Genomic DNA, 68,562 nt, shown 5'->3' on the forward strand with positions numbered 1-68,562 from the left:
TTGAGGAAAAGGGACACTTACTGTGACAGCTCCACCCCACTCACCCCAAATCCCCCCTGAGGGGCAAGCAAGATGTCTGAAGGGAGCTGAGGTGTTCACATAAAGACATTTGTGCTTTTCTTTCAGGAATGGCAAAGATGGCTCTGGCTACAGTAAGGAGAGTTCAGTCTCTGCTTGCTTGCAGACAGGGGGTGTCCCCCTTTCTGCTCCCCACTAAAACCACTAAAAAAACCAAAACCACTGCTCTCCACTGGTGCTCAGAGTGACAGCCATTCCAGAGGTTTCCCTGGCCCCTCCTTTCCTCAAAACAAATCTTCTGGAAGGAAGGAGTGCTGGTGAAAGCCTTGTCCCCAGGAGAGGGGTGGGCAAGGAGCTCTTCCACCCTGCCCTGCTCTTGGCCCATACTGGAAGTCCAAGTGGCTGCCTGCAAAGCTGCAGCCAAAACCATGCCCATGATGGGAAATTCTGAAGGTCACAGATTTGCAAACAAATATTTGATGAGCTGATAAAATGCAGCCTTGACCAGTGCAAGCCCAGCATCGGGAGGACCCCCTGAGCCACGGCTGAGTGTGAATGCCCTCCAGCAAACCACCCACACTGAGTTTGAGCTGCCCTGCTGTGTGCACACCTCTTGCTCTGTTAATGTTTAGACTTCCCCCAGAAGGCCTGTCTGGGCTCAGTGAGCAGCAATCAGCAGCATGAATTCCCAGGAGACAAAGTGTCCCCAAATGCTGCTGTTGTCTCTCTTCCTTAGGTGGAGGAGCCACGTTCCTCCTGGCTTTGTCTAGGTGACCTTTCCCTTCCCCTGGGATCATCTGACCCACGTTTTACCCACTGTGGCCACCTTCTTTCCAGCCCTTCTTCCAAGCCTGACCAGCCACAGCCCAGCTCCTGAAAGAATCTGGAGGGCACTGAGGGGAAAAAGGGATCATCCCCACTGTGATGAATCTGCAGTGCTGGTGCACGTGTGCCTTTGCCCTCAGCATACAAGAGACTGCTCACAGATGCACGAGGGTCCAGAGCAGTCTTAGGGTTGTACTTGAACTACTGTTGCTGAAAAACATGGATTTTGTCCCTGTAAAGTCATACAAGATGCCAGGAAACCTGATTTTGACATGCTCAGTAACCTCAGTCTCTCCTTGTACCCAGCTCTCTGCCTCTCTCCATCTTTGCTTTGCCTCTTCCCTCCCTTATCTCCTTCCCATCCCAGTGGCATTTCTTTCAGCCCAACTCCAAGGACAAGCAGCAGCCTTGGATCCTGATGCAGGAATATCATCACTTTGGGAGCACCTTTTACCTGCAAACTGGGTAAAGTTTTCCTCCCCTCTAAATTTTGTTGCGGGAAGCCCACAAATTGTATGTCACAGTGTTCTCACATGAGGGAAACCTCCTTCATGACAAGGAGAAGGAGAAGGAGAAGGAGAAGGAGAAGGAGAAGGAGAAGGAGAAGGAGAAGGAGAAGGAGAAGGAGAAGGAGAAGGAGAAGAGGAAGAAGAGGAAGAAGAGGAAGAAGAGGAAGAAGAGGAAGAAGAAGAAGAAGAAGAAGAAGAAGAAGAAGAAGAAGAAGAAGAAGAAGAAGAAGAAGAAGAAGAAGAAGAAGAAGAAGAAGAGGAAGAAGAAAGCATTTTCCTGAAAGAAGAAAGAAGAAAGCATTTTCCTGAAAGAAGAGGCTTGGTGGGATGGAGTTTATAACTTGTTTCCTGACTCTGAAAACTTGGATGGCATGTGCCTCAAGCAACTGCTTGCTCTGCTGGGAGTTTTGTGGAAAGATAGGAGAGGGAAGTTTTGGAGTTGCTTTTCTCCCTCTTCCTTGTAAATTTTCATATAGAAAAATACGCCTGGCCACCCCACAGCCCCTCCAGCCAAATTTCCTGCCCCTTCACAGAGTGGAGACAATGAGACCCACCAGCTTCCTTCAGCTCCCCATCCAACACCTCAGCATAGCTCATCCAACCACAGCACAAACTCAGGGTTCTGCTATCCTGAGGAAAGCTCAGTTTAAAAGGACTTAAGAGGATGCTACAGCATTTTTAGAAGATTAGTTTAACTGATGTCTGTACCTCAGACATCAACAAACCCCAGTGCCCTGGTGAGCTGTAATACCCCTTGCTGCAGCACCTGGACATTTATTCTTGCTAAATCCCCCCAAACCCTCCTCAGCACAGAGCTGCAAAAGCAACAAAATCCCCCTTGGACCATTTTTTTCCCCCTGGCTCTGCCTCATCTTCCCAGCAAACCAGGTTTGCAACAGATTGTGTTTGAATTCTCCAGCTACGTGGCTTTTTCTCTTTTAATGCTTGGCTGCCCAAGCACAGCTGTGGGGCTCAGTAAAGCAGGCTTGATTTTCAGCCTTTGAGGTGGTTTCAGACCTAAACCACCAAAAATTCTGGTGCTAAAAATACACCTTGGCACTTTCAAGAAATAAAAAAAAGTGGCTAGTAGTTGTGTTAATTCACCTGTTGCCTGGCTTTAGCATCCCCATATATCTCAGGGAGCTATTTGCCATTCTGAGGGGGGTGTTCTCTTGTATCTTTTTTCACTTTTGGTATTAGTTTGCAATCTGTGATGGAGGGGCCATTTAAAAAAAGCATCCTGCTCTTCTGCAGCAGTTTCAGGTGATCCAGCTTCTCCAGGCCATGCAGCTGCATGGGTTTCTGGGCAGAGGCTCGTGTATAAGAAATATTTTTATTTAAATCTTCTCAAAAATGCCAATGGGCAGCCCAGCACCAGGATTTCCAGGCTGGTAAAGAGGTGTGTGATCCCAACCTGCCAGCCTCAAGCACTCTGGGGCTGGTGCTTCCCATCTGGGTTTGGGGCAAGCCTTTCCCTTATGGACCCTGTCCAGCCCAAATCCATCAGCACTGACTGAGCTGAGAGAAGCAATTCCCAGGTTTCCCTCCATGTAACAACGTGCCAATGCTGCCTGCTGTCTTGGGTTGCTGTTGATATTTGCTGCCCTGAGATGTGCAGGATGTCTCTGCTTTGGTCCAAGCAACTGAAGAACGAGTCTGGACTCTTCACTTTTTGGTCTTGAGGTTGTTTATTAATTCTTATCTATAAAATTTTCTTTCTGCCCAGCCGAGATCTGCTCAGCAGGGCAGCCACAGGCACTCAGACCGCCCCCGAGGTGGTGTTGTCCTTTTATATTTACACTTAATTCCCAATACCTATCACCTCTGTTAGACAGTGCACTTCTATTTTAAACCAATCCCAAAGTGCCAACATCACTGCAGAAAACAGAACAAGAAGAAGAAAGAAGGACTAGACACAGCCTGATTCCTCCATCTTGTCCCCATAACCCCCATACCAAAAATCCTAAAATCTACGTTTTCATTCTGTGAATATTTTATTATTACGCCATTCAAACCTGTGTGACTTTCATGTCCTCACACAAAGCTGGTAACTTGCTCCAAGGGTCAAAATCAAATCCCCTGCTGCTCTGGGCAGCATGCCAGGGTCTCCAAGCCCCCTGACAGGGTCCTCAGCAACTCTGGACACCCAGAGGGATGTGCTGAGTTCTGACACTGCTCCAGCCAAGGCTTGGTGCACCCAGCTGCAGGGCACAAGGAGGATGTGAAAGCTGGATTTGTGAGCAGGAGTATCCCAGCCTGCAGATCACCAGCACCTCCCACACCCACCTGGGCACCAGCTCAGCACCTGCAGCCTCTGCACAGCTGCTCTTGTCACACAAGTCTTGTCACAGCACTTGGCAGCCCCATCCTCAGGGTCACTGATGTGCCTAGTAGACAAATTATTCCATCTCAGCTGTTTCTACACATTGAGGCCAAGTTGATCCTGCATCACTCCGGGATTTGTGCCATGGGAATGCCCTGCAGTTACTGAGCTGATGGAGCACCAAAATTGGAGTTGTGCATCAGGGGCACTGGCCTGGCTGCAAACAGTGCTTTAACATTCTTGTAGAGGGATTTAAGCAAAATTAAACAGCTGCAGAAGGGGCATTTCCCAGCCCTACTCTGCAATAACAGGTGGGAATCACCCTGACATGGTGCAGCAGAAATGTGGGGTAGTTCCCCTCCTGGAGACCCCTGTGCAGGGTGGGTCTCAGCCTCTGTGGCCGCACTCTGGTGCTGGGCTTGGGTCTGAGGTGGCCTCCAGAGGCAGCTGAGCTGCAGAAGCTGTCCCTGCGTGTGATCACCCTGGAAAAACAGCAGCAGATGTCTGTCTGCTGAGCTGAGGCAGAGATTAACGTGCTCAGGGCCAGGGCAAGGCAGCAAGGGGGACTCTGGCCGCTGGGTTTCCCAGCAACATGCCTTGCATGAACATGTGCACCCTGTCACAGCAGCAGAGAGCTGAGAACGTCCCCTGCTCTCATTACCCGCTGATGGAAATGTGTGAGGAAAGGGTGAGAAGCCATTTAGCTCAAGCAAAGTGAAAATTGATCTTTTGAGAGACAAATGGTAAAAGCAGGGGCTCCTGCAGTTGTGCGTGTGAGGGAGAGAGGAGGAGGCAGCTGCAGAGGGTTTGGTGGGGATTTTTTAACATGAAACCAAGCGGAGGAAATGTGAATCAAAACCTTGCAGAGCCCAGATTTTGCATATTTACACAGAATTGCAATACACAAGGTGTGCCTCTCTAAGTATTCCCCCACCTTTCCTGGGACCTCTGACAGCAGCTTGGAAGAGCCTTCAGCAGCCAACCATGCTTGTGGTGACTCTAAGTGACATCCAGGGACCACCATCACCTCAGGGCTCAGTCAGACCCCTGGCACACCCTTAGGGCACCTTCCTCCCCTCTGGATTGATCAGGATCAGCCACCCTGGGGTCTTGCTTCCCTGTCCTGGCTCTTTCCAGTCCCAGTCCAGTTCCCCACCTCCTGCCGGGCTTCGCCTGCACGTCACCACCCACAAAGGAGGGCCTGTGCAGGAGCTGGGGCTCGTGCTGTGCTGAGAGGAGCCATAAAGCTCCTTTTAGGATGCCCAGCACAAAGCTGGGCCTGTTCAGCTGCAGGTTGGGGGCTGCTGCCTCCCCTCCCTGCCTCTGCCAGGCACTGAGTCACTGCCCTGCCACGGCGCTGCCAGCCCAGCGCTGCAGAGAGGGACAGGGCTGCTGGCAAAGCAGAAGCTGTGCCTCAAAACACTGCTGCTTCCAGAGCTGCAAATGGGAAATGTGATGGGAGAGACCTGGGGAAAGGGGCAGTGACATGGAAGGGGTGGGTAATCCATGTGGGATCTTCCTGGGGTTTGTGTTTTCCACCACAAATGGCTCTCGATGCTCTCTGTGACACAAGGAAGGACACTGAGGTTCCTACCTCTGTCTTTTCACAAAGCAAGAGAGGGAAAGCTGGAGATATTTTCCAGCTTGCAAGACTCATGGCTCTTGTGGTGTGGGCTTCTTCCTCAAAGAACAGAGCCATGATTGTCAAAAATCCCTGATGCTGTCAGAAGCAGCACAAGAGACACACAATCTTCTGCCCACAGAGAGAGAAAAATGGTTAAAAGGTGAATCTCAGCACTCTTCCAAGTTTTTAAAGCACTTTCTTGGCTCTGTCATTTTGATGACACTTTGAGCTGGCAGGAAAACTCACAGGTCAGGGATTTTACTGGTGCCCAAGGATCTGAGGTGCTGGTTCTTTAGCTCTCTCAAAAAGTGAAGTCTGGGTCCTTGAAGGAAGATGGAGACCTCTGTAGAGATGTGATGCCTATCATGAGCAGACAGGAAGCAGAGCTACAGATATACATTGTGACTTCAATCTGCTGTTAAATCACAGAAATACAAAAAATAAATAAAAGGCAGGATAAAGCTGGGGAAAGGGTCCTGCTCAGGGCCAGCAATTCCAGGTGTGTTTGAGAAATGCACTCCTGACTCCTTTACCCTCCCATGCCTGCAATCCTGGTACACCCCCCCTTAAAGGCCAGTTAGAAATAGCAGGAAAGTGCAGCAGCCAATTTAAATTGAGGGAAATAAGAGACTTGGAGAGAAAATAAAAAATAAATATAAACTCCTTGAGCAGCTCACCTGTGGCCAGCTGTGCAAGCTCAGCAGCTGGGAGCCTTGGGCACTCACTCACCCTCCTGAGAAAGCCCCAAGTGCCTGGTTCCACTGAGTGATTGCCCTTTCAGATCAAAGAATTGAGAGCAGGAGGTAAGGGAGGAGACAAGCCAAGCAGAATCTGCAAGCTGAGAGAAAGTAACTTCAGCACAGCAAAAAGGGAGATTCATGCCAGGCAGGAGATTCATCCTCTCCATTCGTGTTTGTCTTCCTGGTTCTGCTTTTCCTCTCTCTTTCTCTTCCAAGTTATTGAAGACAGGAGAGCCTCTGCCAGCGTCACCTCAATGTCCTTCTAAAAATCAAAAGGCAATGCAAGTCCCAAGGACCAGTTTATAAATTGGCATCAGTGCTGATGGAGGCTTCCCACCCATCCAACCCCACACTATTTCTGGGTTCACAGGTGCTCTCTGACAAAGAAATGGGGGTTTGACTGATGCCATGATCCTGTCAGGACCCAAGCACAGGTCCTGTTCTTCTCACAGGGATCTTCTCACAGATTTTAGTGTTGAGCTCCCTGGTCACAAGAGGCAGATTGTCACAGACATCTTTTATGAAAAATCCTTTCCTTAGGATTTTTCCTCCTGAGAAGCTGGGAGGCCTCAGGAACAAAATGTAAACAATGGTTATCTGCTGCTGTGGAATGCAACAGGTGGATCTGTGATTGGCCTCATGTGGTTGTTTGTAATTAATGGCCAATCACAGCCCAGCTGGCTCAGACAGAGAGTCCGAGACAGAGCCTTTGTTATCATTTTTTTTTCTATTCTTAGCTAGCCTTCTGATGAAACCTTTTCTTCTATTCTTTTAGTATAGTTTTAATACAATATATATCAAATTATGTATATATAATATAAAAATTATATATAATATATCTTATATAACTATATATTTATATAAATAAATATATAATTATATAAAAATATAATATAATATAATTATATAAAATAAAAAAATCAGCCTTCTGAAACATGGAGTCAGATCCTCATCTATTCCCTCATCCTAAGACCCCTGTGAACACGGTCACAGTAGATAAGCCTTCACACACACCTCTTCTTGCATTCTTAACTGAAATTAACAGATTTTTAAGTGATTTTTCAGGGACACAGGCTGGAATAGGACTCACCACCAAAGCTATTTTAAACCAGGCTTTCCTCTGGTTCCCAGTGGTCAGCAATTCCCTCCTCCCCAGAGGATGCTCTGCCCACGCAGCCCACAGTGCACTGGCGCACTGATGCACAGTGGGGAGGGAGGGAGGGCTGGGAAGCCACTGGGCCATCCAGGACTGCCAGCAGCTCTTGGCTCAGCCCCCAGCTCCACTCTCTGCTCAGAGCCCTCGGGATGCTGGCCCTGCCTGGGAAGATCCCTCAGCCCTTCCATCACAGCCAGCCAGGAATGGTCTCCCCTGAAACACATCTGGTGAATCCAAGCTGGATCCTTTCAGGTGGACCAAAGCTGGATTTGCCATTCCTTGAGCTCCTTTGACAGCAGTGCACAGTGCTGCAGACAGTCAAGAGCAGAACAACCAGCTGAGTCGCTCCCTGCCACCCCCAATGTGCCACAGGTCCAAACTGACCTCACTGCAATCATTCCCCCCTCTGCAGCTTCTGGAAATCACTGCATCCTGGTCCCTGAGCCCTGGCATCCACCTCTGCCAGGCCTCCTCTCAAAGGGCATTTCCTTCCAAGGAAAAGCCCAGGCAAGCCATGTCCTCTCCCTTCCCTTAAACACACTCCTGTTGAACTTCATCACCTTGTTGGGGCTGCCTGTGCTCCACAGAAAATCCATATCCCTGATATTCATCTGGGCAATGCTTCTCCCAACAGGAGATGTGTGAGGTTTTCTGGGGTGGTTTGTGCTACTGAGAGCCAGACACTTGGTAGGGAAGAGAGAGAGAGAGAAAGAAAGGGACAGAGGGTGGTTTCTCAGTTGGTTCCAGCTTGCTGCAGGTCAGCACTTGGTAAAACCATCAAATTTACAAGAAACACTACTTGATTTTGGTGGCAATCCTTTCCTTTTCCCAGCCACAAAAAGGGAAGCCAACCCTGCTGCTCGTGGCAGTAACTTTGAACAGCTTTCCTTAGAAAAGAGCTTGAGTATGACTTCCATTCCAGGCACACAATAAACACACAAACCAGACAGGAACCTGCTCAGGGAACCTCCAGGCACTGATGTGCACAAAGTCCTGGCCTGGCTGAGCCCCTTTGTGAGGGCCTGACCTGCAGCCTCCATCCAGCAGCTGCATGGGAGCCCTGGCAAGCATCAGGAGCTGCTCCTGACAGCCCTGCACAGAGCCCTCCTCAGGGTGCCAGCACCAATGAGTGAGAGTGCAGCAGCCAGGCAGAGAGAACTGGGAACATCTCTGCTCCCAAGGCTCCTGCAAAGGGACCAAGGCACTGTGACCCTCGGGAGGGGCTCCAGCAGGGCCCTTAGCAAGAAGACCCTGTCCTGTCACACCCCCTAAAAGCTGAACTTTGCCAGCAGGCAGTGGGCAAGGACCTGCAGCTTTGGCTTTCCACATGTGAGTGAATTTTGCAGGGTAAGACCCTCCAACAGGCACAGGTTTGATTTGGAGAAACTGCAAAATTCCTGTCGAGGCACTGCAAGAGAATGAGCTGCCCAGGGTTGGCGTTTGCAGAAGGTACTGAGGTGAAGAGCTTCATCCTCACCCTAGAAAGGCAGCTAAGGAGTGACACTGCTCCATCCCCTGCCTCCCCAGTCTCTCTTCAGGAGACTTTCCTGAAGCCTGTAGTGAGAGTCCTATGTATTGGGTAAGTGGGTCCTAGTTGCTCTAAATGAGCCACAGCTGTGAAGTCCTTAGTCGGGCAGCAGCTGTGGCTTGCAAAGATAACTGGAATAAAAGGGGGTGGGTCGAGAGCCCAGGAGGAGCTCTTGTGAAGCTATGAGGAACTGCATAGCAGAGAGGAGCTGCATGGTAGAAAACCAGCTAGAAGGTACGGACTTTAAGAATATCATAACAAGAGTATGGGACTCTAGAAATATGAAATACAATAAGATAGCCACAATAATTGGTGACCCCGACGTGATGGAGGTATGCAGCCTGAAGAGCTGTGGAAGATTGTGTGTGGTGTATGAGGCCTTTGAGTCTTGGGATAAAATGTGTATTGTAAAGGAAATGAATATATTGTACTTGAGTATCTATATTGTATTTGAATACATCTGTTAGTAATAGAAAAAAGGGGAAAATGTAGTGAGAGTCCTATGTATTGGGTAAGTGGGTCCTAGTTGCTCTAAATGAGCCACAGCTGCAAAGTCCTTAGTTGGGCAGCAGCTGTGACTTGCAAAGATAACTGGGATAAAAGGGGGTGGGTCGAGAGCCCAGGAGGAGCCCCTGTGAAGCCATAAGGAACTGCACACAGAGGAGGTAGAAAACCAGCTAGAAGGTATGGACTTTAAGATGGGACTCTAGAAATATGGAATACAATAAGATAGCAACAATAAAGCCCTTTCCCCAATAAAAAGGTCCAAGCAAAAGCAGCCCTGACTTGATGGATGAAGAAGCTTGGTCTAATGCAGCTCACTCAGAGAGCATCTCACTCAGAATTCTGTGACCAGAAATTCTGCCCAAGGGAGATAAGAAACTGCCACCCAAAGTGACTGAAACATTCTTCCAGATCCCCTTCTTCCTCTGCCATATCGTTTTCCTTCTTCCCACATTTTATCCTGTAACCTTCACTTCTCACACAGTCTCAGCCGCGCTCACTAGGGATGCTCTGGCTAACCACTCCCATGGGAGTGAGAAACTCCCCCTCAAACAGGAGCAGGATCTGAAAAGAAGCCACAAGCTCCCGCAGGGGTGCAAGAGTTCAGTGTTTTTCAGAGTAGCTGGAAAGTGCTGCCTGATGAGGTTCCTTGGCCTACAGACACCTTCCTGCTCATCCCCTTGGACATCCTCCTGGAATTCCAGCTTTTGGGCAATGAGCAGAGCAGGGTGGGTCCGTGTCCAGCTCTGATCCACTCGGGGGGGGGGCGGTGAGGCAGTGCTCCTCCCACCATGAAGTGTGCCCCATGCTGCTCGCATCCCTGCCTGGGATGGGCAGGAAGGAGCACAGTGTCCGTCTGTCTGTCTGCCAGGGATCCTTCCCTTCCCCATCACGCTGACACTGGCAGCCATCCTCAGCTGTGACCGTGTTCACAGGGGGTTCTTGGATGAGGGGAGAGACAAAGATCTGACTCCATTTTTCAGAAGGCTTGATTTATTATTTTATGATATATATTACATTAAAACTATACTAAAAGAATAGAAGAAAGGATTTAATCAGAAGGCTGGCTAAGAACAGAATAGCAAAGAATGATAACAAAGGTTTGTGGCTCAGCTCTCTGTCTGAGCCAGCTGGGCTGTGATTGGCCATTAATTACAAACATCCAACATGGGCCAATCACAGCTGCACCTGTTGCATTCCACAGCAGCAGATAATCAATGTTTGCATTTTGTTCCTGAGGCCTCCCAGCTTCTCAGGAGGAAAAAATCCTAAGGAAAGGATTTTCCATAAAAGATGTCTGTGACACTCAGCCCCCTTCCTCCTCCCTTAATTACCTTCATTTTCACTACCTCCTTACCTTCATTTTCCTTTCACTTTTAAAGATTTTTCTCAGCCCCCTCCCTGCCTTTCCTTCAAGCTCCAGATTGCCTCTGTGACTCATTGCTGGGTGCCAGAGGTGGCTTTTTTCTTTGTGGAGGTAATTTTGCCAACCAGCCCTCCCATGTGTTTTGCAAGGGGCTGACAGGCACCAGCAAAGAGTGCAGTGAGTGCCTGCAGTCCTGGCCCAGAAAGGACAGCACAGAAGGATGACAGAATATATTAAAAGAGCTCATTAAACTCACTTTGGTCACGCTCCAAAGCGTGTTGGAAGTCAGGAGAGAGTCCCCCATTGGCATGAGCAGGGTTTGGATCAGGGTTAATTCCATTAACCAGGCTGTTTGGTAGCTGCTGAGCCCAGCTGAGTCCTGGGGTTATTACTGTGCATGTAAGCTGTCCCTAATAAAATAAAGAAGACAAACTGGCCACCTGTGTTTAATAATCTGAGCTGATTTATGAATCATCTGTGTTTGTAAGACCCATCTCGTACACAGACTCATCTTTCTCTCCCTAGCACCCAGCTCCCCCTTCCCTATGGAAACCACAGCCAGCCTTCCTGCAGGAGGTGAATTCCTGTCAGAAATACATTTAATCTGCTGCAAGCTGCCCCTTTAAATCCAGGCTTTTCCATGCAGTCACTCCAGAGAATATGAGGAATGCCTCTGCTGGTTTTTCACTGAGCCTATTTAGCCTTTTTTGGACAGAAGGAAGCGTCTGAGAGGGAGGGTGCATTTTTCCCTCTTTAAATCACAGGAGGAACACCACAGCTCATTCCTTGTGTCCAGACTGCTTAACTCTTCCCATATCCTGGCAGCCCTGAGCAGCTGCTCCGGACTGGAGGGACACTGGAGCCCCTGGCTGTCCCTTTCTTTGCCTCCTGCTCTGCGAGCCTGGCACACAGAGGTGTGGGGGCTCTCCATCCTTCCAGCTCTGGAGCCAAGGCACTTGTCCCCATCTTGGTCCTGCCATTCCAGCCACAGCCAGACACGCAGCTCCTTGCACAGCAGGGCCCCAGGCTGGAGAGATTCTTCTCTCTCTGAAACAAGGAAAGAGTGTTTTTCCCTTCCCACTCGTTTATGCTCTGCCGCAACAGCTGCTCTCCACGGGCTGGCTGTAGAGCCCCCAGGCTTAGCTCGGTTTTCAAGAGCACGAAATTTGCATCCACAGCACATGACCCAGGCTCTGAGCCTGCCCACATGGCTGGCAGAGCTCCTGAGTTTGAGTTTGGCTGCAGGCACCGACTTTGGGATGACCACAGCATTACTAAGAGATTCCCTCACCCTCCTCTCCTCCTCCTCACACTCCCATGGGATGGAGTGCCCTGCCAGAATTCTGGCTGTAGAGCACAGGGAAGGGCACAGCACCGGCTGTGGGGCTCCCATTTTATGTATACATGGAAGATGTGTACATATTTTTATTATATATTTTTATATTTGATATAATATATAAATACATATATCTATATATAAATATATAATATACTTAGACTATATATTAAATATATAGATATATAAAATACATAATATTTCTATGTATTAATATTAATTAGTATTAATTAAAATTCATTAACAGTAATATTAATTAGTATTTATAAATGTTACTATTACTATTAATATTAATATTAATATTGATGGAACATTGTTATATTAATATATTTTTATATAAAGTATGTGTTATATTTCTATTTTATAAAATATATAAATTATATTTATATTATAAGATAGAATATAAATATATTATAAATATAAATATAAATATTTATAGTATGATTGTTAATATATTTATATTATATATTTTATATATTAATATAATATTTTATATATTTATAATATATATTATATATTATTTATAGATGTACGTATTTAGATTTTATATTTATAAATATAAATATCATATATGATATTATATATCATATAAAATATATTATTTTTTCCAAGTGTTCGAGTGGATCTTAAGTTATCCATACAAGCAAAATTAAGGGTGAAATGGAGCAGATCTCATCTCTCTGCTGGAAGTGACAAAAGCTGGCCACATTCTATAATCATAGATTATGGGGGGTCATACACCATCTTGAAGTTAAAGCATTCCCCAAGAGGACTTCAGGTAAGCTTGCTTTTGTAACTGAGATGCTTGTTTGGTAAAAGCCCTGCTCTTAATAAACAGAAAATCCCACATGACAAAGCACTGACTACATGAAAATCAGACAGATGTGCCTTTTTGAAAGGCTTGCAAATGGAAATTGTGCAGCAACAGTTTTACAGTGAAAGAAACAATTGATGTCAGATGCTGCAAGCTGTGGGGACTTAAAGAATTCTCACATCCCAGCTGTGCCACATCAGCAGCTGCACCTGCACTCCCAGCAGTGGGGAGGACCCAGGGATGGAGCAGCAGTGAGACACGGTCACACCCAGTGTCCCATCCCAGCAGGCAATGCCAGGACCCAGGGACAGCATCCACTGCCAGGGCTGACTGTCCCCCATCAGGAATACAGCATCTCTGCACCAGTCCATGTCACAGACTTCTTTTATGAAAATCCTTTCCTTAGGATTTTTCCTCCTGGGAAGCTGGGAGGCCTCAGGAACAAAATGTAAATGTTGATTATCTGCTGCTGTGGGATGCAACAGGTGCGTCTGTGATTGGTCTCATGTGGTTGTTTCTAATTAATGGCCAATCACAGTCCAGCTGGCTCAGACTCTGTCTGAGACAGAAGCTTTTGTTACCATTCTTTTCTATTCTTAGCTAGCCTTCTGATGAAACCTTTTCTTCTATTCTTTTAGTATAGTTTTAATGTAATATATATCATAAAATAATAAATCAAGCCTTCTGAAACATGGAGTCAGATCTTTGTCTCTTCCCTCATCCAAGAGCCCCTGTGACCACCGTCACAAGTCCACCCATCAGCATACATTCCATCCCAGTTTTGCACAAGCAGAACACCCAATTTCTACCCAATTAGCCATGGTTCATGGAGTTTGTGGTGCCTCTGTGCAGGAGAACAGGCAAGCCATGTTTCCAAGGGACACAGAGACAGGCAGCTCCTGATGTGGCACAGAGCCTTCCAGGCAGACAAAAATATTCAACAAATCTGAACCAGAAAAAAAGTGAGTTTTCATGGGTCATTAGTGCCTTGCCTCACAGGGATGGGATATCTTCTGATGTGGTTCTCAGGAGCCTTGAAGCCACAGCCTGCAGCTCAGGGAAGGAGCATGGAGGTGGCACAGGATTCACCATGTGACAAAACAGCACGGCTGTCCTCGCTTCATCCTGGAGGGCACAGCCTTGGAATACAGCGAGGGGAGGACCACACACATGAGCAACCAAATTTCAGCTCCTCCAACGTGCTTCCAGAAGAACCTAAGAAACTTAAAACAGTGAAAATAATATCATTAAAAAATACCCACAAGGTTGGAGATCCCCAGAATGGCAGGACAGTAAAACGTTTCTAAGCTGACCAAACCTCTGCAGTTATGATGGTTTCTGCAGGTGGCCAAAAGGACAAGAATAATCTGTTTCCATTAACAGCCCCACCAGCCCAAGGACTCCTCCTCTGAAGGGACACTCAAGTGTGTGTGCTGAGGGAAGGGGCTTTGCCAGCTCTTGCCCTTTCAGGAGTAAAATAGGTGTCCTACAAACACTGAGCCAGTGATGGGAGATGCAAGGACCCAACAGGTTTGTACCTCCCCAGTAGCCAGCATTTGTCAAGGATGGGCACCCAGAGGAAATGTTGTTGCAGACGTCTTTTTATGAAAATCCTTTCTTAGGATTTTTCCCCTTCTGAGAAGCTGAGAGTCCTCAGAGACAAAATGTGAACATTGATTACCTGCTGCTGTGGAATGCAACAGATGCATCTGTGATTGGTCTCGTGTGGATGTTTGGATTTAGTGACCAGTCACGGCAGAGCTGGCGCTCTCTCTCTCTGTCCGAGCCACAGACCTTTGTTTTCATTCTTTTCCATTCTATTCTATTCTTAGCTAGCCTTCTGAGATGAAACTTTTCCTTCTATTCTTTTTACTATAGTTATAATGTAATATATATATAATAAAATAATAAATCAAGCCTTCTGAATACGGAGTCAACATTTTCGTCTCTTCCCTCACCTGAAAACCCCTGTGACCACTGTCACAGAAATGTGACCTCCAGGATACTCTGGAATCTCCTCTGGAAGAGGAAAACCTGCTAGAGAACACCAACAGCACTTCCAGCTCTTCTCGGGAGTTTCCACACTTCCTTAGGTTCTAACTAAAGAGAGGCTGGAGACCCATCTCTGGCAGAGGCAAAGACGTGGCTGCAGCTGTGCCATGTTCCAGCTGGCAGGAATTGCCCTGAGCCCCTCACTGTGCTGCTGTGGCCCTGATTACCCACTCCCCAAACCATGTGAGGGCTGCAGCCCTCCTTGCAAGCAGGTTTGATTGCCCTGGTGTGGGGTGGCTGTCACCCTGTGGTGTCACACGTGTGCCACTCCCCTGCTGGGTGCCACCAGCTCACCCCAGCTGTGACTGGCAGAGCTCTGCTGGGCTACAGACCAAGCCAGATGGGCAACCAGGCTGGAGAAGGGCTGGCCTTGCCTTGTTTAGCAGGACAAGGCCAGCAGATGCAGACCTGACCTTTCTCCGCAGGCCAGGCTGTCCCTGCTCACACTCAGGCAAGGAAAGCCAGCTCCTCACCTGGGTCATCGCAAGGTGAACCCACAAGGAAGGTGACAAAAGGGGAGAACTAAAGGAAAAAGTACCCTAAAAACTCTTCCTCCCAGTGCCCTGAGACAGGCAAAAAATATGGGCAGAGTCTTGCCAAGGCAGGGCCATCAGCTGTTCTGCACTGAGCAGAAAAAGGTGACCAGCCATTTCTGAAAGGGCAGCATCCCTCCTTCCAACCCAGAAAAGCCATTGATAAAATTTCTACATTCAAAAGAATGAGCACTTCCTGGGGAAGTGGGAATACACTGTGTGAAAACATGCAAGTGGAGGAGGAAGAGACTGACCAGCAAAAACACAGCTGCCTCCTTGCCTCCTCACACAGGCCAGCCCCTTTGCTGCTGCCTTCCCCTTCTCTAGGTGAAAACAGAGGTTTTGGCTCTGTGACACTGTTATACCCCCCTAACTAGGGCAAAGAGCTTCCCAACAGGACAATCAGAAAATGGAACAGTGTCAGACTCCACCTGGTGCATCATTCACACACATCTTGGCCAGTTCTGGGTGTGAGAATTTGGCCAATTCTCCAATTTAGGGATTGGAGATTTTTGCCCTGAGATGTGCTGTCACTGCCTTCAAAAGCTGACATACAAATAGAAACAGCTGCATATATCTCCAAACACTTCTCTGAGACCATGTTTGTGGCTTTTCAGGCAAAATATGCCTGTACCCAAAAGCCTGGAGCAGTTCTTAGGAACTCCACCTGATGTCTCTGGCCATGGCCACAACCTCTCAATGGACTGACACCTAAATCATCCATTTCACCAGGTTAATTTCAGCCTGGATAATTTCCCTGTTTCACTCCTGGCCTCCCAAACTGGTGCTGTGGATAAAAAGCGAGGCAAGAAGAAGAAGGAGTTAAGATTGTGTTGCTGCAAAGAGAAACATTTGGCAAATCTTTCCCCAAAAGCTTCTTTCGTCTGAGCAGGGAGAGGGTGGGCATTCCTGAACAGCAGCAGGAAAAAGGCTGGGAATTAAATCTGGACCCCAGCAGAGGTGAGCAGTGCATGAACACCCAGGGATGCTTCCCTTGGTTCCTCATGGGAGCAGCCATCCTGCTTGGGGTGCCTGACATGCTGCAGGCTGCTGCAAGGGTGGCATTAGCAGTCCCCACAGCAGAGGCTGCAATGGAGAGGTGCCCTGAAGGTGCATGTTACACCTCCTGCAGTGATGGCAGCAGCTTGGAGATGAAGAAATTAGGGTAATGATTTTCATTGTGCCTGGCTTGTCCCCTCTTTCATCTCTGGGAGGGATGAAGACACCATGACAGTTTGGAAACTCTCAGACACTTTTTTGGTGTAATGGAACAAAGCAAGTCTGGGTTTTGTGAGGGTGGTGAAAGATCCATCAGGAGGGAAGAGGGTTTTACACTGGAGCAGATCCATGATCCAGTCCACCATACAGCCACGGATGGGGTGAGGCTGGGCAGAAAATCCCATGGGTTACAACCCTCATGCTGTGATCCACAGTAATGCTGATTTATCCACACACATGGAAGGCAGGGTGGCATCCAGGCAGGAACTGAAGCAGGGTGCCCACAAAGTTAAGGCTGCTGAGCCTCAAATCAGAGCCCCACCACCCTCCTCTGCTCCGCATGGCAGCAGAAAGCTGCCTGTAGCACTGGGAATGGTGCTGATCCCAGAGGGGCCATGGCTCTGCAGGAATGCTGGCAAGCGCTGCCTGCCCACCTTATCCTGCCCCTGGGTGTTGCAGACATCTTTTCACTAAAAATCCTTTCTTAGGATTTTTTCCCCTCTGAGGAGCTGAGGCCTCAGAAACAAAATGCAAACGATGGTTTTGTGCTGCTGTGGAATGCAACAGGTGCATCTGTGATTGGTCTCCTGTAGATGTTTGGATTTGGTGACCAGTCACAGCAGAGCTGGCTCTCGCTCTCTGTCCGAGCCACAAGCCTTTGTTATCATTCTTTTCCATTCTATTCTTAGCTGGCCTTCTGAGGAAACCTTTCCTTCTATTCTTTTTAGTATAGTTATAATGTAATATATATGTATATATCATAAAATAATAAATCAAGCCTTCTGAACATAGAGTCAACATTCTCATCTCTTCCCTCATCCAAGAACCCCTGTGACCACTGTCACACTGGGCAGCTGGGCCACCACAGCCCCACGGTGTGGATCAGAAAAAGGAGCTGTAAATCTGTAACCACTGGGGCTGGCTGCCTCGGGAAAGCACCCGGAGATGGGAGATTAGACACACCATTAGCAGGAGCCCTGTTCTTTAGTGCTTCAAGCCTAAAGCAGCTCCTGGTGTGCAGGCAGGTGATAAGCTCAGTGCTCCATAAATCCCCAAAGGAACACTGCCCAGACTGTGCCCCTTGGCATCATTACACAGCAGAAGGAATCACTGCTGCTCCCTGTGCTCTGTTATCCCTCAGTGCCACCAGGAATCCTTCCTGCCCAGCTACTGTGAACGGCCTTCACAGAAAATTAATCCTTCAGATGTCTGCTGCCTTCTCCCTGTGCAAATACCAGGCTGCTGATTGACCAGGGAAGGATACAAATATTTACAGACAAGGGGAGGGTGGGAGCTCTGCCACGCATTGTGCTTGTGGCTGCAGCTGGCAGAGCTGCCAGGGTACCTGTGGGCTGTGCTGCTGCACAGACACACCTGGCACACCCCAAATCCAGCAACAAATAGTCTTTTTTCAGGCTAATTTCAGAGCATTTGGTTTAAAGCTGATCTGAATACAGCTGAAGTGGGAAAACAATTAATGTGTCAAACAATGACAGGCCCCAGTGATACACAAGGTTCTCCAGCATAGGAACCTCACCACAACACCCCACACCAGGCATTTGGGCCTCAAGGAGCAGGAAAAGCTGGCACCATTGCAAGAAAGATGAGCAGCCACAGGAATCCCACCACCACCTCCCAATAAATGCCCCAAAAGACCCAACTTTAGTTCAGTCTTCTTCTTGTCCTGGTAGTCCTGGAGTTTGAGTATTCCCCTGTCCTCACACAGATCACTGGGACAAACTGGATCCAGGTGAGGAGGAGAAGGCAGGTTCTGGATTGGCTGGGAGTTGGAACCGTGGCTGTTAGGATGGTACCTGGTGTGGCTTCAGCCCATGCCCAGGAGCTTCATTCTGCAGGTATCCAAGGTCTGGGAGACAGCCTGGGTCAGACAGCACTCCCAGCAGCAGCAGCAGGAGATAATGGCACACAGACTTGGCCAGACCTGACCACAAATCACCTTTAACTTCTTTACAGCAGTGCACCCCCTGCATGGTCCTTCCCCCATTAGGAGACCCAAGTACAAGCACCCTGGGGTGGGTGGAATCTCTCTCATTGCAGTTTTTGCAGGGACATTGATGGATTCCTCTTTGGTCTGACCTTTGCAGCCATCCAAGGCCATTTTCCTGGGGTTTCTCCTTTTCCTGAGGGTGGAAAGCAAGTTGCACTTGCCAGGGAAGCACAGCCTGCCTTTGCTGCCTAACAGGGAGAATTTCACTCAGCATTGCCTCAGTGGAAAAGCACATTGCTCCCAAATTCACAGCAGGACCCTGTGGTATGGAAACACACAGATTGAGAAACCTGCTGTGGTGTCCTTGCCACAGCTCATCACCCTCCACTTTCTGCTGCTCATTCCCCAGCCTGGTGCTGCACTACAAGAAGCACCTGCCTGAAACATGCCAGGTTGTTTTTCCAGTCCTCACTGGCTCCAGGAAATCAGCCATGATATTGCTGTCATGGATCAGATCTCTGGGCTCCATCCTTCCCCACAACAACACCCAAATGGCAGGAACACATCCAGGAGGCCTGATGGAGTGGCCAGGCAGGGATACAAGGAAAGGTGGAGCCCAAAGGGAGGTTCAGGGCAGAGCAAAGGTCTTCTTTACCCTCTCCTTCCACCAGGCAAACAGCCTGTGCTCCATCTGGGAGCCAGGCTGGCACGGGGACACTCCTCATCAGCAAACAGGGCAGGCACGGATGTGGAGGGAGGGATACACCTCTCTGGGCTTGCATGAGAACACTGAAAACACATTATTCCTGCAGCCAGGGCATCCTTGATGTATCCCAGCATTGTGGGTGACACTGTCTGTCCCCTCCATTTCCCCCTTTGATCTGTATTGTTCACTGCAGCATTCCAACTCTTCCCTTTAAGCATTCCTGCAATTCCAGGCCAGGGGGATGGAGCCTTGGGTTTTCCTTGGGTCCAGCTCTGCAGAGCAAAGAGCCCCAAAGGTTCAGAGGACTCAGGGAGCACCTGCTGCTGGGCTGATCACTGGGATTGGGACTGGGACTCCTGTACACGAGGAGTTACACAAACACTACCAAAGGTGCTGCCTTGAGCAGCTTTGCAGCTCTGCAGAATGCTGAGAAACAGCTTTCTGTAAAGCCAGTGTACCCATGATGTATCCATGCTCTGCAGTGCATCCTGACATTACAGGGACAGAAAATGCCTCTTCCATAGAGCTCAGCAGGATCTGACCTGCTCCCAAACCCTCTGTGCAGCCCAGGGTGTTGATTGACTCACTGACCAATTCCCCATGGCATGGCCTGGGCAAAGCAGCTCCAACAGGTGTCCATCCAACACAGCATCCCTCTCACCTCCTTGGGAGAGCAAGGGAAACCATCGCTGAGCACTGCAAAGTCACAGGACTGTGATTCTGAGAGTGCTGGAGCTGGGGGGCACTGCCACACCTCTGGTGAAATTAGTGAGGAACCAGCACCCCACCGTGCTGCACCTCCCTTTGCAGCCTCCTGGGGGACAGACAGACAATTCCCCACCTCCCCTGCCTGCTTTGTCAGGCCTTTGCAGAGCTGCAGGACTGCCACTTAAACAAGGATTGTGTAACTTCAGCCCAGAGCTCAGTCACTCACCCAGAAAACAAGTCTCCTTCCAGGGCTGCCTTATCTTGTGGCTCTGGTAGGCACAGGATATGCACACATTGGCATGGAGGGGCAGGCAGAGGACAGGAGGTGCACCCAGAGCTCCCATTTCCTTCTCTCTATTGTGCTTTTAAAAGAAATGGTCCCTTTTTATACCTCCAGCAGGGTCCCCAGAAGTGCTCTACCTGTCCAGCCCACACAAGACCCCAGATCCACTGTTCCAGGAGCAGGGAATGGATCTGGGGCTCTCTGCTGAGCCTTGCAGGCCCCTTCTTATCTGCTCCACCCACTGTGGAGCGTGTTACTGGGCAGCAGGCAGGAATATCCAACAGCACAGTGCCAACAGGCGATAACACCATTCCTACATCCTTCCTGCTGGGGCTGGAGCTGGGGCAGGAAGGAGGGCAGGAAGCTGTCACCAGCTCCATCTTTCCCCAGAGCAATCCATCTCTCACCAGCCAGCAGTGTCCTCCTGGTGTCCTTGCTCCTTTTTTAGCTGCTCAGAAACCAAACAGAGCCAGGTGGGTTATTTACAGAGGTTTCTCCACCAGGACACAGGGATGCCTGTCTCCCAAAGAACTCCCTGTTTCCCTGCTTGTTGTGTGCACCAAGGAAGCTCTGGCACTTTAAGCCCTGTGCCCTCACACACCACATGGCTTTTATGATTAACCAGTTTCTATAGACCAAATCATCCTGCCTGAGGAAAGCTTTTCAGCCAAGCATTGTGTTTCTCCCTCCAGAGCACATCCTCCAGCTTGCCATTTCACTGAAGCACACAAATACCATGTGCACAGTCCCAAGGAGAGCAAATAAATCTTTCATTTTCCCCTCTTCTATTTGAGTGAAGGCTGAGCCATGCACAAGTGCCACATTACATTTTGCACTTGGCTTTTTGCTGCCCAAAAAATTTTCTAGTCATCCTCTCCAGAGCCCCTTGAAATGTCTGACATAAAGAGGTGGTGTGTGTGTGTAAAAGATGGACAGACACACAACCACCCAGCACTGGTTCCATTAGCATTGCCTCCTGCCTTTCTGCTGCAGAGCACCAAGCTCTTGGTGTCCTTTTTGCCACAAAGGAGGAAGGTGCTGTCACAAGGAATGCAAGAGATTTGTTCACCCCTAAGAAAGTTCTTTAGCCCCTTCTTTTAATAAAAGGATATCCCAGTCCTCTAGAAAATTAAAAGAACAGAAATCCATGCAACACACAGTTTCCAGAATGGTTGTCATTGACAACCAAATTGAAGATGAGCAAGTCCATCTCTGTTTTCATTTATTGCCTTTTATTCCTCCTTTTGCACACACCTAAGGGACGGGCAGGGGGTTTCTTTTTCACGTGGTCTTGTTGACATCAGAGAGTTATTTATGTGTCACCTTGCACATTTTACAGGCCAAAGGATTAGAAACACTCTGGGAATCAGGTGGCCCTAAAGAAACCCAGCCAGGCCCTACACCAATGGGCCAAGCAGTGCCAGTTCAGCCCCAGAATTAAGGGTTAATCAGGCATTCTGCAACAGATGGATGTGAGGCTTAAAAAGCCCAGACTCCCATCAGGGAAGAGGAACCCCATCCCAGCAAGGTGAAGACACCTAAAACACACAGCATTCCCAGCTGTTGATGGGAAAATAAAGTAGCACAGAAGGTAGGACTTGTCTTGTGCAAATATACCTAGGGAGGGCTGGTGGTGGAAAGGAGGAGGTGGCACTTTGTGGTCACTCATAAAAGGAAGACATGGATCAGGTGGCCTTGTGGTGGCTCCAGACAGACGTCACAAGCTGCCTTGTTCAGGGCTGGGCAAACACAGCCAGGGTGCCCTGCTGGTGTCAATCAGTCTTGCCTTGACTCGAGTCAACACAGCCATGCCAGGTGACGTCAAAAGACTCCCTGCCAACGTGAGAAGAAGCAGAGCAAGAGGGTCCTTTGAGCATTCTGCACTGCATCAAAGCTGGGCTGTGGCAAGGCTGGGGACAGCTGCAAGGGAAATCCTGGAGCAGCTTCAGGAAGGATACAGGACTTCTGGGGTTTTGACACCATTCCCATCACACTGGGTGCCAAAGGTACCTTAAATTCACCCACAGTGTCACTATGAGCAGTTCCAAGAGGGGTCCCCAGAGACCTTGCTGCTGATTTAACACATCATGTTGAAAGCAGTGACTGGTGTACAAAGAGAAGCTGATGAGCAGCTCCCTTTCCAGCCAGAACACCACAATCTACTTGCAGGAATGTCCTCTGGAGCCTTGAAACAAGTCCAGTTTCATGAGCATCAGCTCAAAAACTTGACCCAGAAAACACTGTTGAGCAAAAGCTAAAGCTCACCAAGTCAGACATGGCCTTTTCTTTTTCTGTTCCAAACACAGCTTGGGGTTGCAATGGTGTGGACAGCAGTGGGACAGAACCAGACCTGAACTAAACAACTGACAAACCTGTCTCTGGAAGAAGGGAAATTCCTGATTCAGTGGTGATCAGTATCTACAGGTGATCAATAATCACTGGTGTACATCAGTGGTAACCTGCTTATCTGGCCTCTGAAGCAGAATAGGCAAGAATGACAATCCTGGTGACAGGTGAGGTATTCACGTGTTGGCAGCATCCAGGCAGCTCAGCCTTTATACAAATTCATTCTGTTAATTAACAGTGATGGCTCGATAAAATTAGTTAACCTACCACAGGCTTGTCTGGTCTCAGCTCCTGAGGGAAGTAGATCCTCCCACAGAGCCTGCAGTGGAAAGGTGACACCAACATGTCCAGAAAGATCTGCCTGGAGTCTCTCCTCTTACCCATCTCATAAGGACAGGGCAGCCCTGAACATCTGGGTATCTGCAGGGACAGATGGCCAGCTGCTCCATCTGCACATGTGGCCCAGACTGGTGTTCCCAGCAGCCAGGATATGTGAAAGATTCCAGGTAGAGAGCACAGAGCCAGCACAGCACAGAGGCCTGAGCTCCAAGAGGTCTGAGGCAAGAAAAGGCACACAGGGAAGGCAGAGGGAAACAGCAGTGAGAGGAGCTGCAGAGTTAAATGGAGAGGCATACACTGAAAGTTTGCTAAGTATCTAACTTCCAAGTGAAAATCCCTCCTGCTCCTCACATTAATCAGGGCACTTAAAACTAGTCCTAACCAGCTGCTCCCACTTCCTTTGTCCAGCTCTTCTTAAACGCACAAGCAGCCCACTAAGAAACAGAGCAAATATGTGCAAAGGTTTGCAGACAAAAACAGAGACCTTTGGAAAACACTTCGTAGAAGCAAGCACCCCTCTCCCAGCACAGAGGCAGCTGTGCTTTACAGTAGGACAGTTTCCAATGTTTTCTTTTTCTGTGCAGACGAGGGATTTCCTGTCCTCCATGGCAACCACTTTGCATTTACTGAAGGAGGCTGTGCCAATAATCTCCAGAGCAGAATGAAAATTTTTAAAGTGCCACTGCCTGTTAGCTCCTGGATTTAACTTGATGATGTTTTCCACACCCATGGTTCCAGTCCATTCTTCTACCCTCCTTAAAAGTGCTGCCAGTGGGGGCAAATCTCCAGTGCTGCATTGCCCATGGAGAAGGAGTTTTTCAAGCACTGGTGACACAAGGCTTTCTGAAGTCACCAACTACCAGCACCTCCCAGCAAGAGCTGTCTGTGCACCTTCCAAAGGACAGGGTTTTTGCTTTTTCCAGCAAGACACAGCTCTCAGTGTGAAGACAGTCCCTGTCATGAAAACAGCCCTGGACTTTGATGGCCCAGTTCTTCCTGTGACAGGTTTAGAAGTAATCGTGCCTCTCTTTCCTGGAAGGGAAGCACTCACTGGACCAGTGCTGGTCCAACAGTTCCAAAACAGAGCTGAGCCAAACTGAGCCTCCCAGCAAGGTGTCCTTCTCCACCCCCTCTGAGCTGCCCTTGCTTAGGTCTGCGTGCTTCTCAGCTCCAGGGACACAGATTCAGTGCAGTGACTTGGCAAGAGGCCTTTGTTTTGTTTTGGCCCATCTCACACCATTTTAGCAAGTTACATCAGCTTGGCCTGAGGCCACACGAACATCAGGACCAGCCCAAGGCACACAATAAGAACAAAATAGGAGGGGAAGTGAGGCCATCCCCTTGCAGTGACAGTGAGCTCATGATGGAACTACATCCATTGCTGTCTCAGGCTTTACTGTACTAGAACATCTCTCATTAACCACTTACATTTAAAGAAGTTTTGTTCAGCAAGGCCTTCAAGGAGGAGCAGTTCAAGAAAGAGCTGGAAGCTCCTGACTAAAATGTACTAAACCTGAGATACATTTTTGGGCTGAGTCACAGGTGCAATCTAAACTCCCTCTCCTGTTTCATAGTCATTTCTCTTCTTTCTACTTTTTTCTTTTAAAATCCCTTGGCAAGGGAGCAGAACAAACTTGATCCTAACTAAACCAGACATAATAAAGCAGGACATTGTTTTCAAAGCAGGCAGTAGACTAGCATTAAACAGGAACCCTAAAGTTCTTTTTCACTCCTGTTTTATGTCAGTGAGTCAGACTCTCAGGGGCCTTTTCCTCAAACAAAACAGGAAAGTTTTTAACTAATAGCAAAGCAACATTAAACATAAGGAACAAAAATGGAATGAGAATCCCTGAATTGATAGGGAAAAGTTCTACAGTCTTAGCTAGAGAGGTTAAGGTGCTGCAAGCAGTGAGTGCACACAGTCCACTGTTCTCTAGCTTTGAGTCCTGACAAGAAGCCAAAGTACCAGCACAGGAGCTCTCACTACACATTTCTACCTGCCCTGGACCCCAGCAGCCTCTCTTGCAGAAAGTGACCTTGCAATTCTACTGCCAAGTAAAACAGACCCGCAGAAGAGAGCACTAAAAGTCACTCAAACTGACTGAAATGCTTCACTGCATTGGAGTGGAGGCAGAACAGTGACATTGGCAGCTCCACATCTGCACAGAAGAGCAGCAAACCACAGCCAAGGGACAGCCAAACTCAAAGCCACCAGCACGCATTTGACTGCTTCCAAGAGCAGCTGATCAAGACAGCAGGAGCCCAGGAGTGGAATTTCAGAAGCAAGTTAATTTCCTGGATCTGACAAAACCTCCCCATGGAACCACAGGCAAGTCCCCTTTTCCACATACCACCTGAATTCCCTGTCCTGTAAAACAGGCACTGTTCCTGCTGCTCTAAGTCATGAAGCACTCCTAGCAGGGATTATTTTTAGCATGCAAGCATGACAACCCAGCTGAGCTGGACTCTGATCTCAGCTGGTCCTTCTCATTGGCTTTGTAATATTAAAAGTAAACAAAAAGCAAAGCTGAGCCCACACCAGAGCTCAGCCATGGGGCAGAATTTTGATAGCAGATGAAACAGAACTTTTGGTAAACAGAGAGCTGCAGGCAGCCAACAATCTGAGGGATTACGTGGATCACCAGTGGCTGCACTCATTCACTGGTGAGCAGTGATCCATCAATGGACCAAAACTTCAAACCCATTTTAGATATCCCACTCTCAGCAAGCAGTGACGCAGGTGTTGGGAGGACAGACTGAAATCACTCTTGACTGTGCTCTCAACCACAGCAGCAAGTGCTGGGAGAGAAGGGAAGAACTGAAAACTCCATCTAAGAGCAGGAACTCTGCAGAGTTCTCTGCTTCACAGCACAAACAAGCAGCTTCTCCCAGGGTGCTGAAAGAGACAGCAAGTCACAAACTTTGCTCAGAAAACCTTCCCCAGTCCCCATGTTCGGAGAAATTCACATTTGCTATCAGAAGTGTAGCACAAGGGCCTCGGGTCAGAGCTCCTCTACAGAGTGTGCAATCCAGAAGAAAGAGGATGGAATGGAGAAAATCAGAATAAATTGGGATAAATAGCACAGAGTACATGCCCACGGCTCTTCCGTGGGCTTCCCAAAAGCACACAAAATGTTCTGGTTTTTTTACCAGCCTCACCATCAGTGATGTGCCTTCCTAGAATCATGACTACTTGCACACGTCAGGGCAAACCAGTTCCTTCCTGAAGTACATTTGATCCTTAATCATTCCCTTTCTCTGGCTACAAACCCTTTTTTTTTTTTTGCAGCACCTGGAATCACATCTTTGTGCAAGAGGACATGTTTTTGAGCCCCTCCTATGGGACCAGCTTGGCTCCCATCTGCAGTTTTTCTCCTGTTAAATCTTTAACACACCTTAGTAAATGTGACCAAACAGATTTTCCTCGGCCCTCATTCACATAGGTGGTGAAGACATCTGCAGCATGTGGCTTTTCACAGCAGTTACCATCACAGTGATAAGGCCTGTGCCTGTTGTCAAAAGCCAATTTTTAACTCATAAACTAGAGGAACATAAACCTCATAAACTAGAAGAACAAGCTTGCAGAGTTAAAGTTAACCTGCTTTACAGATGAGATCAGTAAATATACATTAGTTAATCCTTGTTTGGGACATCTATGAGACTCTGCTCTCATCCACCCCAACCAGCCTTTTAAATTAAGTCTCAGCAACATTTCTAAAAACTTATTTTCATATTGATGATAACCTGCTTTATCACACTGATTTGCCCAAGCTGATCTTCATTCTGCTAAGGCTTTCTTCAAGGCTCTGCTATAAGAAAAGGCAGGTCCACTGATATTGCATGCCTTAAAGGAATATTTCTGTCCTTCCTTATGAGCAGGCTGCCTACATACACAGCTAATTTCTCTTATGTATGATAAGAAACTAGGGGATGCAGGAGCCTTTTTAGGACTTCATCTCGACTCAGCCTGAGGGGAAAGGCGGGAGCAGGTAAGCAGTGGCTGTTGCAGCCTGCCACCCACTGGCCTGCAGAGGTGTGAGCTGTACTGGGGTTTGTTTTCCAAGTCACTGCAATGCACTCTGCTGGCAGCAGCTGACACGCAGCAGCTTCATCCAGAGCAGCAGTGGCAGAGACTGCTGTACAGCTTTCTTGCAGTTATTGTAAATTAACTGCAACTACAGTAGCTGCAACATCAGTACAAAGCCATAATTACAGCCATTTGAAGTGTTTAACATACTTTTAATCTGTTCACATTAATATCTTGACTTGGATTAAGGTATGTCAAGAATTTAGAGTGCCAACACAAGAAGAAACATCTTGTGGAAAAGCTCCAAAAGGGCATTTGAAATAGAAAAAGGGTCTCTCACTTTGCTTCCAACACTGCATGAAACCCACCATAGCCTGGGCTACGTCTGGGGTTGGGACATAAAGTGTTGTTTACCATGGCAAAAACAACTGCACCCTTTCTCTGGAGAAGTCTTTGAGCCAGGTTGAACTAGTTTAGGACAAACAGTAGGCTTTTTGTAGGAAAAATCAAAACTTTGCCAGCATGAGCCATCCAGTTTGGGACCACTAATTGCCCCAGGGCAAGTGCTAGGAGCTTATCATAGGAAGCATCACTGTCACCTAGCAGCCACATAGAGGCCATATATGCACAATGTGCTTATAGCAAACAACCCCAGGTTGAAACTATTCCTGCCAAACAGAAGAAAAAGAAGCTCACACATTCTTCAGCTACTCTGCTGCAGGATGGTGTGGCTGGCACAAGCTGCTCAGTTTTCATGGAGTATCAAGAAGAAAAAGCAGTAGGGCCCAGGAAAATAAACCCTTAGAAACTGCCACAGAGCTGCCCATTCTCAGAGCTTCTCTGCTTGGAGCTGCTTCAGGCATTCTGCCCAGAGCACAGCCACAGAGCCCACTTTGAGCATGATTAGGAGTTTAGTCACATGAAATTCAGCAAGGCTGAGACACTCATCTCACCCAAAAGTTGCCTTTAGGAGGGTCTGACTCACTGACCTATATCCACGGATGCCAACTGATAACAAACTGTCCAGTGATGGCCCTGGGTCTTGTGGGCTGAGCCACCTCAACTGTGGCACTGTGAGCCCAGCTCTTTCAAGAGCTTTATACCTTCCAGAAGCCCTGAAGATTTAAACAGCCTCTTGCTGCTAGTAGGAGGTATAAAATTACTTTGCAATGCTGTACGTGCAGCACAGGGAAAGTAAAAGTTGCAGCCAGTCACTCAAACAGCAATGTCACTTGAAGTCCACACACATTTCATTTCAACACCCATTCCAAGAACAATCCTCTTGAGTCAAATATTTCTCTCCAGTGCTCTGAAGAGCTCCAGGTGATGAGTAATTCGTGATAGTTCTGTGTCTGAAGCCTCTTTGTCACTTTACATCCCACACAAATTCTTGCCATACAACAGCTTGTTGTGTCAGACATCTTTATTTGCTGTGTTCCCCAAGTGTACAAATAGTGAATGTAGTTATAGAAATTCAAAATATATTGTAGTAGAAATCTGTCTGGGAAGTGGAATGCTAAGATATTCACTTTATAAAATTATTACCCTTAAGTCACTCTCACTTGGCAAGTTTTAAATACATCAGGGCCATGAAGAGACATTATGATCCTGCAAAAAAGGAGTTCTCAGTAAACTTTTTCTGCTGGATGAAGTCAGTCAACAGCAAATTAATTTCTTACATTTGACTCATTTTGAGTTATCGGCCAACAGGATGTTAGCTACATCCAGACAATTCATACACAATTCAGCTCCCATTTATACCAATAAAGTCAATGTATCACTATCAACATACCTAAGTATTAGTGAAACAATCTCAGTGACATTATTATTATTTTAAGCTAATGAAGTCAAGCCAATAAGTTGCCCCTGGCTATTGAGTGCAATTGATGCTTTTGTCACATTTTCAGAGTAGGACTCCTCAGTTCTTGAACAAGTCAATACAGCTCTGCAGGAGAGACACATTGTTCTGCAAAGGAAGAGAATTAGTTTCAGATGGGGATGACTGATAATTCCAATCCTGCCTTTCACAATGAAGTAGCTTCCCAAATAGTGGGTCTGACACAGGATTTTGTGCAAAGACAAGCACTCAAACAGTAAAGAACCAAAACCAGATCACACATTCTGCAGTCTGCCTCCTCCTGCAGGCCTGCAACCATTAATCAGTTTGTGCTAAGGAGAGGGGCAAGAGTCAACAGGAAGCCTTTAAAGTGGGCCAAACTGAGCAGTGTCATCAAGGCTTTGTGTCACATTCCAGCTCAGCACTGAAGCAGCTGCCTGTGCTAAAGTCCAGTACTCTCAGGGAGTGGGACATTAGACTTTCCTTCTCCAAAGGAAGCTGAGGATGCACAGTTACTGCTTTGTTCTCTACATTAAGTTAACAGACCCTTCAAGCCTGCCCAGCAAAGCTTGGCTGAGGCTGCCTGATGGGAAGTCAGATGACCCAGCAAACCCTCCCAGTTACACACTACTCATTTCTCTCAACCCATGTCTGTTAAATTCCAAAGAGAACACACCTTTGCATGTTTTATTTCCAGTTCTGCCATTTCAATTAAGTTTTTACGGAATGCTGCTATTCTCTTCTGTTTGAAGCTCATCAGTTCTGTAGAGGAGGAAATAAACAAAGGTAAGAGATAGACAAAGTGTGACAAGCAATGCCCCTCATGTTTCAGGAGTTCTGTTGTGCAGCTCAGATTACAGTATTTGATCAAAAAAAGGTTCAAGAGTTAGTCATGCTGTTTTTAGACAGAGATGCAGTCATCACATGATACACAGACAGCTTAAGACAGAAAAGCTTTGTAGGAAGAGAGCTGGAACAAAGCAGAAATAAGCCACACAAGCTCTGTGAGAACCTCGATCATTTAAAAGCCAGATACACTAAAGGTGCAGCATGCATACTATGAAAGCGTATTATAAATATATATATATAAATATACACACATATACACATCTACTGAGAGCCAGTGTTTGAAACTCTGTGTAAGGCACTCAGCTGTATTGGGAGGGAGCAAAAGCCTGTTTGCACAGCTTTGACTGAGATAATTAGTTACCCTCTAGTAGTTACATTCACATGGAGGCTGAGTTCAGTCCAAAAACAAATACTAGGGGCTTATAAATAAGGTTGGTGTAGTATTGACACTGCTCTGCTACAGAAAACTGCTTTTAAAAATGTTTAGCTGCATTAGTTTTACAGTATCTATCTCTATTGTCCTTGGCATGTTCAGACTGTTTGCTCAGGAGCCTTCAGTAGCTGAAGGTCAGATGGAGACCTCGACTGCTTTAAGCTCTCCTTTAAGCATAAGTTCAGCAAAGCCTGTTTTACCTTGTTTAGCAGATTCTGAAATCTTTTCAAACTTCTGACAGCAATCCTGTTGATGTGCCTCAGCCAGCCTGACGTCCTTGCTCTTTAGTCTGGCTTTGTCTAGAGCTTTGTTCGAGTTCTCATAGTCAACAAGAGCCCGGGTTCGCCTGTACAGCAGATCCTGAAGAGACAGAAAAAGCACACCAGAGCCTTACAGGACTACTTCCCAAACTGAGGTTACAGCCACCTTAGCAGCAGGAGGTTTCACTTCTTTCAGCACCAGATTCTGCTTTTTCAAACAAGTTATTACAGCCTGCTCTTGGCATCCTTTCACAGTGCAGCACTACACTTTCAGGACAGCCAGTTAAGCCTTAGTGAAGGAAGTCTAAGGGCTACTATGGGCATAATTTCTTCCCTTAAAGTAGTTTCTCCTCCTGTAAGATAGATGTCTCCACTAAGAGCAAAAAGCACTTTCTGAATTCCCTCAGTCTACTTCCAGCAGCCATTTAATTTGGAGATCTGACAGCTTGACTGAAGCACTGCACTAACCTAGACAGGGTAAGTATATAGGTCTGTGAGCCAATCCCTTCCTAATGCAGCAGGAGTACAGCTGTGATGTCTAAATAACAGTACACCCCACTGAGGGGGGCTGTAGTGGGTGTTCTGGGGTACCTGACATTACAGGTATGACACTAGCTGAAGTGGCTCAGTAGTTGTACCTAGATACCTTTTTGCAGCATGGTCATCCCCTGTCAAGTCAAGTTTTTATTAGAAAAAGTGTTGCCAGCGAGGCTTTTGCAGTCACATCAATCTACCAAAGCCCTCTTAGAAGCCCAGACTCCAAGAGCCTTCACAAGTTACCACTTATTTGTGCTAAGGCACTCAAAAAGTCCTGAAATCAGTCCCAACTACTAATTAGTCATCATTGATTTTATTGGCAAGTCCATGACTACTCAGGCAGGGAACAGGAAAGAAACTGCTGCAGACTTAAATTCAGTTTGCTCTAACTTACAGAAATTTAAAGAGTTCTTCCACTTTACATGCCAAAGAAAAATTGGTCCAAGTCTTCTGTAAGTGGCTGAGCTCCAGCTAGCTAATATATAGCTTCTATATTCTGCTGTGGTTTAAGAGTCTCAGGTTTCTTAGGTAAAACAAGGCTCCACTTTCCTGTCTTCTTAAAGCACAAAGAATACCACGAGCGAGTTGTGTTGCCCATAACAAAACTAAGCTTCAAAAAGAAAACTCTTCTCACCTTAGCAGCTTCTATATTGAGCATGTAGTATCTCAACAGTTCAGAGAGCTTTAAGTCTTCATCAGATGAAACTCTACTCTCTACCTTCTGCAGAAAGAGGGAAAAAAAAAAAGTCAGTTTAGTTGGTGTGTAACAGAGTCAGAGATTCTTCTCCCCCACACCTGCCCCCAGCAAAGCTTCTTACCCTGAGTTTCTCAAAGAGCTCTGCAACTTTCAACAAGTACCTAGTGAGGGAATAAAAAAAGCATAAATAAGTCTGAGATACTTCTTAGTCTGATAAATGCCAGGATCAATTGGCAGGAAACCAGAAAGCTGAAGGCTGGAGTTTACTCCTGTATACAGATCCAAACAAGGGCTTGGAAAAAACTCATTTAGGCAAAGACCTTGAGAAAAGGTTCAATGTGCTGGATTCCAGCCTACCAGAACAGTACAGCTGAGCAGCTCAACACCATTTACTGTAACAATGCTCCTCTCCAGAGCATAAAAGTCTTGTGGAGAATTTCCCTGCTGCTATCCAAGAGGGATGAGCTGACTTGTTGATTCAGCTTTACACTCTGTTTTAACAAGGTCTTGGTAAATTGATAGCAAAGTCAAAGGTGGAAGAAGTCACCTCAAAAAAGGCAACTGAGTTCCCCTTAAAAAATCCCCTACTATTCTGGAAGTGCAAAGGTCCAGAAGATAGTACAGATCTAGTGCAAGCTGACCTAGTGCAGTTATATTTACAACACATTAGAACCCACACACAAACCCTTTCTTCAGGGTCTCCAGCAGTTTGTGACCTGAAGAGAATCATGGAGATTTCTGTTTAGAAGGATTTGATGACCAGCACAAGTAACCTCTAGGCCACAACTGGCAAGTTATCAACTAGCTCAGAGTTAGGTGCAATTGATGACATTAGGTTTGCCAGAGCAAGGGTGCCAGAAGAAAGAAGATTTTAACGCCACTTGCATGCAATTCAAGAACCTCAAACCACCTATGACCCAATCCTCTGGATTTTACAGAAGAAATTTGGTTTTCCCAGACTCAGGATATGTTTATGAACAGTTGGAATTGCTTACTTTTTGATAACTGTAGGCTCTTCTAATGCCAGGCTGTTCAAACAAGCTGAAGTATAAATATAGTCATCTGCAACATCTGCAAGAACAAGACAAGGTTTTCAGGCTGAAATCATCAAAACTGGATGATCCCTTGGAAAGGGGCTTTGAAAAGATTCACTTTTATGAGATCTTGTCATCTTATCTGCTTTTGCACACGCATCCTTGATTCTGTTGTAGTAGTTCACAAGAAAAGTCTTCTCTTGCTCAAAAAAATCTTCTACTTCCTGAAAAAGAATATGACCTGTTAAGTCCGTAACTGCAGAATACAAGCTCTTCCCTTTTTTAGGAAGGGCCAAAGAAACAACCACAGCCTGGGCCTGAGCTTGAGCCCATCAATCCCTAAGGAAAAACTGTTCAAGACAAGATCTGAGCCAAAGGTTTGACATTCCAAACCACCTGGCAAACTTCTTCCTCACTGTGCAGTGAAGATGAAGTTGGCACTCAAATACTGATGCAGGCTGTCTGAAATAGCCAGTAAGTTATGGGACAGCCCTCAGGACTCCCAACTGCTGGAATTTTATTTCCTGGGCCTGCTGCAACACTGTAGCTAAGGACTAAGCAGTTTACAAGCTTGTTTCTCATCCACACCAAACATGATACATATTGTAATGTTTCATGACAGTGCACATAGGACAAGAAGCTTTTTGGGAAGTGCTGCTATGGCAACACAACACAAAAGCTGGAGCAAGACCAGTTACAGGAGTCTTTGGTATTTGATTTTGTCTAGTATAACCAGAAACCTACAAATTATGTCTGTTCACAGCTCCAAAGTAGACAAAAGCCACAAGGATACTTCCTGAAGGTATAATTCCTTCCTCTCCAGTATCAGGTATTAAGGCAGGTCTTCTGCATCCAGAAACTTGAATTATACACTGAAATTGAACAGCCTAAAGCCACAATGTCTGATTTCTATAGAAATCAGAATTAATACAGGCTACTCCTCTCAACTGGGAGAGCAGTAACAAGGCAGGTATGTCAGTAGCTGAGCCTCATGCACAGCAAGCCTGAAGCAGACAGCAGTAACTTCCCTGGAGCAGGAAGCAAGAAACAATCAAGATTAGGGTAAGACACAAAGCAACAACCTTACCTTGACTCCAGAGAAGAGGACCTCATCAGCACTCTTTACTACACTTTTTAAAAAGCCACCAAACATCTCTTTAGTGTTTTTCCTCCGCACACTCAGCTGTAATAGAGAGGCCAAAGCAGCTTTAAAGTTATACCCAGGGAGAGAAAACAAGTTTTGTTTTGATACTTGCAATGTTAGTAACATCCTTTACACTTAGCATATGTCAGAGCAGGTTGATTTCCAAGCCAGAATACCCATATAAAAATGTAACATGTAACAGGTGGCTTGGCTACAAGTAGTTCAAGGGATTTTTCCAATTCCCATAAACAGCTCTGTTTCTTCTTGCATATCTTGGCTCAGCATCTATCACTCATAATTAGGTGTGATGAAACATATGCGGGAGTGACTTTAATACACCTCCATTCCTCCACTTTAGGACCATGCAACACAGCACAGGTACACCTGAGCCATACATGTTTCCAAGGTAAAGACATGCAAAGGTGGCTCCCTAACCAGCTTGACAAGGATTTAGAAATATGGTGGGATTTACAACAGAGAAAGGCGTAAAGGTCAGGCTTTCACCCTTCAGCCATCTCACAGAAATACTTGCAATATCTGCTTGCTGATGCTGCACATAGATCCACAGACCATTCTGACTGTGCCCAGCAAAAACAACAGCACTCCTAAAGTTTGCCTCACTTGGAAAGGGAAACAAGGAAAAAAAGCCTCACGTCCTGGTCATACTCCAGGAAAACATGGAAATTGCGGTCCTTGCTGAGCACAGGATGAGAAGCAATCCTCTGCAGGAAGATCTCATGTGATGAGACAGTCTTCTTGAAGACAGCGAGGTATTCACTGCAAGGAAACAACAGACTGAGATCCTCTTTGTACTACCCTCTTCAGTACACAAAGAATTGCTTTAACTTTAGCCCATGAAAATATTCAATTGCAGACTTCTGAAACAGCCAGCTTGTGATAGCGAAGCTACTTTCAGTCTCTTTACCTAGGAAGTTTTCCAGCTTGAAAGCTGGAAAAGCTGGGCCACTCCCCAGCTCCAGGATTTTCAAGACACCCTTCAAAACAGAGACCCTCGAGATCAGTTATCACCAAATTAGTTGCTCTCCCAGGAGGCTTCTCTAAATGCAGCTTTTGGCAGTAGACTCGTTTTACTTACGCTTCCAGCTCTTGCTTCATTTTGGCAAACTCTTCTTTTGTCATAGACACCTCTCCTTCCCCCAGCTTCTGCATCTTCTCTCTGGGACCATCAAAGTCAGGCTTTGAAGGTGCTGGAGGTATCTAGGCAGGGAATTGGTTAGTCATGGATATTAGCAAATAAAGTTTTCCAAGATTACTTCTAGCCTCCTCTTTTGCCTGGTCATAGGAAAGTGTGGTAAAGAGTGCATGATCCAGGAATTCTAGATTCCTGGTTTGTGTTATCCTTGCCCCAGGAAGGAAGCCAACCCAGAGAAACATCTTCTGTAATCCACCCCATTGCCAGCCTTCTAAAGAATCGTGATAGGAAGGAAAGCCCACATTTAATAGATTATTTCAGTGTGCCACCTTCAGGCTGATATTAATACCACCACAGAGTCAAGGACTCTCACAGCACCTTTTGCTGCTCCAAGCTATATGCAAAGTTAACACAAATGCCATACCACTCAAGTTTTCTAGGAATTAAGGAAACAGGAAGCATAGGGAACACCCAAATCACAGAACACCAGTAACACTGGTAAAACACACTTCATGCCCTTATTAGCAGGCACTTTAGATTGCTACAGTTTCTCACTTTGGATCACATTCTTTAGGAAGTACTTACAATGAGTCCTGCATACTCCTCAGTTTCAGTGAGTGTATCATGTAACCACACAAAGTCTTCGTGCTGCCTTGTAACTGAAAACTCGGGGCTTTGAAAAGCTGGCAGTGTAGTCTGGAAGAGAATATATAGAAGCCCTACTGTTTTGTAAATCAGTGCTTTTAGGAACAGTTCTGTCCATTTCCAAAGGAAGCTATTCTGCTTACTAAGAGCCTTGCCCACTCCCTTTTAGCTGAGCTGGCACTTATTCAACAGCACCACTAAGGAGACTGTTAGAAAAAAAAAAAGTACTGTTGTAGAACAGCATTAATGCAGTTTGTTTTGTGACATTTCACAGTAGCTCCCTTCCTACCCCCATCCTTCTGGTGTCTAGCTAGGATTCTTTATCAGCTACTTGCCTCTGTTTAGAGAGTTCAGATCCTAGGAAATCTGAATTTCTGCATATATATACACATCCCCAGGCCACCTTTAAGTGGAAAATCTCCATCTAATTAGATTTTCTTCATTGCCAAGCCCATCTTTGCAGTTATGTGTACTGCAAATACATCTGTTACTTGCACAACCTCTTTTTGCCCATGACCTTACCTTAGTGTGCACAGTGAACTTCACTCTGTCCTTTTCACTTAGGGCATCAGGGATGTCAATTTGGAGAGAAGGATCAACATTCAGGTCCACAGATACAGACCTCAGCTGCAAGAGAATTCACAGAATAATCCTTGATCAAGTATCAGGTAAGTTTAGTGAACAAGGGCCACACTGCACTCCACACCTGCCTTCAGGTACACACTTATGATCAGAATTCCTTTCCCAGTGTTTCAAAGAGCCATAAACTGAGCCAGCATTTCTTTGGGGGTTTATTTCTTCATTCATTCCAACAGCCTAGACCTAGAACATCATTTCAAGACTACTCAAACTTTCAAAGAGCAGTGGAATAGCTTTCTCAGTAGAAGATCCTCCAGCTTACACACAAAGACTGTCTTCTAAGAGGCCCTCCCTTGCTGCAGCCTGACAAATTATTGCTGTTTTCTGCATAAGGGAGAAGCCACCAGAGATCAAGGTCACAACACAGGAAGTTTGCTGAAGAATGACTATCAGAGCCTGGAGGAACGCTGCAGTTCCCCTCTGGAGATAATTCTGAAGGCCTTCTCAGAAAAGCAGGCTAGAGAACTGCACCAGGCCTGCCATCTCAGCACCCTGCAGCACAGAGCACACCAGCCAGGACCCTGCTCCTACCTCTGCACTTCTGCACTGCACACTGAGCTCCAGCACCCAAATGGTGCCAGGATCTGAGCAATCCTATCATATCACAGATGGCTAAATGCTGCCCCAAGCCTCTGCAAAGCTGCCTAAGAACTATTGATAGGCTGCCTGTTGTAAGGTGAAGTTTGCTTCCCAAAGGCTCTGGAAGATGCCTCCCCCCAGGCTGGCCATCTGCAGCCCAGATCTGGTATGTGACAAGTGTCTCTGGCTGCCTGCAGAGCACAGAGCTGCCAGGACAGGCAGCATTTGCCCTGCCACTGCTCTCCCCATGATCAGAGTGCTGTGAATAAGTGAGGGATACCCCAGCCACTGCACCCTCCAGCCATGCTAAAAACACTTCTGTCTGCTGCATCCTCACTGTTAGCTAGAATTAAAAGGAGACAAATAATAGATAAAACTTGCTAAGCCTTACAGCTATGGAATGGCCTTGCATGCAATCACATTCAGCTCCCCAGAAGATGGAAAGGACAGAAGATTTTTAGCCCATCCTGGGCATTGCCTTGGCAGTGAGCACACTTACAGGGCACAGCTCCCTGCAGTCCCAGGCCCTGTTCACATCCCACAGGACATGGTGGCACTCCAAACTCTACAGGGACTCCAAGTAATCACTTCCCTGCAGTCACCACTTAGGACAGACCATTATGCTCCCATCCAGGCAGGAATTCTGGTCCTTGCTAGGAAGGCACAGGCCAGACAGAGGTGCATGGTTCAGAGGTCACTGACACAGGCTTGGGCAGAAGCTGCTCTCACCCCCCAGGCACTGCAGGAAGGACAGGTAGAAGGCCACCAGTCAGGCCCTGGTTTCACTGGGAGCACAGTGATGAAAGGCAAGTTGGTTGGTGTTTTCCATTTCCCAGCCAAAGCAGCAAGATGCAGACCCCAGTGTTTTACATCCTGCTTACTTGTATTTGCTGTCCAAACAGGATCAGCAGTGCTAACAATATGAACTGCTGAGTCTGGAAAGTATGATAAGCCAAAGGAAACCATTTCCTCTCAACTAAACTTAGGAAAGGATTACACAAATCAGACAGTCCTAAATTTGTGAGCTTGCTTGCTTTCTTTCTTGTAGAGAAAGTAACCTGTGATTAGATGCTCTCTAGTTACCTACACAGGAGACAAACAAGCACAAACATTAGAGGGTCCTGCTTGGCCAGATTAAAGCAGTTAACATGTCACAAGCATGTCCTGGTACCCTGCACAAACTGCAAATGGGATCTGGAGCTAAATGAAACCAAGGTTTGTAAGACCCCAGTCTGCTCTAATCCTGTGAAGGTCACTGTGGGCTCGTAACTCCAGGCCAGAGACCTTCAGGATTACAGAATCATGGCTCAGACTACAAAGGGAACATTCACACTGTCCGACTTCAGGAGGAGAGAGTGCTTTGTTTCCCTACAAAAAGTGCTGGAGCAGCATTTGTCCCCTGGATGGGGGAAGCAGGAAGCCCCACTCCTGTCAGCACAGCTCTGTAAAGCCCTAACTCAGGGAGCACCCACAGCAGATGTCTCACACCAACCCCTGACCCACACCTGCCCTGCACACAAGACCTTTTGTGCCACCATCTCTCCTGCGCCCATCCCACAAGCAGGAATGGGGACCAACCTCCTCATGGGCACATGAAGGCTGTGCAAAGGAATTAAACATCCATCTCCAGGCATCCAACTCAAGGCTTTCCCAGGTCACCCCTCCATCTTCACTCTCTGGCAGCTCCTTCATACCCAGAGGCATTTCTCTGCTAGGACATCACTGCTTCCTCCCCAGACTCCAAGCAGTGGGGCAAGAGAACTGCAAGTTCCCCATCCAGTTACCAGAAACCAGTCTGTCACTCCACACCCTCAAGGGATATAATCCAAGCTCAGCAGCTGGGAAGGGATTATTCCTCACTGGTAGCAGATGCCCAAATAGGTACAGAGGACACACAGAATGGAAACAGCTGGGTTGGGCTGCAAACTGAAACACTGACCCAGAGCCAGCACAGTACTCTCACTTTCAACTTTCATTTCTCTTCCTCAGAAGCAGCTTCTGGTTTGCAGTGACTCCAGAAACTGTTACAGCTTCTCTGACACCTCCCACGTCTAAACTCAGCACTCAGAGACTTGTTTTAGGATTCCTAGGGTTTCTTGAGGATTCAAGCAAAACTCCCTGTTCAGTGCAGTTTACCTGTCCAGCTGGTAAATCAGAACAAAGCAGAGCCCTTCACAATAACACAGACATCATACTGGTTAACATTTCAGAACCAAAAGACTATAAATAGATATTACAGTACTAATTAGGACACCATGATAAACACCTGATCTAGAAGCCCAGGAAACAGCAGAGATCATTACAGTGCCCAATCCAGGTAGAATTTTAGAACATTTGGGTTTTTTTGTATTTGTTAGAGATGCTAAGAAAAAAAAAAAAAAAAAGTTGGATCACTTAAATACAAGGCAGTGATGACCATCAGCTAGCAGACTTCTGCCTGGCAGACATGACATTTCTGATGTGCTTGCAGACACCCAGAGGGAGGAAATGCCCTCAGCCACCCAAGTCTCTCAGTTCTGGTGAGAGGCCTGAGCTGCTGCTTTTACAGTTCCACCCTCTGCAGTTTTAGCATCAGCTCCGGATGACTCGGTGTCACTTCTGCATTCTAACAAAAGAATCTGCCAGTGCAAGCAACTGTGTACAACTTCTGACTGCCAGTGAAATGGGTATTTGTTCCCAAAGACAGATGAATCCAGGGGTTTTCCACACAGCCAGGCTCTTGGAAGGAGCAAGGAGCCCTTCCACAAGGGCTCACAAGTCAGAGTTTTTTTGTTATTGTCAGCTACCTTTTAAAAACCTTCTCCCCTTACTGTCATTCAAGCAACAGCCCACAAACAAGGCTTCAGAAGTAATTACATCTGCCACTACCTAAAACCCATCACTTTTTACAGAGCAGACTCTAATTAAAGCTGTTTAGGTGCTCTCCAGAGAGCACTAAAAGATCCTGGTGTTTATACAGAGCCCTCAGTTCCAGAGGGCCTTGTTTTGACACCCAGGAATTAGCCAGCAGAGGATCTGGCCAGCAGCTATCAGCAGCATTAGATGCTGGAACTACTTTTTAGTCATTTTCAGCACAAGCAGCATAAGTTTCCTTTTAATCAGGATTCTAAAAGGACATTTGAAAGTGCACTGCAAGCATGCAGCACTACAGAGCACGTGTGAAGCTTGGATTTTGCAGCCCTTGTGGCAGTTTGCTGTCTCCACCCTGACACTGAGCTGAACAGTCCTGAAGTGGTCTGGTTACACACAGCCTCGAAAATTCAAGCACTGCTTACTTATGCTATGGAAAATGCTTCCCCAAATGTGTGACTTCAAACTGAAGAACTCCAGTGATGCAAAGGTTCAATTATTTTGCTTAAAACACCGATAAGGAGGGAACAACAGCTCAATGTAGTCACAGTGAAATGGCATTCCTCAGCAAGTGCAGTGCTTGCCAAGGAAGCAGAAGGCCCAGAGCACCTGTTGCCTTGGGCTGTGCAATAAAGGGTCCCTCTCCTGCCAAAGGCATCTCTGCCTCACTCTGTGCATGAACCTGCAGGTCTCACAGCTCCTGGCAGAGGGAAGGGCTCCATAAACATCCAAGGATGCCACATTCTGAGCAAAAGCCGTGCTGGCTCACCCTGTTCCACCAGCAGGACACCTCCACCCAAGCCATAGCCTCCTCAGCACAGCTTTGGCCATGCAGGGCAATCCCCCGTGTGCCTGCAGAGCACAGCCTGGGGCTGAGCACTCCTGGCCCAGCTCAAATGGGAATGGTGCAACAGCAGCAAAGCCCAAGGCACGGTCAGCATTGCCCAGGAATGCTCTGCTGACCTCCCACAGTGGGGCCAGAGCTGGTGGCAGGGATGTCAGGAGCAGGGCAGCCTCACCATGCTGGCTTCACCTTCTGTAGCCCAAACTGCTTCGTGGAGGCTGTGTGTCCTTGAGAGGGCACCATCCCTGTCCAGGAGCTGGCTCCTTGCAGCAGCTCACCTCCCTGCTGATTCCAGGCTCAGCAGCAGGCAGGAGCAGGGTTTTTTTGCTAAGCACAAGATCCAGTATGGTCTCATTCCCTCCAGAATGTGCAGCAGAATTTGTCCAGCAGAGGCACCACTTGTGAGTGATAACAGCAAGTCCCAGGCCACGACACGACATTTTGTCTTCACTGATTGCTTTGTGGAAGAGGTGCTACAATACATGCTCTCAGCATTTTGATCCAGAACATTTCAGCTGCAGACTGAAGCCCTTAAACACCATGGAGGCACTGACATTAGGAAATACCAAGGTATTTACTCAAGCTCAGCTCGGAAGTCCCACCACTCACTTCACATTCTGAAGTGCCTTTTCCTCCCCCATGACAGATTACACCTTATTTTCCACTGCACTTCCAATCACCTTTATCCTACCCTCCCTTCCTCTTCCCACATATCCTGATCCTCTCCTGCTTTGCCACCTCAGGGTCAGTTTTTAGTTTATACTTAACAGTGGCTCCTATTTGAGTTAATTCCTAATGAAGTTTACTTTACAGGCATGAGTTTTATCTACTGGTCACACACCAGTTCCATGTTGCTGTTTCTCTGCCCGAACAGAAACAGACAAGATAGGAGCATTTCTATCCTCCCCCGTGCTGCTGGAATCCTGAGACAGCCCTACAACCTAAAACAAGCTAATCCTTGTCCACTGAGCATCAGAGTTTAAAGCTACTCCAGCCCCCACCACGAGAACATTTTCCCCTCCCCCCAATACTACTGTCTGAGTTAGAAAGGCAGATAAACACTCAAAAGTTACCAAATGTTGCAAGAGAGTTGATATTTGACCTTCCCCTCGAGTATTCTCCAAGGGCAGACACTTTTTTAATACAAAGAGTTTCACATGCAGCAGAAAAGAAAGCCTGTGAAAGAAAGCACAGCTCAAAGCAAGCTACCAGAAAATGCTTCTTCTACAAACTCTTGTCTGTCTTACTGACTCAGGGTTGTTTCAAAACAAGATTAATACGGGAAAGAAGCAGAGAAAAGAAAATTAACCAGAAGTCAATAGAGGCTGGTGCATTTCTAACTCCCCCAAGTTAGTTAATATACATGCTCCAAAGAGCTGGAGAAAAGACAGACTGGAAAGACTTTCAGCACACCTAACAGCTTAAAGCAAAGTCATCTTCCTGCCAGCAAAGCTTAGTCACAATGCAAAACCACATGCAGATGTGACAATATGAAAGGCAAATGGGCGACTTGCTGACTCTTACAGGGCTGCCTTGCCTTCTTCTCAAGGTGTGCTGAGGGTAGTTATTAAACCAGGCAGTTTAGGTAGGTTAACCCAAGCAGCTCGTCCAGCAGAAGAGAGAATTCCAGTCACTGTCTGCACTACATAAACATTAATTCACAAAGTTCCTGCTTCAGCATTTCACTTGCATTTCCTCTGAGGAGCTGAGAGTCTTAACACTAGGAAATCCCCTGTGCTGCTTGAAAGGGGAGACACGAAGCTCCTTGGCACTTACAGCTTCAACACTTATCCGGAGAAAGGAAAACCAAGCGAGAAAGGAAAACCTTGCTGATGTGACAGCCAAGGCAGAGGGGCAGCAGCGCAGGTGAGGTGACAGCCGGCAGCCCAATGACCGCGGAGCACAGCCGGGAAGGCCGGTCACAGCCCCAGCACGGCAGCTGGCCCCGGGGAACAGCGAGTTTAACCCCCTGCAGCACCTGGCCCAGGTCCTGCTCCTGCATCCATCACCTGCCAGGCCCGGCTCCGCAGCTCCAGGCCCGCGGGTATCACCTGCTCCGCCCGGGCACAGAGCGCAGCCCGCACAGCCCTGCCCTGCCCTCCTCTTCCTCCTTCCCGCCCCGGCTCTCATCCTCCCGCCCGCTCACCTTTCCCCTCCGGGCTGCTCCCCTCGCCCACCCCGGCCGCTCTGACCCCCTGCCCTCAGGAGACCTCAGCACGAGGGTTAAGGGGATTTATTTTCTTTTTAAAAGTCCTGAACGGAGCAAAAGCCAAAGCCCCGTCACTGTCCCAGCGCTGCCGGGGGCAGAGGAGCCGGGAGCTGCCTCTCACACCGCGGGGCCAGCTCGGCTGTGCCCTCCCTGCCGCCCCAGCCGGGCTCGGGCCGCCACCCTCACCTTGTCCTGCGAGTCCCCACGGAGCAGAGCCATATCTCCAGGCACAGGCAGCCACCCTGCACCTTTCCCTCTCTGCTCCTCCCCGCCACCTCCTCCTCATATAACCCGGGCGGAGCCGCCGCCGCCACACCCCCCGAGGGGCACTCGCCATCTTTGGTGAGGGCAGGGCGCTGCTGCCTTCATCGGAGACGGCACAGCTACGCTTTATTTTTCAGCTTGTATTTAAAGAGTTGGGTTGTTTTCCTTTACAGCCTTTCAAAAACTACCAAAAGAGAGCGAGATAGAGCAGGCACGCCCCTCTCGCCACTTTTTGGGGCGCTCCAGCGAAGGGAAAAGGGTTGGGGGCTGGGAGTGCGGGAGAACTACAAGTCCCAGGAGGCAGCGGGCAGCGCATGCGCGATGGGCTTGGCAGAGGCTGTGGGCGGGGCGCGCCTGCGCGGTGGCGCCCGCGGCGGTGGCGGGAAGCGCGGCTGAGGTAACGCGGGTCGTGAGGGCCGGGCGGGCCTGAGGGCGAGGGAAGGACAAGGGACGGGAAAGAGACGGGAAAGAGGAAAGGAGCTGGCGTTCCCCTGGCCCGCACTGCCCCCGGGTCCATCAGCGAGCGGCCCGCATGGCCGGGCTGCCGTGGCTGGGCATGCCCGCGTCCGGCGGGGCTCCACGGCCAGAGTGGGTTTTCCCCCTCAGCACAAGGTTTTCCCCCGGGCTGTCCGGCTCTGGGATTTTCAGGCGCATGCTGAAAATTTATTTGCCTGAGGGCACTTCGTGGTCGCTGGTGTTGGCCCAGCTCTTTCACAGATCGCAAAAAGCTCTGGTTTCATGTTACAGCCCTATTCCCCACTAATTCCCTTCCTAGTGCTGGGAATGGAGCTTGAACTGGGAGCTGATGCCTGTTGAAGCTACACTGAACTAAAGCTCACAGCTGTAGGTTTGTGCTGTAAACGGGGTTGCTGAGTTGTCTCGTTGTCTCTGTGCTCTAAACATCCCAAAAGAGGGAGGCGTGTTTTTAACCTGGATAGTTCAATAATGTATTTTGAAAACTATGGGGAACTCACAGTTATACCTTCCTCAGTGGATTTGGTCTGCTCAAATTAGGGACAAGGGGCAAGCAGGTCTGTAGGTGTGTTTGGGAGTGCTCTTTTTTGTTATCTCTGAAATAAGCCATTGTTTTGTTTTTGTTCTCCTTTTAGCTGGATAGGTTTCTGTGGAGAAAAAGCCAAACTGGTTACTATGCAAAAACACATCCGGAGGTAGATTTTTATAGATAGGAACTTTTCCTTAAGTAATCCTATTTCCTTCAGTTAAACCATTCATTCTTATACTGGAAAAAATTTTCCTTAGTTGTGTTAGCTCAGTTATTGTTGGAGCTGCAAAGTCAACTTGCTTGGGACAGTAAAGTCCTCTTGGGTTTTTTTTTTTAGCTCCAAGTTATTTTAATTTTTTTCAGTTCTCCATTGTGGCTCATCATGCAACACTTGAAGCAATTCTGCCAGTCTTCAACCACAAATGCTTCCAGAGAGAAGGGACGCACTTCCTCAGGGGGAAATCTCAATTAAATTCTGTTCTTTGTGTACAAGAGTAGATCCTGACCACTCAATTTCTTTCTTATTATCTGCACAGAAATACCACTTTAGTGATTTGTTGAAAAACACGTGGTTCCTCATTCAGCAGGGCACAAGGGTTCCTTATTTCTTAGCAATCCTAGAACCTCTTTCCTTTTGTAAAACAGGACACTGCACAAACATTTCCACAAGTACTGGAAATTCCACAGGTATATTCCCCAGCACAACAAAGGCTGTAAAATCAGAATTCCTGCTAGTCACTGAAGCACTGTGCTGCACTAAAGTGAACTCTGGAGCGTGTAATATTCCACATCTCAGTAGCCCCATGATTCAGAGCACTGATCTGGTTTGGAAAAATGTGTTTATATTTTATTCTGAACTTTAAAAAATTCCTTTGAATCTGAAAATATTTGCAGTGCATGTGGTTTCTCTTTGCCTTTTCTAGCTTCAAGTCTCACAGTTGTATATATATATATACTGCTGTCTGTTTTCTCCTAGTGATACAGAAGAAAATGGTGGGTTTATACCCTGTAAGGTCTATAAGAGAGAAGCCCCAAGAGGGAAGGGATCCATTTTTCTGCACTGATGAAGTTAATGCCACTATGGAAGTGTTACATTTTATCCAAAAATGCTTGCAAAAAAACTTCCTAGAGTTTCCAGTGCAGCCCTGGAAGGTGTGCTGAGCATGGTATTACTTATATGCTATTCTTGCTCTTAAATTTCCTAAGTGACTTTGAGCAGAGCTATGCTTGAAACTTGGTTTGGAAAAATGTGTTTATATTTCATTCTGAACTTTAAAAAAAATTCTTTGAATCTGAAAATATTTGCAGTGCATGTGGTTTCTCTTTGCCTTTTCTAGCTTCAAGTCTCACAATTGTGTATATATAATATATATATATATATTATATATATACTGCTGCTGTCTGTTTTCTCCTAGTGATACAGAAGAAAATGGTGGGTTTATACCCTGTAAGGTTCCCCACAATCTCCTTAAGTTGGTTATTCTCTATAAACTTCAGAGTTTTAATACCTCACAGCAGTGGATTGGCTCATTGTCCTCTGTGTAACTTTATTAACTTTAATTTCACCCTCCCACTTTTGGGGTTGTTCTTGGCAGATCTGGTTTTTGTCCCTACCTCCATGGCAGTTCTGGTACTGTTGCTGTAGGGATGTCCTGTGATGCAGCTTTAGCTGCTTGCAACAAATCCTCAAGTGATTCAGATTTCACATTTGGCAGGCTGTTCTTTTCAGGAGCATTTCCTCTTTTCCTTGCTCCTTGGTTTTTTATCTTACTGATCTGAAGAATGAAGGTGATACAAGGTAAGTGAAGACGCTTTGGTCATAGCAGTTCTTTCTTGGGCAAAGGGCAAGAATAGGATGGTGGCAGACTTTTATGACTCTGTAAATCACAAATTTCTTTTTCCACAGGAGGAAACAAATATGGTAACCCACAGAGTGTTGGTGACAGAAGGAAGAAAACTCTAACTGCTCACACCCACTTCTTGTCAGGATGCAATTCCTACAGCTCCTGGCCAGGAAGCCAGGGAGCCTGGAAGTGCTTTTTCAAATACCATTTTGCCAAAAGCAATTCCCATACTTGTGTCTGTCTACCTCTGCCTGTGTTTACAGCAAAAAGAAAAAAGGGAACAGCTATGACCAAGTTGACCAAGAAAAATACAAGAACTTGGTCCACTCTGTTATATCTTACAAAACCAGCGCCCAAACCCCAGAGACAATACTTGAGGAAGACAATTTGTTATATGGGCCACCAGCTAAACACACACCTCCAATTAAAGCTGGGACAAGAACTCCCAAGAACTGGGTTCCTTTATTAAACCCCAGCAAGAGAATTCTTCCTGCCAGCAGTGACTCAAGGGTGCCCATGAAAATCAGGCTGCAAAGAGCGAAGCTGCCCAGCGTTACCCGCATCCTTCAACAAACCCTCTCTCCCCAGCAAGTCTTCTATCTGGAAAAATGGAAGCAGAAGATGATAGAGGAGCTTGGAAAAGAGGGATTTGAAGAGTACACCAAAAGTAAGTCTAGCCACAGTGGGATTGTAGAATAGAAGCTGTAGTTTAGATTGCTGGCAGCTACAATGGGATGAGTGGTTTGGAAATCCATGAGGTTGTTTCCATTTCATGAGAGCACATTGTGAGTGTACCTATTACCAAGGAGCCTAAGCTCTGTCTTTGTTCTGGGACCACTAAAATGGATTTAGAAATTTGTAGAAAATGAGAGTCAGACTTCAGGCATACTTTGCTCAATCCTGTCTGACTTTCCTTTAGTTCTCAGTTTGCCAGTATCTAATTAGAAATAGGTATTTTCCAGATGATGTTACTGCGCCTCTTTGTAGTTACAAAGCTACTTTGTAACAAGATGGAAACAGACATTTTGAACTCCTGCAGTCCTGAGCCTTTAAAAACCAGTGTATCCTGCTGTTTATGGTGAGGTTTTTCAGTAACTTTGATTTATCCAGTGTATGTGTCAGTAATCAGTGAGACTAAAACAGTAAAGGAAGCATTACTAAAGGGATACCAATTTCCCTACTGACAATTTATTTTCTGTTTCTTTCCCTTCTCCCCACACCCTCAGTACAATTTTTCAGTACAGAAATTGGGACTGGTTTAAGAGCTACATTGTGGAATATGTAGGATACAAATCCAAAGTAATGTCTAAAAGGTGAGGGGGTGAAAAAACCCCTTTGCCCAGGATTTTTCTCCTGGGAAGCTGAGAAGCCTCAGAGAAAAGGAAAACAAATCTTATCTCATTTGCTTCTCCTGTGTTTTGCTCACATGTGGGATGTGTTTGGAGATCGTTTACCCACAGGTGATTGTTTCATTGGATTCTGGTGTGAGTTGTTTTTGCTCTTTGGCCAATCAGTGCCAAGCTGTGTCAGGACTCTGGAGAGAGTCACGAGTTTTCATTATTATCTTTTTAGCATTAAGTATCTTTTCTGTATTCTTGAGTATAGTTTAGTATGGTATTTTTTAATATAATAAAGTATTATAAAGTAATAAATTAGCCTTCTGAGAACATGGAGTCAGATGCACCATTCCTGCCTTCGTCGGGACATTCCCTGCAAATACCATAAAGGACTTTTCCCATTTTTCTTAGATCTTTTTCTCCAGGGGGAGCTCTTCCATTCAGCTTTGGAATCAATATTCCTGTCTGGAGAGACAGCAGCCAGGGAGCAGGGTGAAGATGATGTGGTGGCTGGCTACCTATCCAGTGTGGAAGGTGTCTTGGAGGACATCAGCGAGGTGAAGGCTCTGGAGAGCGGAGTTCACCACGAGAGCCTGCAGTACCTGGGCCTGGTCGACTGCGTGGCCAAGTATCAGTGAGTGCCCTTCCTAAAACGCCTGTGCTGTGAGGCTGTGGGGGCCAGGGTGTGATTGAGTGGACAGATCTCTAGGACTGGCAGGCTGGAGGAACTCCCCTGGATGATCCTCAGTGCTGTTTGCCTGGTGGGGAGCTCCCTGCTGGAGAAGGGACAGGTTCAAGCAATTGTCTGCATTTTCCAGGAGCTGCAGCAGGTTTGAGTAATCTAGTTCTAGTTTGGTTTTTAGCATCTAAACTGCCAGTGTGAAAGAGACTTGTTCAGTGACATCATGGGGAAACAGGCTGAGAGTGAAAAGTCTTTATGTGCTGTCTCCTTTATTTCTTACCTGAGACTAAACTTAAGTTTAAACCATTGTCCTGTCTTGCTCTCCTGTGCAGGGGCCAGCTGTGTGTGATTGACTGGAAAACTTCAGAGAAGCCAAAGCCATTTCTGCAGAATACTTATGACAACCCATTACAGGTTGCAGCATATATTGGAGCCATAAATCATGATGCCAACTATAACTTCCAGGTCAGTAGGCCTGCTGCATGCCAAGACAAGCAGCAATGCCTGTGTGATCCTCATTGCTTCCTGCCTTTAGAACCTGCTGCCCACCATGGAAGTGTTGGTAGGATTTGTAACAAAGGAGCCCAGTCTGAGATCAGGTTAAGGTGTGAATAATACTGTGAAATAATTCCAGTGCTCCTGCTGATCCTGCTGCCCTTGGCTGCCAGTGGTGAATTTTCAGTGGTTTTAAGGGAGTGCTCAGTGGTAGCAGGGGATGCTCAGATGAACTCCCAGGTACTTGGCATGTGGGCAATCCCCTGTGCTCTGTGCTGAGTGGTTTTTGCTTGTGTTAAGAGTAGGAAGGGGCAGGAGAGGAAATAAAGCAGAAGACCCTGCAAACAATGAAATGGTGTGGGAGGGTCTTGCCTGCATCCTGTCCTGCTGTATCCCACTAGCAAATGAGGGACTGAGTGATGCACTTGGTGTCTGGGGGCTGTCCTGTGTTTCCTCAGGGAAAAGCAATGTTGGAAATCACTTCATTAGAAGATTGTGGAATAATGGTTTTATAGGCTCCAAAAGCAATTCTAGCCTGCCTGCTTGGCCTGAAGGATTTTTACCTCAGTACAGATATTGAAGGGGGAAAATACAAAGCAGCAGACAGCAGGTTAGTTTGTATGCTGTGCAAAGGACTTTTCTAGAATACTGTGGAGGTCAGTGAGCACAAGCACTCCACAGACATGATCCTGACAGAGGGAAATATGGCCTGGAATTCTGCTAGTAGGTTCCTGCCCCCCACTGCCAATGTCTGCTTGGGATTTGGGGTTTGTCATATATGAAAGATGTCAGAACATACCTAAGTAACCTTTTCTATCCAGACTGAAGCTGGAGGGTGGCATCAACCTGGTTGTATGGCCCCAGGCAAAAACTCCTCAGTCTCTGGCAATTTTCCTGGCATCTGCAGGGTTTAAATATCACTTATCCTCAGAGTTCATCCCCTGGTTTTCACTGGAGCTTTGGGCTGGGGGTTTTTGGAGCATTTGAATGTTAAGTCTCCAAGTGTTTATTCCCCATTCCTTATGTGAGCTGTGCATGTTGGAAGCTGTTTTACAGTGAGGTTTAGCTCCTAGGCTTGCACACAGGTTTGTGACAGCCCTGTTTGTGCTGCAGGTTCGCTGTGGGCTCGTGGTGGTTGCCTACAAGGATGGATCCCCGGCACACCCGCATTTCATGGACCCTGACCTGTGCTCTCAGTACTGGAACAAGTGGCTCTTGCGCCTGGAGGAGTACAGGGACAAAAACTGACCCACACTGAGCACAAGCAAGTGGCCAGAGACAAAGGAAGAACTTTCTTTCATGTTCTTTTTTGTGTAACTTCAGCTAATTTCTTACTAGCCAGGCTCCCCTCTCTCCCCTCCCAAAAAGTAACTTTCAAATGGGGAATATCTGTTTCCTTATATTGTAGGTGACCTCAGTGGTCCAGGCAGAAAAAAGCCAACTTATTTGGCCTCTCTTTTTTATCCCACACAGTTTCTACAGCCTGGGGTCGATAGAAAAGTTTCTACTATCAAGTAAAACTGCTTGATCAAATAATCTTTTTTTCTTTTCCTCAAAAATCACAAATGAAAGTTGCACAACTGAGCCTTTAAAAATTAAGTTGGTGAACTAAAGCAAAACACCATTTGTGATGTATGAGCTGAGAGAAATGCAAATGATAAAGAAGTGGATGTAGTACACTGGGTTTCAGTCAGTTCTTGCTCATGCCATCATCGGACTTGTTATTATTTGTGGTTTTTCTTACAGCTACAGCTGGAAAACCTGTGCTGAGAGTTACAAGGAAAGTCCTCATTAGTTCTCATTTAGAACAGTACAGCAAAGTGGCCACTTAGCAGAAGTGGCTCAGCAAGAGGGGAGCAGAATTGGAGCCAACACTCCCAGAAATTTCCAGCGGGTGTTCTGAGAGGTGGGAATGTTGGCTGCTGCTGATGGCTTCTCCTGCAGATGTTTTACACCCAGCCCACAGAAAAGCACTGTGAGATGGGGCTGTGTGCCTTGGCTTGGGAGCTCTGTGCTGCCGCTGCCTTGAGCTCTCCTGGCTCTGCTGTGGGCCTGAGCCAACGAGGAGCCCATCCTGTATAACCATCCCCAGTACCACGTGAGTGAGCTTCTGTATCAAAGCAGAGCCTTCTGAGGGGTGAAGAGCTGCTAGTTGGGTTTTGGGGACTGTTTTTTATAGGTTTCTCTTTGGTTTTTTGTTTGTTTTTTTTTTTTTTTTTTCAATAAGTTTGTGAATAAATGTTTTGAAACAGAATTTTTACTTTTGAAGCGCATAAATTCAAGTCTGTAAAGCAGAGAATAAGCCTTGATCATGTCAGGCAGTATTGTTCTGGAAATTTTTTTTCCTCGTTCTCTTTGTCTTGTATGACTTGTATGTGTGAGTTTTCACAATAACACTGCAGCTTACAAATAAAATTATGACCAACCAAATTATGAGCTTTAAGAAAATCAGCCAGAACCTCGTGCCTGAGGAAGGCTGCCAGCAAAGGCAGTTTGTGACCCTCAGTCCCAGTGAGTCTGTACCTCATGGAGCCAGGAGCAGGCAGACAGCCTTCAAAAACAGCAGTGCTGGGAGTCACTGTGTCTGGCACTTCTGAGAGCCTGGCTGCTGCCTTGGGCAGCCCTGGCTGAGCTGTGGAGCATTGCTGGAGCAGCACAGGCTGGTTTGTCCTGGAACAGGACTGGCAGGTGCCTGTCACCGGTGTCACACAAACCCAAAGACACTTTGTGACCAGTTTCAGTGAAGCTGCCAGACTGTTACAGTGATGCACCCAGGGCACTGCTACAGGCACTGTCTGTCCTCTGCAGGAAAACTTGCTGGGCAGCCAGGGTGGTTACTCCAACTCTGACATCCAGAGCTCTGCTCTCCATCCAGGATGGCTTTTTCCCTGTGGCCTGCTACATGCTCCCTTTCTCTTTTGTTGTGAATCCTTTCTGTGCCCAGCTCACTGTGCCTGTGCTTCTGTCAGCAGGGATGTGCTGTGGCACTGACACTGGGGGGAGAGCCAAAGCAACATGAGGTGCTGGAGGGATGAAAAACCAACAGAAAACATGGCTCTGGCTGGAGAGGAAGGGTTCAGCCCCAGCTCTGCTGTGCCAGGGAAGGGCTGAGGTTTCAGCAGAGCTGAGCACACAAATCCCATGCAGTCAGGTGAACATTAATCCCACTGCAGAGTGAGCAGCCTTCCCTTTACACTGCTCAGTTACAAGGCCTGGGGGTCAGTGTACGAGCTTTAGCTTTCTGCAGAGTTAGGATCTTCTCATTTACCTCAGATGTTTTCTTTTCCCCTGCAACTTCCCATTTAATACAGCGTTCTACAAACTTTCCTGCTACATAGGATAAGTTTGTTCTTAACACAGTAACATCACTTTATTATCCTCATTTTCAAGGTCTCGGGCAGCAACATTTGTGCTGATTAAAGCATTAACATCCTTAGGAATGCTTTAAGACCCCCTCGAATCTTTTCCCCACAAAAACCCAAGCAGGTGCCAGCACAGAACCTGAAGTTGAAAAGATTTTTTTACAATTCTTACAAAGTTGCTCAAAATATCTCATTTTAGCAGCAATGACTGTAAAAGTCCTGACTTGGTATTTTAGGTAGGAGGAGGCTTCTACACTTGGAGTGGTCACAGAGGATTGGTGCCTGCAGCTTTGCACTGATCTCCTGAAGCAGACACATGAACAGGCACTTGAATATAAAAGACAAAAAAAACACACACACCGTAAAATATGCACAAAATTGCATTTCATCATGACAGAAAATACTTAATTTCAAGTCATTACAGTGCTTTCTTTGGGTTTCTGGGTTGCTGTTGGTGTAATTTAAAAAAGATGTGGTAATAATCCTCCAAGTGAGCACAGCAGATCCAGGAACACCAGATTTCACTTGTATATCAACATGATAAAAGTAAGTTCATGGCTTCAAGTACTTAAGACACAACCAAAAGTCTGCCCTAGAATAATAGTGGAGAAATTTTGAGAAGAAAACATTCTGCATCCTTTGGGAAGAGTTTCAACTCACCTCGGATCACACTTCCATAAATTGTTAGCAGGCTGCACAGGGGGCAGAGCTGAGGGTACTTGCACTTTGTAGCTCACTGGATAATACAATGCACTCCTGTTCTTAAGGCATGTAAATTAATTCAATTGCATAGAACTGTGTACCAGCAGCATTCTTACCCAACATTTTCACCCAAACCTCTCATAAGTAATTTGCATGGGAGGTAGCAGTTATTCACTTTACAAAATACAAATACACCTGGGGAAAGGTGAACTCTCATTTGTCAGGGGTGTTCAGACCTGACAGAAAACAGGCTGCCCAAATGCCAGTTCAGTACATACGCCATCTGAGAGGCGACAGCCTTTGCAAGCATTCTGTTTTTATTGGCCAGATAAAAAAAAAAATAAAGTCTGAATGGGAATATTTCTGTCAAATGAGGTTTTACCAACATCAAGAGTCCCGTTAACAAAAGCATCCCTTTAATTTCAGGCGTTTCTTTCAAAATAGTTCTTAAAAAAATAAGATCCGTAGTCCTGCATGTAAACTTCATTCCCGCCGAGCGCCGGCGAGCGTCACTCGTCCTTGCCCTCCTCTTTGGAGTTCCTCTGCAGCACGGGGCTGAGCTTGGTTTGCAGAACAGCTGCGAGTTTTTTGGAGGTTTTCTTCAGGAAGGCGCTGCCGGGGTGGACGCCGCTGACGTGCAGGTACAGCTCCTCCTGCGTGGGGCCCGTGTAGCCGCAGTCCTCGCACACGTACAGCTTGTCCCTCCTCTGCTTGTAGGCGTAGTGCTGCTGCACGCCGTGGATCTTCCGCAGGTGCGACTCCAGCGAGCAGCGCTGCGTGAAGGCCTTGTTGCAAACCTCGCACTTGTAGGGACGAATGCCTGCAGTGGGAAAGACAGAGGTTACTGTGGCATTCCTGAAAAATCCCTTCACTCGGGGTTTTCTTCCTAGGGAGCTGAGAAGCCTCAGAGAAAAAGGAGAACAATTATTGTCTAATTTGCTTTTCTTGTGTTGTGCTCACATGGAGATTGTTTACCCACAGGTGATTCTTTCATTGAATTCTGGTGTGAGTTGTTTCACTCATTGGCTAATCAGTGCCAAGCTGTGTCGGGACTTTCTAGAGTCATGAGTTTTCATTATTATCTTTTTAACATTCAGTAAATATCCTTTCTGTATAATGTAGTGTAATGTAATATAGTATAATATAGTATGATATAATATAGTGTGATATGGTATGATATTAATATAATGTAATATACTATACTATAATATACTATACTATGATATACTATTATATGATATACTATACTATGATATACTATGATATGATATACTATAATATACTACACTGTAATGTAATGTAATACAATACAATATAATGCAATGTTATATAATGCAATGTGTGGTATCCAGCAGTCCAAGGAGCTGTCTGTCTAAACAGAACATCCTCCTTTCAAGCTATGGGTTTATATATTTAGGCATAGAAAACCTAGGAAAGTTATCCCCAGCAGGTGCTGAGGATAACAGATGCCTATCAGTGGTTTGGTCCTAAGGCAGCCGTTATCAACTCCTGCAAAACTTATTTTACACCCCTGTTTGAAATCCTATGATTGGATAAAACTATCCATTTCAGCTCTTATAATGAATGAAAACTTCTGTCTTGGTAAAATTTTAATTTTTTTCTTTGGTTTAACAAGGCTTCGTGAACAGCAGCAATCCCAAGTACTTTCATACCATACAGTTTTGATGACTGAGATTACAAATTCTAGAGAAGTGCAGGAAGATGAAAGAAATAACTCTGTGTGTTTCCAGAGAAGGGAGAAGAAACTGGCTTGTAATTTGAAAGCCCAGACAACCAACACCACAAAAATCAATTTTACCACCAATCAACACTGATTTAACACCAACTCTCCCAGTGCTTAAAGAGCTGAGGATTTAGCAACACTTGAAAGAACCTAAACCAGCAGGAATTCTGCTTACTAGACTAGATCAGTAAGTTTCCTAGCAAAGACCATCCTCAAAACTGATATAAGGAGTCACCTAAACCCCTCTTTTCCCCAGGGAAGGTGGAATGCCAGGGTCTGGAAGATCCTATGGTGAGCCAGGCAGAAATGGGTAAACCAGATTGCTCAGACAGTTGTAACTTTGTGATTGCATTGAGTTACCAGTCAGATCTATCTACCAGAAATCCAAGCTAATTAGAAGTTCCAATAAGCAACATCTCAACTGCATTTTTGTTTAGTTAAAAGATGTTATTATTCCAGTGCACCAGATTAAACTATCAAGACAGAAGTTTCCTAATGCCTGCTGATGTGAAACTGCTTCATTTCCATTCATTAAACTGCAGTTGGAGAGAACGCCCAAACCTTCACTAGAATTCACACACAAAAAGCAGTTTTGTGCTAATTTGAGGCAATTTAAACCTCCACCATCCTTGGTGCCTGCTCCAGCACTCCACAGGCAGGAACACAAGCACAGAAAGGGCAATGCTGGGATGGCACAGCCCATTAGAGCTGTGGGAACCTCTTCATCACTTAGGAATCATTTAAAATCATTTAGGAATCATTTTAAATTATTCTGACCAGAGACCTTCTTGGGTTTATTTTTTGACTCTGATGAGGAGACAGCTTGAAAAATCACTTCTTTTGGAAGCACTGACTCCATACCTCAGTGGCAGCTCTCCTTCCCACATGAAAGCTTTGCAAACAAACCCAAACAGCCCAAAACATTGGCTCCAGACAATGCCTTCCCATCCAAACAGGTGCCATTGGTTTGGGGGCTCTACTGCTAAGAAACAGCTCCTGCCTAAAAATATCCTTGTGTCACTTCTAGCAGTTCACCTGGTTAAAGGGGCTCTGCAGAGCAAGTCCAAATAATCTCCAGCTCCCATTGGGTGAGCACACATCTGGAAAGATGGGATGTGCCTGTGAGATGTGGTGGATGCACCTCCTGGGTGCCCAACAGTGCAAAGTCAAAGCCTGCTGAGCACAGCCAGCCTGGCCACCAGGAAGCATTGCCCTTGGAGAGGATGGGGTGGATGTTTATTTAAGCCATTGCTTCCACCAGGGGAACAAATTTTTAAAAAATCCAATCAAACCGGCAGCCTTCTCCTTGCTCCAGGCTGGGGTAACAATTTGTGGGAAAAGTGAGCTGGATTTGGGGCAACAGAAACACCATCAATGTGATTTGGGATGGACTCAGGAACTGACCCCACAGCAGAGTGGCCACAGACAGCACATCCTGCAGCCTGGGGGAGGCACAGCGTGAACCACACTCTGCTTCCTCCAGACATTTCCAAAATCAAGCCAGAATCCCATCCTGACGGATCAAAGCATTCAAGAATGAAAGCATTCACGATTTTCCCGCTGGGTGAAACCTTCACAATCTCCTTGCAATCAAGTGGGGGATTTAATGTGCACAGTTTGGGACTGAGGCATCTCTGGGCAGCTTGGATTCAGGGGTTAAAACAAATTCTGTGCAGTGGTTTCATCCCAGGAGTAGCAGCCTTTACCCAGCTACATCCATGAACAGAAGGACTTAGGCTTGGAGCACGTTTCTTGCTCCTGCTGATGCCCTGGATGGAGAAGGGAAATCCTCTCTGGTGCCAGAGAGCTGTTTTATGTGCTGCCTTCACCAGTCACACCTCCAACCAGAAACCATCCTGCACAGCAATCAGCTGGAAAAGCTCCCTACAGCAAAATCCCCAGGAAACTGCTGCTCGTCGCCTCTAGAGGGCAAAGCGTTTTCATGGAGCTCCTGCACGGATAACTGCAGCGATTTGCTGTCCCGGGGTGGTTATCCCAGGCAGGTTATTGGATAGTTATCCCAGGCAGGTTATTGGGGGGGGTTATCCCAGGTGGGTTATCCTGGGGGTTATCCCAGGCAGGTTACCCTGGGGGGTTATCCCAGGCAGGTTATGGATAGTTATCCCAGGCAGGTTATCCCAGGCAGGTTATTGGAGGGGGTTATCCTGGGGGGGTTATCCCAGGCAGGTTATTGGGGGGTTATCCCAGGTGGGTTATCCAGGGGGGTTATCCCAGGCAGGTTATTGGGGGGGTTATTCCAGGTGGGTTATCCAGGGGGGTTATCCCAGGCAGGTTATTGGAGGGGGTTATCCCAGGTGGGTTATCCTAGGCAGGTTATTTGGGGGGTTATCCCAGGCAGGTTATTGGGGGGGGGTTATCCCAGGTGGGTTATCCCAGGCAGGTTATCCTGGGGCGTTATCCCAGGCAGGTTACTGGGGGGGGTTATTCCAGGCAGGTTATTGGGGGGGGTTATCCCAGGTGGGTTATCCCAGGTGGGTTATCCAGGGGGGTTATCCCAGGTAGGTTATTGGGAGGTTATCCCAGCCTTGCTGTCCCAGGCATGGCAGCCCGTGGTTGTGTCTACACCAGGTGTGGATGGCAGGTCCTGCACCCTCAGGATTGCAATAATTCTCCTCAGATTTCATAATTCCCTGGACTTTCTCTGTCCACAACACACTCTCCATCTTCCCCTTTTCTCCAAAATCCCCACAATTTTTTGGCAAATGTTGTTAACCAGACCCTCATGTTATGACCTCACCAGGTCACACTCACCCTCTCCTTGTCCCATCCCACCCCTTCTCCCAGAGCCTCCCGCCGGTCCCCAGGGATCTCATTCTCACCAGTATGGGTCCGGACATGCCTCTTCAGATCAAAGGTGTCGTTGAAGCCTTTTCCACAGAAGGTGCACAAGTGTCTCTTCACCTGGCTGTGGCACTTGATGTGCCGGTTGAGCATCCTCTGCAGGCGGAATCCTTTGCCGCACAGCTCGCAGCTGTGCAGGGCAGCATCGGTGCAGGTGCCCGTGGTGAACTGGGGAGTGGGAGAGGAGGACTGTGTGAGCATGGGGATGAACCAGCAGGAGGAATAAAGCAAAACAAGCGGGGCTTATTGTGGCATTAAAAATTAAAAGAAAAAAAGGGGGGGTATATTAAAAATGGAAAGTGAAAGCATTCAGGATTTTCCCGCTGGGTGAAACCTTCACAACCTCTTTGCGATCAAGTGGGGGATTTAATGTGCACAGTTTGGGACTGAGGCATCTCTGGCCAGCTTGGATTCAGGGGTTAAAACAAATTCTGTGCAGTGGTTTCCTTCCAGGGGTAGCAACCCTTATCCAGCTACATCCATGAACAAAAGAGTTAGGCTTTGAGCACCTTTCTTGCTCCTGCTGATGCCCTGGATGGAGAAGGGAAGTCCTCTCTGGTGCCAAAGAGCTGTTTTATGCGCTGCCTTCACCAGTCACACCTCCAATTGCCCCAGGTCCCTCAAAAACCAGCCAGCAGTGATAAAAACGGTGGTTTTGGAGAGATAAACCCAAGGCACGTTGTGCTGTCTCAGCAAAGACTGAAACAATGGCCCTAATCTCGCCCCGTTGGTGTCTCGTTAATTAACAGCAAAGTGACATTAGGGGGTAATCTCATTCCCACTCCTGGCACCAAAAGCATTGTGCCAGCACCATGACATAACTTGACCAAAGAAGATACTGATGATTCAGCTCCTGGGAAGATCTGGAATGCCTGGAAAATGTAAATACTGCGCTGCTGGTTTAATTATTCCTGGTGGAACACACGGACATGCCCCCTGTTAGACGCCAGGGATGAGGGAAAGCCAGCAGAGCAGACAGGACCACATCCATCGGCTGAAAAGCCCAGCTCTGCTGAAAGGTTTTGCTGTGCCAGTCACAAACAGCTCAGGTTAAATTATACAAAGTGGGTCAAAGTCAAACAGCAGCAGGGCGGGCTTTTCACAAGGACAGGAATACGTCTGGGGTTTCTCTTTCCTGAAGAGCCAATTATTTTTCCCGGTCCTCCTCCTCTGCTTACTACTAAAGCAACGCTACTCGAAATTGTAAAGAAAAATTAAAAAAACCCGGCAGCTGTGAAACCACGAGGTGTGAAACTGGAGGGGGAGCCATCTGGGAAGACTCTGTTGGGCAACACCGCTATGACTCCACCTCAAGCAGCTGCATATAATCGGGGTGAAACCTAATCATGGGACTTGAGAGCACGGCGACAGAAAAGCTGTCAGCCCGGCACAGACAATGGTAATTTTTACAGCTCCATCCCGCACAGCGGCAGCCAGGGTTTAACGAGGTGTTAACCACCAGTGGTAAACACATCTCCTCCTGCCGAGCGCTGGGGTGGCCTGGGACACCCTGGATGCTCACAGAGGGATCGGGAGCTCACTCGGTGTTGGATTCTCAGGTACCACGAGGATCTGAGACACCATTTGCCTTCTCCCAGCCTTGGGAGGGAGGGAAACCCCTGCGCTGCTGTGCTGGCTGTGCAGCCAGAGCTCCTGCCCTCAGCAAAGTCCGTGGGCAGATGATTGCTCCATTTCACCCAAACCCGCAGGTCCACCTCGAGGTGGCAATGGTCCTTCACAGCCATGGAGGAGAACCTTTATCTGCTGTCTTGATAGGGGGCAGCCTGAAGGGTCACCCCAGCCCTCCTTGGAGAAGGCTTGAGCACAGCCCAGCAGGCAGCTTTTAAGGAGGCCCCACGCTAAGGAGCACGATCCACCCACGCACCGTGGGGCACGACTCCGTGCTGCCAGGACTGCTCCTTCCCGGCTGGTTCAGCGCTCCCGTGGGACCCGAGCCAAGCAGGTCAGGGGCAGCACATCCCGGGCAAGGATAAGAGAAGGCAAAGGGCACTGGAAGATTGTGACACATCGCTTAGGGGGCTTTCCCTGCCGCGAGCTGGCCTTCACCTCGGTGTGCGGGACAGCTGCTGTCACCACTGTGCGGGATTGTCACCTGGTGTCCCCGGGCAGTGCCAGGCCTTGACCTTGAGCAGGGGTCACTCCGCTGCCAGAGATGCTCGGTGTGTGGATATTGGCATTTACCTTGATTTTTGACCTGACCACGGGCCGCTGGCCGGCCAGGTCCAGCAGCACGGCGCCGCCCGTGCCCAGCTCGCCGGGGGCAGCCTGCGGCGTCGGGGGATCGCTGGGCTCGGCGTCGCGGGTGCCGCCGCTGCTGCTGCCGCTGCTCTCCAGGCTGCAGCTGTCCTCGTAGCCCAGCAGCACGCAGCCGATGCCGCCTGCGGAGGGGTGGGGATGCGATAAAGCGGGGGGACCGCGGGCAGGGCCGGGCAGGAGCCGGCGGGCCCCGGTGTTTAACCTGCGGGCGGGCCGCTGGCGGCGGGGGAGGATCCCCGGCTCACGCTGCAATCGGAAACTCAAACACGAACGGTCCCAAAGTTCAAACAAGCCAGCTCCGCCGCCTTCCCGTTATACCCCGGGCAAGGGCAGGAGGAGCGGGAGGAGGAGAGGGGGAGGCCAGGAGTACATCACCCCCACCCCGCCCGCCCTGGGTCCTTCCTTCTCCTCCTCCCCCAGCCACCTTTCTCATGCAAACGAGGTTTCCCACCTTCCTGGACACACGCACACACACACACACAGACATTCATTCCCCCCCAGATCCGCTCCCCGCCCCGCCATCCCCGGGTGGGACACGCTGCCCGGCGGGGCTGGCACCGCTGCCCGGGCACTTTCCCCGGAGCGCTGTCCCTGTCCCCTCCACTGTATTTCACCCAGCTCTCTCTAAAGCCGCTGCCCGCCCCCTCGGGGCTCCCCCGGCCCGGTAAATCCCCCTTTCCCCGTCTCCCCCTCCGCGGAGCGCCGGGACCCCGCCGGCTCCGTCCGTCCGGGCCGTACCTGGGATGTAGGTGTCGGCTCTCTCCTCGTCGGGCAGCCCATCCCAGCTGCGCACGGCGGGCTGCGGGCTGCGGCGCTTCACCAGGAAGGCTCTGGGCATGGCGAGGGCACGGCTGGGCACGGAGCGGAGCCTCAGCCCCGCCGCCCGCCCCGACGGGGCCGCGCTGCCGTCCGGGGGAGCGGGACCGCACGCACCGGGCAGAGCCGCGGAGGCGCGGGGAGGGGAAGGGGAGGGGAGGAGAGGGGAGAAGGGTGGGGGGGGGGGGGGAGGAAAGTTTCATAAGGTGGAATAGAAAAATGCACCAGGAAACTTGGGAAGGAGCATGCGTGCTGCAAACATAACGGTGTCAACAAGTCTGCTTACCTGTCCGACCGGTTGGAGCAGCTGAGCTTTGTTCCAGCCCTTCCTAAGGCATGAATGTTTGCAAAAGAATTTAACGTCTGAAAATTAAAAAAAAAAAAAAAAAAGTAAAATAAAGGAACAACCCAAACCAAAAAGCCAAGAAGCGGGGAGGGAGCCCCGCCACTGCTGCTGCCTGCCCGCCCGCGGAGCCCCCGCCGGGCCGGAGCCGCTGCCCCTCTGTCCCTCTGTCCCTCTCTCCCTCTGTCCCTCTGTCCCTCTCTCCGCCGCCGCACCGGGGATGCCCTGCCGGGAATGGGGGCCGGGGTTTGTCCCGGTTCCCCCTCGGGTCCGAGCAGAGCCCCCCGGGAGTGCCTGTCGAGGCGCCGGGAAAGAGGCCGAGCTGTCCTCGGGGCAGCAGCAGCAGAAAGAGAAAGTTCTTATTACTTTTCTTAATGATTAGCCTTTCTTCTGTTCAGAAAGAAACAAAAGATAAAAAGAAAAAATAAATTTATAATTTATTCTTTTTCAGTCGTTGATTTAAAATTCAAAACGTGTCACAGCCTTTTCTCTCTCCCCCCTCCCTTTTTTTTTTCTTTTTTCTTTTATTTGCCTCTTGTCGTCTTCCCCCTCTTCCCAAAGTGGAAATGAAACAAAGACGAGAGGTTAGGGTATTGGGGAAGGAAGCAAAAGAAACAGAAGAAAACCCACAAGAAGTCTGCGAGCCGAGCAGAGCCCGCGCCTGGCTGGCCTTGGGTGTTTAACAACACTCAGGGATCCCTTCTCCCGTCTCCTGCTCAAGCTGATTTCTTATTGAAAGCGGTGGAAACGCGCTCGGTGCCTCCGTCCCCAGGCACCGGGCCGGGGCAGCGGCGGGAATGAGCGCCGGGAGCCGCTTCCCCGTTCCCCACCCGAGGCAGAGGCCTTTCAAACCGAGTCACTCCTTCTGGGGGAGCGGCTTTCCCTCCGCAGGGCAGAGCACGGACCGAAGGGAATTGATGGGAGTTTCATGGTCGGTTCCATTGAGACCAAGGCTCAACTTCAGGGGCTGGAATGGAGCCTCTGGGAGGAGCAGTCTCCAAGATCAGAGAGCTCTGCTGGATGCCGATGTCCCCGTTGGTGTTCTGGAGCCCCAGGGCACAGCTCCATCCCCACATCAGGTGCTGCCCTGTCAGAGAGCTCCTCCAGCAGCCCGTATCTCCACCTGGGCATCCCAGCACCTACCTGCTCCCCCTGCTCCTGTGGGGAGTTTACATTTTCCGCAGGTACCAGGTGGGAAGCCACCTCAGCATGGCTTGGGGCAATACCTCAGCCAGACCGCACATAAAACCTTCCTTTTCTCTCTTTCTCTTTCAGGCTATGTAATTTTCCTGTTATGTCTGAGATTTTGCCCCAGGACAAAATACAGCTATGTGGGGCTTAATTGATTTTTTTTTTTTTTTGCAGTGTTTTCAACTTGAGGTTTCTTTTATTTTAAGGACTCCTCGTCTTTTAAGGCGAAAGAGGTAGAAAATGACATTAATCAGAGTGCTCTCAAGCCAAGAGCTTGCTGAGAGGACTTCACTGTCATCTGGGCTTTCTCAAATCCTGCTTTGAGGTTCTCACTTAATGAGGTCCTGGAGCACACACTTCGCTTCCAGTGGGTGCTCTAAGTCAGACGTGCAGTAACAAGCACGGCTGAATCAGGAATAATAACAGTAAAAACAACAATAATAATAACAATAATAATATCGTCATCAGCTCCGGAGCCTTGACACAGCCTTGGTCAGGGCTGGGCTGTGCCCAGCACACGGGAGACACAGAGTGGAGAGAAAGTCCTGCAGCCCCTGGCAAGGCAAGAGGAGCTGGGTGGAGAGGCACCAGCTCCATGAAGGAGAGCATTCCAGGGGAAGTGGGCTGCCCCACGTGCTGAGCTACCAGCTGGAAATGCAGACTGTGGATGGTTGGCCAGAGCCCATAGAAAAACCATCCTGCCTTTCCTACAAATACCATCCCTTGGTATTTCCTAACCTGGAGGAGCCTGAGGAGCGTGCTCACAGCACGACCCCACCAACACCACATGCAGCACCACGAAATGGGATTTTTGGGGATTTTTGGGGATCCTTGTCTTCAGCAAGGCAGCCCACAGACATATCCCTGTATGGCCACGTCCTTCTCCATGGTCCCACTGGAGCAATGCTGCATGCACAACTTCAGCACTGTAATTAAACTCCATAAATAATGATGCTAACGAGGTAATGGCACAAACATTTCTGTAGGATCTTGTGTAATTTTCAGCATTACTTGGGTGTGGGAGAAAATCTAGCACGTTAAATTAATATTTCGGGTGTAAATCAAATTAAATGTACAAAACGCCCCGTAGGGTCAAAGCACAGTGGGACCCACCCTTATGGATTTGACTACTAAATACTAAAATGTGTTTCACTTCACTCAGATCACTTGGGAGTGAGGAGGGAGAGGTGGGATCAAAGAAAGAGCCAGCCCTGTGTTGCTGTCTCAGTCACTTCCCAAATGAATCCTGGGTGGGGTTGGACTGGGGGTGTGCACGGGGATTCATCCCCCCATCCTGGAGCACCCCATGTCCCTGCCAGCATCACCCTGCTGAAGGATGGGCTTGAGAGGAGCTCAGAAAGGAAGGCCCTGCTCAGGGGACAGCAGCTCAGCTTGGTCTGTGAACAGGGAATATTTCAGCTGTGATCCCAGAGAGCCCTGTCTGTTTTCTTCTTGCCTGGGCTGCTTTTCACCACCATCAGCACATGAGGCTGCACAGGGACATAGCCTGGCAGGGATGAAGGTTTGATTGCCCAGCCCATCAGAGCTGAGGGTTGCTGAAATGCACAGTCCCCCAGCAGTGCCAGGGCAATGCCTTCAGCATGGAATCCAGCAAAGGGACCTTCCTGCTCAGCCCCCAGTGGGGTCCTGTCCCCAGCCATCCCTCCTCTGGCATGGGAATGGAGGGAGCCCAGCAGGTCTGGCTGGGGCTGCTCTGCCCTGCAGTCACTCAGGACCCTTTTCTGCCTATTTCTCATTATTTTGAACCCATCCAGGCCAGACCAGAGATGGGAACCTGGCTGGTACAGCAGCTTGGCCAGGCAGCCTTTGGTTTCTGGCTCCCAGCAGAGCTTGGGTGAGGAGATTTATACAAGTTTACTGACCATGCAGGAGAGGCCACAGCTTCATACCCTTGGGAAACAGAACCTTCACCTTCAGGGTCTGTAGTGTTCTTGACATGAGGGCTGCTGCAAGTCACCCAAAAACCCAGCCGACACCCCCTTGGCTGGTGAGCCCTCACACTGCACTCAAGATGCACTTGGGGAGAGATGGGGAAGAGTCTGAGTGTCAAAGCCCTGGCAAAAGGCTCAGAGACCTTGGCACGGAGTCAAAGACACCTGTGCCTTTGATTTAGCCCTTGGAAAAAATTACCAACTTTGTGTGAGGATGTACAAACCACAAAGTTTGAGTAGAATGATAGTGAATTTATCACAGGGTGAAAAAGTAGAATTTTGAGGATTTAGAATGGGGGTTCAAGAAGCAAGAGGCGAGATGAAGGCATCTAGGTGTGTCCTGTCTTTCTTCTTCTTCTTCTTCTTCTTCTTCTTCTTCTTCTTCATCTTTCTTCATCTTCATCTTCTTCTTCTTCTTCATCTTCTTCTTCATCATCTTCTTCTTCTTGTTGTCCTTTATCTTCTGCTGTGATGGTGGCACTTCTAGATTGGTTTAAGGTAGAGACAGACTGTCTAACACAAATAATAGGCATTAGAAAATTATTGTAAATAAAGTCCACGTAGTTTCTAGTATAAGAAACTAACACCACCCCAAGGGCAGTCAGTGTGTCTCAAACCCGATGACCTGCTAGACAGACCTCAGTGGGTCCGAAAAAGAATGTGTTAGATAAAAGAAAATAAACAACCTCAAAAACCGTGCTGGGTAAAAAAGACACTTTAATACCTTGAGAAGCCACTTCAGCAGCACAAACCCGAGCTCTGTGCCGCGGCTCTGTGTCTGTGAGGAGCCGAGGCGCTGCCGGGGATGCTGCGGCGCTGCCCGCGGCGGCGGGGCTGACTCAGCCGGGCTTGGGCAGCGCCCGCCCCACGCACCGCGCCTCGCCTCGCCCCAGGGCTGCTCCTGCCTCCAGAGCACCTTCCTGCCTGAAACACGGCTGCTCTGCCTCCCAGGGCCCCTTCCCACCTAAACACGGCTGCTCCTGCCTCCAGAGCACCTTCCCACCTAAACACGGCTGCTCCTGCCTCCAGAGCACCTTCCTGTCCGAAACACGGCTGCTCCTGCCTCCCAGAGCTCCTTCCCACCTAAAACACGGCTGCTCCTGCCTCCCAGGGCTCCTTCCCACCTAAAACACGGCTGCTCTGCCTCCCAGGGCTCCTTCCCACCTAAACACGGCTGCTCTGCCTCCCAGGGCTCCTTCCCACCTAAAACACGGCTGCTCCTGCCTCCCAGGGCACCTTCCTGCCCGAAACACGGCTGCTCTTGCCTCCAGAGCACCTTCCTGCCTGAAACACGGCTGCTCCTGCCTCCCAGGGCTCCTTCCCACCTAAAACATGGCTGCTCCTGCATCCCAGAGCACCTTCCCACCTAAACACGGCTGCTCCTGCCTCCAGAGCACCTTCCCACCTAAACACGGCTGCTCTGCCTCCCAGGGCTCCTTCCCACCTAAAACATGGCTGCTCCTGCATCCCAGAGCACCTTCCCACCTAAACACGGCTGCTCCTGCCTCCCAGGACTCCTTCCCACCTAAACATGGCTGCTCCTGCCTCCAGAGCACCTTCCCACCTGAACATGGCTGCTCCTGCCTCCCAGGGCTCCTTTCCACCTGAAACAAGGCTGCTCCTGTCTCCCAGGGCCCCTTCCCACCTAAAACACGGCCTTTGGGTGAACACCAGCCCGCAGGAGGGCAGAGGGATGTTAGCACTGCTGGGCACAGCAAAGCTACTGCCCCTGTCACCCTGGGGCCTGACCACTGGAAAGCCCGGCTGCCAAGGCAGGTTTTGGCCGCTCTCCTGCTTGGATGAGGAAACGCTTCACCGCAGCGGCAGGAGCCAGGGTGGCTCCGTGCCAGCATTATCTCGGCAGGAGGGGAGGGAGCAGCGGCTCTGCAGGCTGCCCCAGCTGGGAGGGCGAGCTGCTTTCCTTGACCGAGCAGGGAGCGATGCAGAAGGTGCCAGCCGGGGGGAGATGCCTCCCCGGGCTGCGGCAGAACCTGCCCTGCCTGTGCCTCGCTGCTGCCGGGTTTCAAAGAGCCCCAGCAGGCTGAGTCACCGCGCTCCTGTCTCCCTGCCTCCCACGGCCCCGCCACTCCCGGCGTCTCCCTGTCTTTCCCCACCTATGGCTCCGCTTCCTTCCCACTCAACCCGTCCCTCTGGCCGCCCATTCACTGTGGCTCCGCTCCCTCGGGGCACCCAGCATCTCCACAGGTTCCCACCCAGCCTACAAGTCCCACTCCCTGTGGAAATGTCCCCCCTGTGAGGTCTGTGGTGGGTGTTGGACTGCAGCAGCCCCTGAGCATCCTCCACACTGGTATCCACGGCCCTGTGCTTGGAGGAAGGGGATTCTGTACCCCACATGCCCTACACCACGGTCCAGCAGCAGTCTGGGAGCATCTCTGCCTCTTGGAGAGATGTCCACCCTCACAAACTGGTCAGCAGAGCCCTGAGCTCTCAGACTGGCATGGAAAGGTGACTGTGTGAGCATCTGTGTCTGGAGGTCTCTGAAGCTCCTTGCCAGCTTTGGGTTTTTTGTTGCTCGGTTTCCTGCAATCCTGTGCCCAGTGTTTCTTTCCTGGGAACTTCAGTGTGTTCCTACCAGCCTGATCCAGCAGCAGAAGTTCCAAAGGCAGTGAAAGCCCAGGAGTATCCTGCAGAGTAGTTAAATGATAGACAGAAAGCTACTCCCTCTGAATGTTTCTGCTGTGCTTCAAAATACATCACCTTTTTAGACACCAGCAAATCCAGATGGGCTCTAACTTCCAAAAACTTCCAAATAAGTCAGAGCTCCTCCAGCCTCTTCCAGTACCCAGTCAGTGCTGGTGGTGGGCCCCAGTGCCCTGTGTTTCCCTGATGCTTTCACAACAGACCAAAGCCAAAAGCTGTGTGAACAGTGATGTGGCAGAAGCCTTTCCCCCTTCTTGCCCGGTTGTTTGGATTTTGGATTCTCTCTGGCAGGTCACAGGGAGCTTAGCCAGGTGGGTTTGGCCACTTGAGCAGCTTCCCAATTCAGTCTCTGGAGGGGGCTGATGGAATGCAGTGGAAAGGACACCACAGGTGGTCTGCTGACTCCCCACTCCCTGGCTCTACCCTTGTGAGAGGCATTTTCCCTCCTTGCATTATCATCATCATCATCATCATCACCACATCTCCCTGTTCCCACTTTGCTGCCTGGCCTGAGTCTGCTTCCCATGCAGATGGGAGGTATTGGCCTGGAAAAGGCACATTTTCCCTGGCTCTGGGATGCATGGGGATGCAGTGCCACCAGGATGCACTGCTGTTGGGATGCACTCATGGAGGCTGAGAGCTCCAGGAAGGAATGCAAAGCCCATTACCTGACTGGGATGACAAGCATTTGTCGGGAGTTTTGGAAGACAAGGGGAAAGCTCTCCGTTAAAAAAAGCTGGATGAGCCACAACTGGAGGCTGACTCAGTCAGTCTCCTTCCAGGTTCCTGAAAATAATGAGCGTGCCTTTGAACCCCGCGCTTCCCGCAGCTGGCACGGCGTGATAAGCCGTGCTTCCCCCCTCCCACGGGCCCTGCCATCCCTGCCATCCCCCGCCGAGCTCAAACCTCGAGCGTAGAAAATCCCCTGTCCCCTCCCCAAGGACAAATGGCACCTCTGGGGCCCCCCAAGGCTTCCTCATTCCTGCCGGATGACGGCTGCCATAAATCCCATTGTATGCGGAGCGAGCTCGAGCATTTCTTTACCATTTCAAAAATCTCCAGGAGGGGCTCGGCGCTGTCCCTGCCATCGCTCTCCTTCTGCGGGATTATTGAAGTGAGAAAGAAGTGATAAGGGCAGAGAGGAAGGAGTAAGTGTCCCCAGCTGGGTGCTTGGGGACAGTCCCATTGCTGCCACCCCTGGCACTGCAGCTCCCTGGGGTTTTTGGTCCTGCTGCATTCCTCCCAGCTCCTCCTTGATGAGGAAGAGCACCAGGACAGCCTTGGCCATTGGCATTGGTGATGCCAGCCCAGGCACAAACCAGCCCCAGGCAGAGCCAGGGGACACGACAGGATGTCCCCAGCCCTGCGTCGGGCACTGCCTGGTTAGAGATGCACCTTTCCTGCTCCTTGTCCCGCTGCCAGGGGATCTGCTTCCAGCGGGGATCCAGAGCTGCTGCTGGAGAGTCCCTGCCTGTCCTGCCTGTGCTACGGCAGAGCATGTGCTCCAACATGCCCAGGAGGAGCACAGACACACACAGACACACAGACACTGCTGGGAATGGCCACAGGAGCACAGTGGAGCTGCTCCCAGCTGGGCCCCTTTCCTTACAGCTCTGGTTTGACCACCGAGGGGGCTCAGAGCTGGCTGCAGCACCCATGGGTGCCCCTGGCCCCTCCACACACACCCAGATGAGCTCTCCTCTCCCTGCTGCTCTCATGGCTGCAGCCCCAGAGCCCCTCCTGCCCCTGGGAGAGCCCTGGCAGGGTGTGAGCTGGGGGTGCAGCTCCCCCTGCTTTGGGGGCCAGGACCCCCCACACCTCCTGTCTTGCTGCAGCTTTGCCCTGCCACCACTTTGGGTTCTGTGCTCAGCGGTTTTGATCTCCCAGCGCCTTTGGCAATGATTTCCAGGAGAGAACAAGCCCTGCCCTAAGCCAGCAACACCCCTGCCCCGAGTTCCCAGCAGCGCTGCCGCCGTCCCCAGCTCCCTCCCGTGGGCAAGGGTCTGTGCAATTAGCACCAATATAATGATTACTGCCGGGGTTACATCCTCTCCCTGCTCCCGAGCAGGCAGACTTTGGCCTCTGCCTGATTTTCATCCCCCTCCCGGGGGAAGCACTGCAGGAGGGAGCCAGGCTGCACTCCCTGGCTCGGGTGCCCTCTGCAGCACCCCAAAAAGAGGGTCTGGATGTCCCTCCCCACCATATCCCTCCCTGATTTCCCCATGGCAGGGACCCACTGGGAGGGATATGGTGGGGAGGCACATCCAGACCCTCCTCCTCACTCCCTCACGCTGGTGATGCCCGGGACGGAGTTTGGGGTGTCTGGGAGCCCCTTTTCCCCCTCTGGCAGGGCAATAGGAGGTGTAGGTGCCGCTGGCAGCCCCACAGCTCGGCTGGTTTAGCTGGAGGTGACC

The 68,562-nt window shown here is 48.6% G+C and overlaps 3 protein-coding genes across 3 annotated transcripts; 1 reads left to right on the plus strand and 2 right to left on the minus strand.

Moving 5' to 3' along the window:
- Window positions 1-28,308: 28,308 nt before the first annotated feature.
- On the minus strand, window positions 28,309-42,878 carry SNX5 (sorting nexin 5). Its single transcript, XM_058020172.1, has 13 exons — window positions 42,800-42,878; window positions 36,015-36,119; window positions 35,433-35,543; window positions 34,791-34,912; window positions 34,348-34,471; window positions 33,638-33,733; window positions 32,669-32,774; window positions 32,512-32,587; window positions 31,638-31,677; window positions 31,454-31,540; window positions 30,223-30,382; window positions 29,417-29,502; window positions 28,309-28,869 (listed from the first exon to the last, which is right to left on the minus strand). Exons 1-13 carry the CDS (start codon window positions 42,830-42,832, stop codon window positions 28,822-28,824), a joined length of 1,194 nt encoding a protein of 397 aa, XP_057876155.1. The 5' UTR covers window positions 42,833-42,878; the 3' UTR covers window positions 28,309-28,821.
- Window positions 42,879-43,241: 363 nt separating this feature from the next.
- Window positions 43,242-50,663, plus strand: MGME1 (mitochondrial genome maintenance exonuclease 1). Its single transcript, XM_058020673.1, has 5 exons — window positions 43,242-43,274; window positions 45,787-46,391; window positions 47,473-47,695; window positions 48,076-48,208; window positions 49,352-50,663. The coding sequence occupies exons 2-5, from the start codon at window positions 45,869-45,871 to the stop codon at window positions 49,484-49,486; spliced, it is 1,014 nt and encodes a 337-aa protein (XP_057876656.1). The 5' UTR covers window positions 43,242-43,274; window positions 45,787-45,868; the 3' UTR covers window positions 49,487-50,663.
- Window positions 50,664-52,811: 2,148 nt separating this feature from the next.
- On the minus strand, window positions 52,812-60,204 carry OVOL2 (ovo like zinc finger 2). Its single transcript, XM_058021188.1, has 4 exons — window positions 59,924-60,204; window positions 59,111-59,307; window positions 56,887-57,076; window positions 52,812-53,122 (listed from the first exon to the last, which is right to left on the minus strand). The coding sequence occupies exons 1-4, from the start codon at window positions 60,021-60,023 to the stop codon at window positions 52,812-52,814; spliced, it is 798 nt and encodes a 265-aa protein (XP_057877171.1). The 5' UTR covers window positions 60,024-60,204.
- Between the last annotated feature and the right edge of the window lie 8,358 nt (window positions 60,205-68,562).

Source organism: Melospiza georgiana, chromosome 3 (assembly GCF_028018845.1).
Source record: "Melospiza georgiana isolate bMelGeo1 chromosome 3, bMelGeo1.pri, whole genome shotgun sequence".
Taxonomy (NCBI): Eukaryota; Metazoa; Chordata; class Aves; order Passeriformes; family Passerellidae; genus Melospiza; species Melospiza georgiana.

Coding starts and splice junctions, on each gene's coding strand:
- SNX5 (XM_058020172.1), bottom strand. CDS start 42,832: ATGGCTCTGCTCCGTGGGGACTCGCAGGACAAG. Junction 36,120..42,799: donor GTGGGGACTCGCAGGACAAG/GTGAGGGTGGCG, acceptor ATTCTCTTGCAG/CTGAGGTCTGTATCTGTGGA. Junction 33,734..34,347: donor TCCTGGAGTATGACCAGGAC/GTGAGGCTTTTT, acceptor TCTCTATTACAG/CTGAGTGTGCGGAGGAAAAA.
- MGME1 (XM_058020673.1), top strand. CDS start 45,869: ATGCAATTCCTACAGCTCCTGGCCAGGAAGCCAGGGAGCCTGGAAGTG. Junction 46,392..47,472: donor ATTTGAAGAGTACACCAAAA/GTAAGTCTAGCC, acceptor CATTTTTCTTAG/ATCTTTTTCTCCAGGGGGAG. Junction 47,696..48,075: donor GACTGCGTGGCCAAGTATCA/GTGAGTGCCCTT, acceptor TCTCCTGTGCAG/GGGCCAGCTGTGTGTGATTG.
- OVOL2 (XM_058021188.1), bottom strand. CDS start 60,023: ATGCCCAGAGCCTTCCTGGTGAAGCGCCGCAGCCCGCAGCCCGCCGTG. Junction 59,308..59,923: donor AGCCGACACCTACATCCCAG/GTACGGCCCGGA, acceptor ACCCCTCCGCAG/GCGGCATCGGCTGCGTGCTG. Junction 53,123..56,886: donor GCATGTCCGGACCCATACTG/GTGAGAATGAGA, acceptor TTCCCACTGCAG/GCATTCGTCCCTACAAGTGC.